At 49.0% G+C, this 60,948-nt stretch overlaps 1 pseudogene; it reads left to right on the top strand.

Annotated features, from left to right (window-relative positions):
• Positions 1-8,271: 8,271 nt before the first annotated feature.
• Positions 8,272-47,388, top strand: LOC100982659 (spliceosome RNA helicase DDX39B-like; annotated as a pseudogene).
• Positions 47,389-60,948: the final 13,560 nt, after the last annotated feature.

Here is a 60,948-nt window from a genome sequence, read left to right as displayed (position 1 = left end):
CTTCTCCTCCCCTCCCAACTGCCCTACATCCCACAGCAGACATGATAGTTTTCCTTTCAATATTCATTTTTCTCTTCTTCCAAAGCAATAGAAATTCCCTGGGCACGTGGCCACCAGAGGAAGGCTGCACAGCCTCCTTTGCAACTAAGCACGGCTATGTGACCAAGTGCCAATGGTGTGCAAGCATAAGTATTGCGTCAGAACTGCCAAGAGGCTCCCTTAAAATACGGCTGGTGCATGTGCCCTTTGCCTTTTCTTGTCTCTTTCTCCATGAAGCCACCCAGGACATGGATATGATGGCAGCCGTCTTGAACCATGAAGACAGAGCTAAACAATAGAGATGGCGGAACAGCCAGTGGGCAGGATCATGGCACCCTGACGTTCCCTGCTGCCTCCAGGTGTTCACTAGAGAGAAATCTCGACTCTCATGTATAGAAGCCCCTGTTGTGTTGGTCACTGGTAGCTGAAGCCAATCCTAACGGAAGCACAACACCCCAGGTGGCTCAAGCTCCGGGGCCACTTTCTGTAGCAACCTTGATGGTTCCTAATTCAAATGAGTAAACAGAAAGAGGATCTACAGCTTCTGACCCCCCAGCCTCCATCTGGCCAGAAACTTCGCTGGAATAATAATAGCAACCTGTATCGTGTTTTATTATTCACAAGGCGCTTCCTCAAACATGAGCTCATTAGATTTTCCCAGAAACTCTGCGAGGTAGCCAAGACTGGTATTTCTATGTGCTCCATTTTCAAAGATAAGGAAACGTGGAGAAAGGAGTTTAAGTATTTTGCACGCATCACACAGTCAATAAGAAGTACAGTCAAGAAACCTGGATCTCCCTCCCCCAAGCTTAGAGCTTTTTTCAGAACACTCAGCTGCCAGTCTTCAGGTGGTTCTGGGCAGAAAGAACTAAGGGAAGAAGAATCCTGGGGCCAGAGGGGTATAGTGTGGGATAGTTTTAATATATATAGTTTTAATTCCTTTAGAAACTATTTTATTATGAAAAACACACATAACATGAAATCTGCCCTCTTCGCCAAAATTTTATGTGTACAATACATTATCATTAACACTAAGCACAATGATCTACGTCTCTGGAACTCTCTCATCTTGCATGACTGACTCTATGAACATCAATTCTCCTTGAATAGTAACTCTCCATTTCCCCCTCCTCCCAGGTCCTGGTAACCACCACTCCACATTCTGCTTCTGTGGGTTTAACTGCTTTAGATGCCTCATATAAGTGAGATCATGAAGTATTTGTCTTTCTGTTACTGGTTTGTTTCACTCAGCATAATGATCTCAAGGTTCATTTATTTTGTTGAATGTGAAAAGATTGCCTTCCTTTTTTGTGGCTGAGTAATATTCCACTGCAATGTTATTCACAATAGCCAAGATGAGGAAGCAGTCTAAATGTCCACCTGCATGTGTGGATATAGAAAATGTGGTATATACACATAAGGAGGGGCTGTTTACCAAGCCCAGGTGGCACATCACACCTCAAGTTCCACCTGTAGGTTACCATAGACCAGAGAGCACTTCCCAGGGTAGCTGGACGAGACTTCATCCAGGCTTTCATCCAAGTGTTTGGCATTTGCAGCAAGGTACCTTGATAGATGTTGCTGGGGAAACAAGATGTTGAGTAGGTTATAGGATGAGTGTGAGAATATCATTTATAACATAAGGCAGAAAGCAACACATGCCACTGAAGAGGTGAAGATGAAGTCCAAAGCAATCCAATCCAGCCAGTAACTTTCATCTGCTCTCTGAACAAAAGGCTGGGTGTGAGGCACTAAGAACACAGGAGTGAAGAGGACAGCATGGTTCCTGCCTCTTGAGCTGTTCATCTGGTTCCATCACACTCCCAAGAGCATGGATTCCAAAGGAGGCAGCTTTGAAGCCTGGGAAATACCTGGACATGTGAAGATAGGTCTGGGGTGGGAGATACAAAGAAAAGAATGTCTGTGCAGGGTTCAAAGACATATAAGGCAGGGCTTCCAAGTCAAGCATGAACCTAGCAATACAAAGTTGCCAATGCCCAGTGCCTAGGGCTATATTAGTGACAGTGCATGCCATTAGTTCCAGAAGTAGGGACTGGAGTGGTCAAGGAGGACTTCATGGAGGAGGTGAGACTTCAACTGGGACTTACAGAATGGGTAGGATTTTAGGCCAGGCACGGTGGCTCACATCTGTAATCCCAGCACTTTGGGAGGCTGAGGTGGGTGGATCATGAGGTCAAGAGATTGAGACCATCCTGGCCCACATGGTGAAACCGCACCTCTACTAAAAATACAAAAAATTAGTCGGGCATGGTGGCACTTGCCTGTAGTCCCAGCTACTCGGCAGGCTGAGACAGGAGAATCGCTTGAACCCGGGAGGCGGAGGTTGCAGTGAGCTGAGATCGCACCACTGCACTCCAGCCTGATGACAGAGCGAGACTCCGTCTCAAAAAAAAAAAAAAAAAAAAAACAAACCCAGAATGGGTAGAAATTTAATAGGTGGAGAGAGGACAGAGAGGAGGCTTCATGCATGTTATGAGTAACCATGTGCTGAAATGCACAAGGTGGGGTGGGTGAAGGAGGAATGATTCATTGGGCCTGAGCCAAGAGTTTGGGCTGAGGAGTAAATAACAGGGACAGTGTCCCTGGCAGAGTTAGTTTGGAATTGAACACCAGGCCAGGAAACTTGGATTTAGGTGCAGGAGTGATGTGATCAGGCTTCAGGGAGGCCTCTAGCAGGGTGTGCAGGGAGGACTGAAGGGAGAAGCAGGAGGTGACAGACTAGGAGGCTGGGTGTGTGGGCAGGGTACTTAAGTGGCAGGCAGCAGGGCTGGGTATGAGAGCCAGCAGAAGGAGGAACTCATAGGCCTCAGGGTGTCGCCATCAGAGAGGATGCAGTCCCTGGTCAGCCAGCTTCCAGGGCAGGGCCCAGCCTCTGTGGAACAAAATTGTCCAAAGCGTGGCTGTCGGCCGGTGGCAGCTCCCACCCAACGAGAAGCAGGTATTGCTCAAGCACACTGTGTTCTCCATATGACTCCTGTGTGACGGCTCCCCAGGGGGCAGACTCTTAGAGGGGCTCCCGCAGGAGAGGCTGAGGCCATCTGGGGTTGTGGCCAGCCCACCTGAGGCCACAGAGACCACCAGGCCACGAGAGATCAGGAAGAAGGGGAGGGGTTCCCTTGAGCAGGACAGGGAGAGACATCAGCCTCCTCTCTCCAAGCGACAGTCACTCAGTTGCTCCTGCCCAGCGGCCTGACTCCTGTCTCCACCCTGGGGTCAGCTCCAAAAAGTCCAAGTTCTAGCGCAAGAAGGTGAGATGCAAATAGCCCAAGAGGCAGAGCCACTGCCAAGCACAGTGGCCCATTCATTCATCTCTGCCAGGAGTTGGTATGGAGAGCCCTAAGGAGAGGCTCTCCCAGTGATTGATGGTGTTTCCAGAGGTTATTAACTGAGCTGGACTTGGTCTCTTTGGGCTGATCTATGATCCAGGGACAGTTTTAAAGTATGTGGCTTTTGGGTGCTGGATTATCGAAAAGAGTTAAAATTGAAGTCTTCGTTCAAAGCACTGCCATCTGTCACAAGCTGCCGGCCGGGGTTCCTCCGGGCAGGATGGGAAGGTGGGCGCTGTGCCCTTGTCCCGTTTCCAACGCATCCTCCCTGGTGCCCCTGGGCCATGTGCAGTTGATGGTCCACCCGAAGCAGGAAGGGGCCATGAGAACCAGGCAGGGGAGAAGGAGCAGGTATCTCCAGCCCAGTTTTTCAGGGGGCAGGTCCTCTTCTTAGGCTCACAAACATTTTCCTCCTGGCAGGTAAAATAATATCAGTAACAGTACTACTGGTTGACATTTACTGAGAACCTATTATGTGTTGAGTACCAGTCCAGGCGCTTTACCTGCATGAGAGCATTTACTCCTAACTGACAATGCAGTGAAGTAGACACGATTATGATCTTTTGAGAGAGGGGGAAGCCGAGGCATGAGGGTATGGAAAAGGAACTTGGCCAAGGTCATGGGGGATGATGCAGCCAGGATTTGAAGACAGAAGTCTGGTTCCAGAGCCTGGACCCTAAGCCACGTGCTTCATCTCAGGCCTGTGCACAGGCTTGCCCCTCCCCAGGGAGCTTGAGCCCTCCCCTTCTCACCTGGCTCTTCTATGACATGCTCCACTTCCTCAGAGCAAGGTCCCTGCCACATTTGTATTTATTGCTCCGTGCATTTGTTTAACACCTGCCTTTCCATCTGGACTGTAAACTCCGAAGGTCAGTAAGAGCTGGTGGGTGGGGCTCCTGGGGGAGGTGGTGGTGTTAGGTGCTGAGCAGGGCTGAAAGTGGCTCCCTTGCTTATCCTGCTCTCTTCCGCCCACAGGTGCTGAGCAGGAGCAGCTGCTGCCTTATGGCCTCTAAAGATTCCCTGGGCCTGGGGTGGTCTGTGGGAGAGGCTGCTGTTCCCCATTCTCATCAATGCCCCTCCTTCATCCTCAGACACGAAGCAACTCCCGGACCTCTCCAGCTCTCCCTCCACACTCAGCCCTCAGTGATCCTCCCCTCCCAGGCCCTCCATCAGAAGCATGAAATATTAATCGGGGATTAGCCGCAGGCTGCTCATCCTCCCGCCAGGAGTGCAGCCCAGAAACTGTGATGAGGGCAGGAGGAAGGCAGGGGGCCTGGCGGGGGTGCAGCCCAGGCTGGGCGCTGGCCACCGTCAAATCATGCAGATTAAAGGATGTGCAGGCTGGAAGGGGCCTCCAGAGGCCGTTTTCATCCCTGCTCCTGGCTTGCAGCAGGAAATGACTGCACAGATTCCGAACACAGGCTGTGTCCAGGGATAGGGATGGGGGCTGCTTTTGCCCCTGCGTAATCTCCACCAGTCGCCACATCGAAGTAATAATATATATTTTCTGGTGTAGGCAATTGACATTTTTCAATCTTATGAAAAGCATGTGAATAAGAGCGTTTCTTTAAAAACAATCTATTTTTGTCAGTTTATAACAAACAGTCTCTGCAAAAACTGTGTGTGTTGCCCATGCATGATGCATACGACACATACGCAGCTTCCAGACAGACAAGGGGCCTAGCCCTCCCCACCCCCACCCTGGGAGCTCCTGCCCTTTGGGCACCCCCGAAGCCTCTCCAGTGGAAACACAGAAGCCAAGGCCTCAGCTCCTCTCCTCTAGGAAAAAGGGCAGATCAGAGAGTGGCTCCTGCAGCCGCATGGTGACCTGCCGCACCCTTGAGCTATGCTGGAGGGCTGCCCCAGAGCTCCGCGGGCTGCCTGCATTACAACACGAAAACCTCTTTGGAAATGGTTTATTACCCCTCTCCCCCACGCTGGCTGTAATCTTTGCAAGGGCAAGTGTCCTGGCCCCATTTACCTGGTGTTCGGTCCATGGGAAGGGCTGAATGAGTGTTTGGTGAATGTCCATCCTCCTCATCCTGCTTCTCATTTGCTCCAAGGTCTCTCTGAGTTCTTGGTCTCTCTGAGTTCTCCTCCTCGCTCACTCTCTTCCTCCCACTCCGTCTCACCTCTCTGGTCTCTGCCTCTCCCTGTCTTGCTCCCTGTCTTTTTCCTACCTTATCTATTCCCATTCTCTCTCTTACCTCCCACTCCAGGTCCCTCCTCCCATCTCTCTGATTTGGTCCAGAAATGACTATTTGGCCAAGATGATGAACTGGTCATAAAGAAAACATGAGCTGTTGGTTGGAAACGTTCATTTACAACTAATTTTCAAAATGAAAAAAATTATAAAAACACTGCCAAGAAAGCTGAGCCGAGCAGGTTGAAAACAAATTAGAAACGTTTAAAAAGAAGGGAGGAGGACCCCAATTTGAAAAATTCCAGAATTTTTTTATACTTTTGTCTTTGGGTTGCGCTTTTTTTTTTTTTTTTTTTTTGGAGACAGAGTCTCGCTCTGTGGCCCAGGCTGGAGTGCAGTGGCGCGATCTTGGCTCACTGCAAGCTCTGCCTCCTGGGTTCACGCCATTCTCCTGCCTCAGCCTCCTGAGTAGCTGGGACTACAGGTGCCAACCACCACGCCCAGCTAATTTTTTTGTATTTTTAGTACAGATGGGGTTTCACCGTGTTAGCCAGGATGGTCTCGATCTCCTGACCTCGTGATCTGCCCGTCTCGGCCTCCCAAAGTGCTGGGATTACAGGCGTGAACCACCACACCCAGCTGTGCTGCTTTTAACTTATAAAATGCACATTATAGAAAATAGAGACAAGCACAAAGAACATAAAGAAGTGTAAGCCCCCATTCAGACACAGCCACTGAGAACACCTGGGCACCTGCACCTCTGCATTCTTCCCAGCATGTGTGTGTTACCACTTCCCAAAGAAGGTTCTAGAACTTCAGTCCCTTGAGCTATAAAACAACAACACAAACAGCAGCAACACACCTGGTCAAATTTCAAAAAGTACTGTACATTCTACCCTCTTCTTGGAGCTTTGTAGTATTCATTGTAATGAATATTTATTGTAATATTCATTGTAAATGCATGTAAAGTTCTATAGAGAGCCTCAGTTAGGAAACCCATTTAAACTTTGCCATTCCCTAAACTCTATGAATCCAGAAGCTGTTTTTTCACCAGGTAGCTATTAATGTCCATACTCATCTCTCCAAAAAACAAAAAATCTTGCCAAATAATGAGAAATAAATATGTATCTACAGATTTAGTTTACAAAAATAGAATCTTATTATACATTCTGTTTTGTAAGACTATGTATGTTTCCTACTAATCCCTGTTATTGGATATTTAGGTTATTTCCCACTTTTTATTATCATTTATATTATCCTAAACAGTACAGAGTGGGAATAAGAGCTTGAGTGTGAATTAGAAATCAAAAACACAAAAGGAGATAAATTCTGAAAAGTAAACATATCTAAAAACAGATAAAGATTGCAAAACCCTCCTTGTGGTACACCAAAATTCCCAACCCAGGTGCAAATGAATGTTTAACAAATATGTATTGAGCACCTACTATGTACCAGATACCATTGGAGGTTTGGGAGTACGGTAAGACAGACAGAAATCCCTGTCCCCATGACCATTACAGGCAGGTGTCAGGACACAGCAATGACTGATTAAATGGGAGGGAGATGCACGGCAGAGGGGGAGTGGAGGGATGGCCAGGTCAGGGGCAATTTTAAATGGTCTTTCCAGAGACCACTGGGCTGCAAGTGTAAAATCCCAGCAAAGGACTTGTGGGAGGTGAGGGAGCAAGCCATGTAGACATCTCAGGAGGAGCAGTCCAGACAGGGGCCAGGCAAGTGCAAGGGCCCTGGGTGCCAGCAAGTCTGGTCCTGCCCCTCCAAACACTCGTTAGGCCCAGGGCCTCCTGGGGCCCAGGATGGGGAGGGTGTGTCTGGATTTGCCATCTCAGGGCAGTCATGGGTTGGAGACTGGGCTTCAGCATCCTTATTACGTGGACATAAAGGGGCACAGCCATTGCACCCTAAACTGTTAAGGGGACAGACATGGTTATGTTTGACAAATTCATTATTTTAATGAGATTTATGTTAGTATCAACATGCTGTCAACTAAACTACCCCCCATTCTTTCCCAGTCCATCACTCCAAAGGCCAAGGATGCTGGCTCCATGCTGATGGGCTGTTTTAAAAGCCCTTAACCCCCTGAAAGCTCCTCTGGCAAGTCCATGGCTTTGCTGCCTCCCCCTGCTCTGGCTAGGCTGCCCCTGCCAGTTTCACCAGCTCTGGGCCCAGATCAGGAAATAAGAAGGGCGCTGGCCATGGCTTGCAGGATATGCCAGGGTCTAGAAGTGGGGCATGGCTTGCAGGATATGCCAGGGTCTAGAAGCTCTGCCAGGCAAATCACCCCCAGATAGCCATGGCTTTTCTGCAAGGTGTGTGCAAACCACATATGGGAGGAGGCAGGGCAGATCTAGACATGCAGAAACCACAGAAGGAAAACAGGGAGACAGGGGCAAAACGTGGAAGAAAGACACAGTGGACAATGACAGGGAAACAGAGAAAGACTGACCAAAAGGAAGGAGGAACCAGAACACAAGGAGAAAGACCAAGACAAGGATGGATGAAGGGAGTTGCGTGGCCTCGTGGGAGGGACACAAAGGTGGGACACAGGTGGAAAGACAGAGACAGAGATGGGTTGGGGACTCAGGGCTCATTGAGTTTGCTTCCAGCTGGCCCTTACTCTCATGGGGACATAGAGCCCTACAGCCTCCTTTCAGGGAATGGGAACTACCCAGGAGAGGGGAGACCTGGAGCACCGAGGGGAAGCTGGCCTGCCACCCCGAGCCTATGCGGAGAAGCTATATGCTGGGTGTTGGAGACCTGGAGAACTTGGAATATGACCAGGCTAGCTCAGAAGAGCCTTCCACAGACATTTTTGAGAATGAGACATCTGAGGAATTTAGGGGGTCACCCTTAGGCAAGGACAACATGATGAGGTGAAGTGTCCGGCTTTGGAGCCAAACGGCCTGGGTTCACATCCTAGTTCTACCATTTCAAAGCTGTGTGACCTTGGTCCAGTTCCACCACCTCTCTGAAACTGTTTCCTCCTCTTTAAAATGGACAGAACATTATTTGTGTGGCTCAAATAAGATAAAGCATATAAAGCATTGCACCCAGTGACAGGCACGCAGTAAGTGTACCATGGTCACCATTGGCTGGTGGCATTATTGCTCCCTGGCCTCCCTGCCTGGGAGAGCCATGACCAAACAGAGAAGTCCTTGCCTGAGGACCTCGTCGTCTCCCAGTGTGAGTGTACCAGGAAGGGCCTGGATGCTCTCCCAGCTCACATCTTGCTCACACTCCAGATTGGCCCTGACAGGTACACGCTTTAAACACTGCCACCAAGTGCAGCTTCTAGGTTCCTCCCAGCAAGCCATATCAGATGCCACCTCCTGGGGACAGGAAGCATGGGGGAACAGGGTTCCAGCCAGAGTTGCCTCCTGGAACCCTTCGTCTTTAGTGTGCACAAACCCCTACCCACAGCTGCCCTGCTCCCAGTTCTGCAAGCACTCAGCCAGCCAGCCTCAGCACCCCAGGGTGGTGCCTCAAGTCCCTGTACCTGCTTGGGTCATGGCCTCTGCAGCCTTCTTCTTCCCAAGGCTGGGACCTCTCACTCTCCCCTCCTCTCCCATCTGAAGGCTCTGTCCTATGCCCAGGTCTAGTTTTAGGGATGGGAGATCTTAGCTGTTCTGCCCTGATGTTCTGGCTTACCCCATCATGGTCCCCAGTGCTGGTCTGGGGAGTCCTGGGACTGATAACATAGTGTCTGCATTACTGCTGGTGTGCAAGACCCTGTCTTGCTAACCTTCCCAAAACCCTGGTCTTCCAAGGCCTGGGCCTCTGCCCTGCTAGTCTCAGATCTCCCCTCCAGGGGGGTCTGAGAATCTTGCCATTAGTACCAGACCCCCCACCTCTGAGGCTGCCTGATGCCCCCTCTATCATTCTACCCACCTGTCAGGATACCTGCTACTACATCTTGGATGCTACCCCAAAAGCCTTGTCCCTGCCCCCTCATCCTAACCCTGCTTCACTGTCTGGTCCAGCTGCAGAGGATAATGTCCTGGAATCCAGCCCTTTTGGAACCTGGCAGCACCTTCCCTTTCGCAGTTCAGGTGGTCTGAAGACTTTGCTCAGTGTGAGTTTCCCACCCAAGTGGGAGGATGGATGGGGGAGAAGGACCATGAGACCCTGACCTGGGACGGGGGACTCCCCTCCTTTGCACATATTCGCATGAGTTCACACTTGGTGTCCTTCACCAAGTGAAGTCAGATTCTTCACTCCCCTTCTAGGATATGTGGGGCTGAAGCCAACCTGCTCAGCTCGGCCCCTCAACCAAGAAGACATGAGTTCTCTTTGGATATACCGCTCTGTTTTTCTCTGTGCCTTTATCTTCCTCCTTGACTTCCATGCCTTCAGCAGTTTTAGGTCTGTCCTAGTTCCCTGTGGAATAAGAGGTCCCTGTCTCCCTATACCTCTGGCTTCATAATCCAGGCACGAAATAAGTCCAGCTCAAGCCCGTGCTTGCCAGTTTCCGCAGCTCCATCTGACTGATCCCAGCTCCCTCTGTGTGCTTCGCTGTCTCTCTCAGACTCCCCGTATGTCTCTTTCTCTTGCTCCTCCTCGTCTCTGTCTCCCTCCCTCCCTGCCTCTCCCCTAAGTTGCTGTGTTGTCAAGTATTTCCACCATCAGCACTTGCCGAGTTGAAAGTTCTTCCGCTTGTGCAGCAAGCCGCGTGGGCAGGCTGGGTAATGTCTGTTTTACCCTCTCTGTAATGAATCCCATCTTCTCCTCTTCTCAGTGATGGTTATTGATTCTGTCTTGACACCTTGGTTTGTTTTCTGCCGGCGCCTGCCTTCCCTTCATCTTGCTGTGGCCATTTCTCCACTCTTATCTGTAATTTCCTCTCTTGTTACGGCTGCCTCCCTCCTGGGTTGGTGTAGCACCGAGGCCGGAGTTTTGTATTAACTCGGCAGTGCAGCTCCATCAGCCCTTCTGTGATGGGGTGAGTTTGGGTGGTGGCCGAGAACAGGCACATAATGACAGCAGGAGGAGGGGAGAAGAGATCTGGAGCCAGGCCCTCCTCATACCGGGTGTTCTAAAGCAGAGCTGGGACTGTGCTGCGTTCCCCTTCTTAGACACTTCCTGTGGTTCCCCGTGACCCCCCAACAAAGGATGTAAAGCTCATCTGGGGAAGAGTCCTTCGCAGCCTCTCTCCAATCTGCCTCATCCCCAGCCTACTCTCTTAGAACCACAAACTTCCCACTGCAGATGCACAGGACTGGCTATCAGTGATTTCCTTCCACACCCCCAGGCCCTGGCTCTGTTTATGCTGTTCTCCCTGCCTAGTGTGCTCCTCCCCACCTCTCACTCTATTTTTCACCTGAAAAACTCCTATTCATCCTTCAAGGACCAACTCCAATATCATCCCTTCTGGGATGACGTCCCTGGCAGGCCCCATGCCTGCACTAGCTCGGAGCAGAGCTAAATCTTCTCTTCACTGAGCTCCCACAATTCTTTATACAAAATGATAATTACTTGCATCCCTGGCTTCTGCAAGAACAGGCTAGGTCTTAACCAGGGAGGTACTCAAGAAAAGTATGTCAAGTAGACTTGAATGGAGTCTTCTGGGTCACTACAAATACTCTCCCAAGGAGGTAGGTCAGAATTTGCAGTGGTTCTAGCAGGCACTAACTTTGCTGAGGCATGGATGTGGACCACGGGAACTTGGATGAGTCTGGAGCAAGGCTCCGGGTACACACCAAGCTGCTCTGATATAGAGGTCTGCCAGAAACCAGCAGCTCTCTCCATAGATGACATCATTTGTGGCTGGGCCCTGGAGCTACGATCAGTGAATGATCAGTGCCCAGAACTCTGCACCTTCTGCAGAGCCCGGGGCACAAGGCACTGAATGGATGGGCTAAATGAAGGACTAGAGCACAGGGTCCCTGAAATCAAAGCCCATGGACTTCCTTCCACCTCTGCTGCCTGGCACAAGCTTAGGCCCTGGGGCCTGGAGTCTGCCCTCTCCAATCTTTCCCACCTCCCTCCTTTGCTCTCTTCTCTCCCTGCAACCCCTGCAGCCTGCAGTGTCCTCACTTGGGGCTGACTGCCTGGCAGCTTCTTCCGGGACTGTGTAAGCAGCTGCTTCTGCAGGCATTAGCATTCCATGGATTAACCAGGGCTGCATGGTGGAGAAGGAGCCTGAGATCACCTGGGGTGGGCAGCTCACTTCACAGGCAAAGAGGGAAGAATTTGGGGTTCATCTTAAGGTATTTTGACCATACCAGGAGAGGAAGAAGACACATCTCCTCTGCCCCCAGGCCCTGGGGCTCCACGGAGCTTTCCTGGGGAGGTGCCAGTAACATTTTATGAATCCCCTGGCCCTGGTGAGTGGCCCCAGAAGGTGGACGACAGGTGACCAAAAAGCTCGTGGGGTTCTTCTTGGCATGGGGAGGATAGAACCCTGGAAAGAAGGGGTGATCACTTGAGGCTGACCATGCATTGAACACTCTCAGTCAAGCCTCAGGCAGGTGTATAATTCAGGAACCACATCCTTTTAGCAGATACAGAAGTGGAGGCTAAGAGGGATCAGGTTATTTGCCCAAAGTCACACAGCTGGGAAGTGACTCAGTTTCAATCCCAGGTCTCTCAGACTCTAAGGTCGGTGCTCTTTCCATTACCCCTGTTCCCTGGAGTTCTCAATCCTGTGGCAAGCCTCAATCCTGATGTCACCCCTACCTTAAGCATTTTGCCATGGTACCCACATTCCAAGATGGCCCTCACTGATCCTCTTGGAATTCAGACCTGCATAGTCCCCTCCCACATTGGATCAGGGATGGACTGTGTGACCCATAAAATACAGTGCAAGTAATGGCATGTGACTTCCAAGGCTAGGTCATAGAAAGCACTGCACCTTCTGCCTTGGCCTCTTGGATTGCTCGCTCTGGGGAAAGCATCTACCATGTTAGGAAGGAACTCAAGCAGCCCTGCAGAGCGCCCACATGAGAGGAACCGACTTGCCAGCCGTATGAATGGACCACCTTAGAAGTAGACCTACCAGCCCCTATCAGGCCTTCAGATAACTTCAGCCCGAGCAAGATCTTGACTGCAACCTCCTGAGAAACCCTGAGTTGAATGCCCCAGCCACGCTGCCCCAGAGCACCAGACACTGTGAGAGATAACCAATGACTGTTGGAGTTGTAAGCACTACGTTTTGGAGTGATTTGTTACATGGCAGTAGATAGCTAATAGATCTGCCCTCCCTGAGACACAGGGCACTCATGTTTTCATAATGTCCTAGGCAGAGCCACCAGGCCAAGGGCTGGACAGTTCTTGGCTTCTTCTAAGGTTTCTTTATCTCCATGTAGGAAAAGCCCTGGAGACACTGAAGCCAGAGAGCTTTTTTGTCCAGAGACTCTTCACTCCTCTTAGGGAGGGACAAGTGAGACAAGAGACAGGAAGAAGGAATCCCTCAGATCTCAACAGAAAAAGTGTCTCTTTCCCTCCCTAATGAAGATAAATCCCAGGATCTGAGGAGACACTAAATGGATATGAATGAACTGGCAGTGCAATCAGATGGAGGCGTTTTCTTGAGATCTACAGCTGATGAATTCCTGCCCCAGCTGACACCCAGCCTGCTGTCCCTGGAGAGGTCCCTGGAGACCCCTGAGTGACACCTCCCTGTCAGGGAACTCTGGTGTCACCTTAAAGAGACTCTAGCCTCTCTTCCCTGGTCTCTCCCATGTCTAGCTGGAGTCCTAAGGGATGTTTTGGAAACACTATGTTGGCCACCACAATATCAAACTCAAAGGCTGCAGAATGGACTGGCACTCAGCCCCACACCCTGGCATGTTATTAAGTTTCCACAAACTCCACCAGGCAAAGAAGGCCCATGTCACTGTTTGTCTCCCTCTTGCTCTACAGTGGAGGGCAGAGGAAGACTTATTTTTAGGCTGGTACGTTTTGTTCTTATTTGCAAGGCTGCCTTAGAAAGAAACATCTGATTGGTTTATTGGCTTCTGATTGGTTGAGTGCCTTCTTTATCCCCTGCCTTTAGATATTGAAGTTTGTGTTTGTCATGTGATGGCTAGAGACCCTGCCTCTGCTTCCAAGAGGGGCACAGGCTATTTCTGGTTCTCGGGCTTTTCAGAACAAGCATCTGGGAGCTGTAAGGGTTTGGGGAATGGTTCTAACCAGGCTCAGAGACCCCATCTCCCTTTGTCTCCAAGCAATGAGAAAGCATTAGAAAGCTCATCCCACCCCCTTTCATACCTGTCCTAGTTGATCACATGCCACCTTTTTCCACAGGCAAATTTCCTTGCCCCGGCACCCTCCTGCTGCTGCTCGGTCCCCTGGTACCTGTGCACAGCATCTGTCTGCTTATTTACTTTCACTTTCTCTGCTTGCCCGGCTGCACCAACCAACATGTTGTTTATCCTTGCTCAGGCCTGTCCCTACGGCATCTCTGGATCATGCTTGTCTTGCTAGCCCTTTGACCTCAAGGAACACATCACGGCTGCCAGCGAATTTGCTCTTTGACAACATTTTCCATAACAGCACCTGTGTCTCTGCAACACTGGGGTCTTGGGCCCACTGCCCTGGAGGAGGCAAAGGGAGCTGCCAGTCCTTTCTTCAAAGGTGTCTGGGGAAAGGCAGCCCCTTAGTCTTATCTGCTACCCGCTGTGGATCATTTATGCAAAGTCCTGCCCTGTGGCAGGGTCTTTGAGACTAGCAGGGCAGAGACCCCGGGGATGAGTGGTCCTATCTGGCATTATGAGCAGGAATGGGGTGGAATGAGCAGGGACCTGGCAACAGGGCAAACCCTGGCTTGGCTATTCCCAACTTTACTTATGTCTCTGCATCTCAATTTCATTCTCTGGGAAGTGGATTTTATCTACTGCACAGAGGAGTGAAGGAAGGCATGGAAACAGCTAGTGAATAGTGACTGTGTAGCAAAGAGTAGCAGTGGTGACAACTGCCAAGTCAGAGTGGCCCTGCCCGCACTGAGAACCAGGGAACTGAAGAAGCCGCAACGTCCTCACCTTGCAAGCACTGCTCAAAAATCAGCTCACCTGAGTCAGACGAGGAGCAATCGATAGAAACTTCTCTCTAGGTGGGGTTTGGTCTCTTAGGCCACACATAATCCCAAGACCTCGTGTTCCAACCCCTCATTTACCAGCAGACAGAATTGATGGCAGCGACTGGCCCACAGAGGGCAGCAACTGGCCCACGGTCACCCTGTCCCCCGGTGGAACCTCAAGTCTCTGACACCCCATTGCCACCTAGCCATAAGCTACGCTGGCTCCCACTCACAGGCCACAGAGGCAGAGCTGCTCCTCAGGGACTCCGTCAGCAGGAGTGATGAGGGCTCTGTGGGCCGGCTCCCTGAGCCAGCCTGTCTCTCCAGACCACATTCTGGGGAATCCTCCAAGGCCCAAAGACTATTGCTCAAAGACGGGTCATTTAAGAAGAAATCATTAAGCCAGCCATGGTGGTGCACACCTGTAGTCCCAGCTACTCAGGAGGCTGAGGTGGGAGGGTGGTTTGAACCCAGGAGGTTGATTCTGCAGTGAGCCCTGATTGCGCCACTGCACTCCAGCCTGGGCAACAGAGCGAGACCCTGTCTCTAAAACAAACAAACAAAATCAAAAAAGAAGAAACCATTAGTATGTGGGAAGCCCCCCAGAAGAAAGCCATTCCTGCCTGATACAGAACCATCTACAGTTCCTATTGGGAGCCTCTCTGTGATGTAAAATCTATCTCCTCCCATCAAAGGAGAGAGGAGGAATGGGTGGGAGGTGGTGGGCCATGGGGCCAATAGAGGTGACCCTGGGAGGAGGGGGAATGTGCCCCCACTGAGCTGCTCTGAGGGGCAGAGCCCAGAAGTTCTCAGGTTGTGAGCCTGAGGGTCTGAAACTCCATTCCTCAGGTTCCAGGAAGGTGGTGACTCTTCTCCTAAATATACAGAACCCAGCCCTCCTCCCCCACCACAGTGCTGAATGTGCTAGCACCGGACAGCTTTGATCTGAGCTCTCAGAGATGCCCAGGAATAGTCTCTTGCACATGAAGGAGACAGAAACTCTCAGCTGAAGGTGGGAATTGGACAGGGAGAGTGGAGAGGGAGATTGGCTGGGGCATGGGAAATGCTACTCCAGCCCCTGGTTTTGCCCCAGGGCAGGGAAGGAGGACAGAAGAAGCTCAGGGGCCCAAAGCTGGAGCACTTGGAACCAGACCAAAGTTACTGAGGAACAGAAAGCGACCCTTGCCCCTACCCCCAGGCAGATTCGTAAGATTTGCCTAATGGTGATCCAGGCCTGGGTATAGTGCTTCCTATGCCCTGACACCAGCCCTCTGTCCTGTCGTGTGTGCAGGACAAGCACCACGTCTTATTTTGCAAATAAGGAGACCAAAGCCCAAGCTGATTAAACAGCTAGCCCAAGGTCCCCTAAACATATATGTGAGCACGTGAACACACACACACACACACACACACACACACACACACACGAGAAAGAGAGAGAGACAGGATCTTGCTCTGTCATCCAGCCTAGAGTGCAGTGGAGCGATCTTGGCTCACTGCAGCTTCTCCTCCTGGGCTCAAGTGATCCTCCGGCCTCAGCCTCCCAAGTAGCTGGGACCACAGGTGCTCACCACCATGTCCAGTTGATTTTTTCTGTTTTTTGTAGAGACAGGTTCTCACTATGTTGCCCATGCTGGTCTCAAACACCTGGACTCAAGCAATCCTCCCACCTCAGCCTCCCAAAGTGTCAGGATGACAGGAGTAAGTGACTGTACTCAGCCTAATTTGATTTAATTTAATTTAATTTAATTTTTTAGAGATAGGGCCTCGCTTTGTTGCCCAGGTTGGTCTTGAACCCCTGGCTTCAAGCAATTCTCATATTTCAGCTTCCAAAAGTGTTGGGATTACAGGCATGAGCCACTGTGCCTGGCCTTCTATTTATTAGTTATATTTTCCTCTGATTCGCAAGCAGTTTGAGGAAGCTTGTATCAAAATGCTTTGAATTTATTCCTTCCATAGACATTTGTTGCTCTCTGTGTGCCTGGCATTGCCCTAGACTCCAAGGAAAATGAGGACAGACAGAATCTCTGCTTCTGGAGAGCTTGTGGTCTGGCATATTGTACTCTTGTGGTAAGTTCTGTGCAGGAAAGTGAGTAAGTAACAGTACTAGTGAGCAGGGGAACCTGGCCTAGGAGGTGGCATCTAAGCAGGCATGAAGGCCTGAGGCAAACCTGGGTTTGGTGTGTTCAAACTGCGAAGAGACGTGCCCAGTGGCCCAGGTGCTGTGTGAGGGAAGAACAGTGCAAGCTGAGAGAACAGGGCAGGGCCCACTTTGGAGAACTCCGTGGTAAGCACTTACAGTGTATACTTAGCAGAATGGGAGGTCTGAGGGGGGCAACTGGCAGGATCCCAGGACATTTTAGAAGGATACTTCCTGCTGCCTGGAGAATGGGCCATGGGGAAGCAAGAATGGAGGCAGTTTGGACAACATAGCATACCTCGTCTCTACAAAAATACAACAATTAGACAGGTGTGGTGGCGCATGCCTGTGGTCCCAGCAACTTGGGAGGTTGAGGCAGGAGGATCGTTTGATCCCAGAAGGCAGAGTGACAGCAAGTTGATATTGCACCTCTGCACTCCAGCCTGGGTGATAGAGAGAGACCCTGTCTCAAAAAGAAAGAAAGAAAAAGAGAGAGAGAGAGAGAGCAAGGGAGGGAGGGGGAGAGAGAGAGAAACAGACAGAGGGGGAGGGAGGGAGGGAAGGAAGAATGAAGGTGGCTTCTGGCAGATGAGAGAGGATGGTGATTGAACTAGGGGAATGGTAGGGGATCTGGAGAGAGAAACAAGAGGGCAGTCTCAGGGGCCTGCAGAGAAAGGGCAGGAGAAGAACATGGGGAGACCCTTCACACCAGCAGCCCCTGGACAGCTCCTCAAGGGTGAGGATGGAGGGTGGAGGAAACCCTGTTGGAGTTAAGCCATCCAATAGGGCCAGCTAACTTAGAGCACCCTTGTGAGTGCTCCTAGAGAGACCCAGGCTTTCAATCACCTGTTGCTGAGGAATAATAACTCACTTTTCCATTACAGGAAGGACAAGGAAGCATGGTTTAAGGCAAGGATGACATGCACACAGCACTTCCACACCCATACCCATGGCAGACATCACTAATCAATCATGCCATTCCTTCTGGTGAGCCCAGACTCAGCTTCACTGCCTTTCCCAAAGTAGTCCTCCAGGCAGCCCTTCCCAATCACCTGGTGATGGCACAGGGTTAACCTATTCGTCATTCCCAGTGCACAGGAATGAGCACTGAGGCTGGAGCCCAAAAGACTCAGGTTTAGCTCTGCTTCTGCCATTTAGTTGCTGTGTGTCTGTGGACAATTTATTTAGCCTCTTTGAATTTCATTTTCCCATCTGTTAAAGTGAATCATTATTCCTATGTCACATGTTTGCCGTGAGGACTAAATGAGATAATATACAAAAGCACTTAGCTTAGTTCTGGTACAGGTAGGCACCAATAAATGTTTAAAAAAACAGCCCCCCTTTGCCCCACCCACATTTATACCCCCAGATGTTCACAGACTAAACACTCCTACATGCTCTCTGACAGTGCCCATTCAGGCACACACTTATACACAAGTGCACACACTCACACAGTGCATAAGAGGATAAAAAAACATTATCCTAACAGCTGGCAGTGGAATTGATCTTAGGGAGGGAAGTGTCTTTTGTTCAGGAAATTACCTTGATAAGCCTCTAAGGATATGGATTAGCAAAAGTCAAGGAAACAAAAAGATGGCTGAACTGCTCTGCATTGAAATTGAGACAAAATTGGGGGGCAGGGAAAAGAAAGAAAGCCCAGCAGGGGGGTGCTGCAGAGAACCAAGGTGGAAGAGAGAGGCAGAGGACTTTCTAAGGATGAGTGTGTCAAATATTCAACATGGAACTGCTTGCAGGTTTTGAGATATGAAACCTCTCTGTCTCAAAAAGAGACTGCATGATTCCATTTGTATAGAATCATCTAGAAAACGCAAACCAATTCATAGTGATCAGTGGTTGCCCAGGGTGAGGGGAGGAGGAAACTTCTGGGGATGGTGCCCTTGTTAACACACACACCTAACACCAAGCACAGCAGCCTCTCCTCTTTGCCTTGCACCCTAAAGTGAGGCCCTCCCACCTCTTGGGGCTGTGAGCCACGTGTCAGGGAAGAGGAACCTCTTGACTCAGGTTCACAGGAATGTGTGTATATCTATATGTGTATATCTAAATAGAGATCTAGATCTAGATGTCAAAACTTGGCAAATTGAACACTTGAAATATGGACAGTTTTTTAAATTATACCTTAATACACTGTTAAGATGTTTTAAAAACTGGTTTATATCGATTCAATCCAAATATTTTTGTTTCTCATGCTTTTACATGTGCTATTTTTCCCCACCTTTCAACAGATACTGACCCCCCAAAACAGTTTCTTTTGTCCCACACCACACCTTCAGTCCAGTCTGACGCTGATGTTAATGCCTTATGGGAATTGTTTTGGGGTCAAATGTGAAGGAGAGATTGAATCCTACATCCAAGTCAAAACTGCAGCTGTGGACCAGCATGAGGAAATGTATCCACAAGCTGAACAAATTCAGCACGAGCATCAGCTTGGAGCCAAGACCCTCATGAGAACTCAAGCTCACTCCCCTCTCTGGAAATTCTTAGAAATCTCAGGATAAAACACTGAAGTTCCCTAGGATATGAAAAGGGAGTTCCAGCCAGCATCATAGGTCCCAGTTGACACGTGTGTTACATACACAGACAGAAACACATCCGGGCACTCAAAACACACATGCCCAGCACCAAGCACCTGCAGCCATTCCTCACTGCGCCCTAAAGCAAGGCCCTTCCACCTCTTGGGGCTGTGAGCCACATGTGTGGGGAGAGGACATGGCTCTTGACTGAACTGTGTTTACTCTCTAAAGAAACTTTTCAGAAATGCAAAATGGGGCAAAGGTGGGAGGTCAGCCTCCTTGACAAACACAGGTATGCTGAGATCCTTTCTCTTTTCTTTCTTTTCTTTTTTTTTTTTTTTTTTTTTTTTGAGACGGAGCCTCGCTCTGTCGCCCAGGCTGGAGTGCCATGGCACGATCTCGGCTCACTGCAACCTCCGCCTCCCAGGTTCAAGCAATTCTCCTGCCTCAGCCTCCTGAGTAGCTGAGATTACAGGCGCCCGCCACACACCTGGCTAATTTTTTTTGTATTTTTAGTAGAGACGGGGCTTCACCATCTTGGCCAGGCTGGTCTTGGACTCCTGACCTCGTGATCCACCCGCCTGGGTCTCCCAAAGTGCTGGGATTACAGGCATGAGCCACCACACCCAGCCTTTCTCTTAGGATCATCAAGTCAGTCCATTCTAATCAACCTCATAACACACTTTGCGGCAATATTCCTTCAAGCTGGCCCAATAATCATCAAAAAACGTGAGGTCAGTTTGCTCCTGGCAATGCCTGGCATTGCTGCAGAAGTTCCTCAGCTCTGCAAGGTGTTGTGCTCCAGGAGGCAAACATCGCCCCAGCCCCTCACGCCTCTGCCTCTTCCCTCCCCCTCCCCTGCCTCCCAACACCACTCCTTGGAGCACCACGCAGAAACCAAATCAGCTGCTCCTTCCGAGGGGATAATCAAAGTGCAGGTCTCTGGAGAGGACCAGCTCCGTGGAGCAAGTCTTTAATTTCAAGCTGACAAGGTTGGGAGCATGTGCCATGGGCTTTTCCATAGGCAAGACAGCCGGATGGCCAGGGAGCACAGCTGGTGAGCAGGAGAAGGGGAGGGCAGAGGGGGAGGGCTGGATAGGAGCCACAGGCAGCTTCCCAGGTGGGCAAAGGGCTTCTGTGCTATGGAAGTCTGTTTGCTCTCTGCAAATTTGAGCTGTAGGCATCTCCAGACATCACCCAGAGGGATGTCCACAGCTGCAAGTGTGGCCCTTGTCTGCCCAGAAGGCTCAGGAGCTGGAGGAAACCCTGAAGGGCAAGCCTCTGGCCCAGGATCACACATGTCTCTGAGAGGAGAGGTGGGGCCCTGAATAGAGACCTGGGTGGAGCTTCAGGGCTCCTCAGGCTCCTGAGCCCAAATGGCAGGGCTACCTTGGGAGCAAGGCCTCACTGAGATGAAGAAACCAAGACTGCAGAAAAATTTCAAGTGCTCAGAAGCAGGTGTTGCTGGGGCTCTTGTCATCATCCTGTCATCAAGAGACAACAGGCCCAGAGAGGGTAGGAATTCTGCTCCAGATCACAAAGCAAGGCCATGAAGAAACCAAGGGTAAAATATATTCTCTTTGACATTCACGAATAATACATCCCAAGACCTTGGTGAGGCCTCCATTTCCCAAATAAAAAATTGAACTGGTTGGACAACACCATTGCCCCACTGGGCTGCAGCCGCTGGGCAGCCCCTAGCCAGCTCAGACACCCTGCACACACTGCTCAGTGGTTCAAACCTAGCCTCAGCAGAGGGACAGATTTATTACTGCATGGGCCTTCAGTGCACTACCAAAAAGCTGAACTCGCAAATAGCACCCCAGCAAACCAGCCGTCTTTCCTACAGCCCTCTCCTCTCCTGGATCAGTGACCTAACCATTGGCTCCTGCCATGCTGCATTGGGCTGGAGATCAGGAGGGCCCCTGTAGGCAGGTGAGTAAAATCAGGAGGGAGAGGCAGCCACCTGGGAGCACAGCCCCAACTCTGAGCCCAGAAATTTGCTGCCTCCCTTCCCCTCACCTCATCCACCAATGCTGGGCCTGAGCTTCATGCATCAGAACCAACAACTTGGATGCCATCCTTTGGGAAGCCTTCCCCCTTTTCCAGGTTCACAGATGTACTGTGTTCCCATTCCATATCATTTGGGCTCCTTGTACTTCTAGGATCTAAGCACCTGGCACAGTGTCTGGCCTTGGCCAGTGCTTAGGATTTGCTGACTAAATAAAGCTAAACATGTGCAGGCTCCCTGCACCCTGGCCCCTCTCTGAGCCTCGCTTTCCTGCTGCGGAGGGTGGTTGGGGGCAGGGGTGTTACTTGCTATCACAAGGAATCAGCGCTGGCCAGTGGGTCTGGATCTAGTAGACAGCTAAGGACTGAATGGTTTCCCTCTCAAAATCCATCTGTTGAAGCCCTAACCTCCAATGTGATGGTATTTGCCTTTGGGAGGTGATTAGGTTTAGATGAGGTCATGAGGGTGGGGCCCTCATGATGGGATTAGTGCCCTTGTAAGAAGAGACCAGAGAGCTTGCTCATGCTCTGTTTCTACCATGAAAAGATGGCCATCTGTATGCCAGGAGGTAGCCCCTCACCAGGAACTGAATCATCCTGCACTTTGATCTTGGACTGCCTGACCTCCAGAACTGTGAGAAATAAATGTCTGTTGTCTAAGCCACCTGGTATGGGGTATTTTGCTATAGCAGCCTGGACATAGCCCTGTAAGATACAGTGGTAACTTCCCCCTGACATATCCTAAAGCCATATTACCAGAGTCTTCGCCTTGTCTGTGAACAGAACTGTGACTACTGAGGCGAAAATGCACTGGGTAGGTGCCCAAAACCTGGGTTCAAGAGCCAGTCCTACTGTTTATCAACTCCATGACCTCAGGTAAGGGATGAAATCAGAGTGCACCAGAGATGACATCCACAAGACCTCAGTTTCCCCATCTTTTGCTCAGGGATACTGTGAGTGAGGCTCCCGTGGGACCATGTGCAGGTATGTGCCTGGAAAGCAGAATGCACTGTGGGAATGTGCAAGAAGCTGAGGTCCAGCCGGCTTCACAGCAGACCTGTTGGAGGAGGCTCCTCAGGCTGGCAGTGTACAGCTCTGAGCCCTGGAGCAGTTTTCTCTCTACCATTCCCCACCCACCCACATTCCTCGGACCTAAGAATCCACCCACTGTCTATAGCATGTTTGGGCCTGTCCACTTGCTTTGTTAGACACCTCTGGGAAGCGTATCTTGTTTCTGGGCTCCGCCAGAAACCTCTAGAAGGCATGTTTGGGTCCATCTTTGTGTCCTCTGGAGTCAATTTGACTTGATCACCCTCTGCTCTCTGAAGTGACCCAGCCATGCCCCATTTGGAGAAGGGGGGTTCCCTTTGCTGCAGGAACCCCCACCAAAGCCTGCCCTTGGCATTTGGTACTGCTAACGGCAAACAGCCCTGTCTTCCCAGGATGGTGGGATCAATAGGCGATGGCCTGGAGCAAGTCCTCAGTGGCCTTTCCAGGCCCGGCACACTCTGCTGCCACCTGTGCCCACAGGCCCGCACCACCCTGCCTTCACCAGCCATGGGGCACTGCGGGGTGCACCTCCCTAGGTCCTGACTGATGGAAGAAGATGTGACCTCCAATGCTCAATGACACGGGGCTGCTGGAGGCTGCATGGGTCCCCCAACCCAGGAACCCAGCTGCCCCCTTCCTGTGCCCAAACGTCCCAGTCCCCAGGGAATCAAGGCAGGGGTGTGAGCTGGCCGCTCCTGCCTCTTGCCTTCTTCCCTGGTCTTCAATATTCATGAGCACTCCTAGCAGGGGAGCTAAAAATGTTCTGCTCCGAAATCTAACTGCTTTATGGAAGCCTAATTAAATTCTTTGGTGGAAGGGGAAAAAAGTGACCTTCAAAACTGCCAAAGCTATTCGGAGTGGTGTGTCCCAGAAATCTTTCCCCTTCTCTCCCCTCCTGCTGTGGGTGGCCTTTGCTCTGGTGATAAAATTCTCCACTTCCCCCTCAGGCTAAGGGCTCAGGAGGTTCCCTGGGGGTGCTAAGTGTGCCCGATGACAAGATTGCCTCCTATGGAAGAAACACAGCCAGGCAACGATCCCGACTGCTCAGGGGACCAGGCAAGCTCAGCCCTTGCTGGAAACTTGGGTCTCGGCCAGTGGATAGGGTTGGAGGGAAGAGAAATGGCAGTGGGGGATGGGGTTGACTCTGGTGGAGAGAGAATAGCAGTACCCCTTTCCTCCTGGGCAGGTGCTTCTGCAGTATGGTGCCCTAAGAATTTCAGGCTTCCTCCTTCCCTGGGCCACCCTGTCCATGCATCCTGGCAAGACCGAAACAGGGGCCCGGGACAGAGAATAGCCCTTTGCAAACCCCTACCTGGGAGCCTGGAATTGGAGCTCACGCCCAGTTGCTTCTCCTATTCACTGGGGATAAGCAGTCATTTCCCCAGAGGTCAATGAAGAAACCTGCCCCTTTTTGAGGGTTGCCAACTAGTGGGGGTGAAGGGGTCTGAATCTCCCACCCTCTTCCCTATGACTTGGCTTCCCGAGAAGGTGGAAGAGATGAGAAGGGGGTGAGGACATGAGCTGCACAGCCCCTCACCTGCACAGTCAGAATTCACCTAGACACAGGCGCGTTCCAGCAGGCTCAGTCAGGGACCCCACAGACCTTCCTCCATGAGAAGTAGGTGGCTGGCTAGAATCCCCCCAGACAGGGGGTGGGAAGACACCGAGAGGATTAGATCTCCACAGCACAGCAGCATGGGTGCCTGGCACTCCTAGAACCTCAGTGATTATGTGGATGTAAAGGCTCATGCCTGCCTGATAGTTGAGGACAGGGTGGGGCAGGGGCAGGGGGGTCTGAGTGACCAGATGCTTTCTCTCCCATTTTGGGAGGAGGTCATTTTTATCCACTCCAAAGCTGCCTTCTGATTGGTCACCCATGAGTCATTCTCAGGCAGTCACAGCCCAGTGTGATGACTGGTTGCCAGTGACACCTGGCTCTCCACGGGCCTGCTCATTCTGGGATGCATATTCTTCAAAATCACTTTCTAGGTCATTTTGAGGCCCTCAGAACAGACCCTGCTTGGTGTGTGCTGCTTCTGGGTGAGCACACCTAATTCTAGTCCACACCCAGGCAGACTCGAGAAAGCAGTTCGCCAGGCAGTCTGCAGAGATCAAGGCTGCCGTCTGCTAGGACAGCCAGGGAAGATGCTGCATCCTCCCCTCCTGGCCTCACCTGATCTATGGCCTCTTCCCACTCATTCCTGACTCCTACCTGGGCTGCCCTTTCCCCCTCCTCCTCCCCAAATCCTGCCTGCTGCTGTGTCCAGCTTCATGAAGGAGAATTTCCCAGGCCAGGCCAGCTGGCAGTGATTGCCCTTCACCCCTGCCTGGACTCTCAGGCTGAGCAGCTCACTTACTTCACCTCTGAGCCCCTCACGCCCAAGCCCATCCTAAACTCCCCGACCAGATTTTAACCCCAAGGGGCCAATATTCATGCTCTAAATGCCTTTGGGAGCTGCCAGTGTGCTTTAGAAGACTCAAGTGCTTCATGGATGAGTGTGAATGAATAGCTGAATGAATAAAAGTGGATGAATAAATGAGGAAATCCACTCATTTAAGAAATACTTCCTAAGTACTGTGTGCCAGGCATGGGCTGGGTGATGAGGACTCAGGATTCCAACAGACCTGCTCCTGCCCTCAGGGCCCCTCATCATGCTGGGACAAGTGAGTAAATAAAGAAGGGTGAGGGAACAGGGGAGATGAGAATGAGCAGGGACCAGACAGTGCTTGAATGCACAGGCCTTTGGGGACCCCAACAGTGTCCCCCTGGCTGAGGGGGTTCAGGCCTTGTCTAGACCACCCCAGGCCTGCTCTCCCTCTCCTGGCTCCCCTGGAGCTGGCTTTCACCAAGGTGTGTTCACACCCCTGCCCCTGCCTTCTCCACCAACCCCCACATCTATTTTGGTGTCTGCACTAGGCCAGCTGATGCCTCCCCCTGCTCCCAGCTGCTTCCTCTCCCATTCTGCCTTCAGAGGCCTTGAATCAAATGGAAACGCCCAGTGCAGCCCTGTTACCGCCATCTTGGGCTGAGACCCAGCCTGCTCAGGCCTGCACATAGGGGGCCAGCAAGCCCCCATCAGTGGCCCAGCAAGGGGACCTGAGCTGGCTGCCAACCATCCTAAACTCCCCAATCACCCCTCAGGCCAGGGCATGGAGAGGGGGACCTGGAGCAGAAGGAATCAGGCCATGTGCCCCCATCAGTGGGACCAAAGGCCCTGGCAGCCTTCAGAGGGCTCCATCAAATGCCCTTGGAGATGGCCCAGCAAATACACAAATGTTAAAGCATGTTATTCTGAAGAATAACAGTCAATCCTGCTGTGGTGTGTGAGCTAAGGCAAAGTAGCAAATACTTTTTATTAAGATACACTTAATATTGGAACAAAATTGAGTTTGACAGACCTAGGCTTGTCCTACCATTGCTGCCATAGCTTCGTTTAATCTCTTTAGTCCCTTATTCCTGCAACTTTAGTCTTGGCCCTTCTAGCTTCCCTTTAACATGGCATGTGTGAGTGTGAGTGTGAGTGTGTGTGTGTGTGTGTGTGTGTGTGTGTGTGTGTGTGTGTGAAGGATGGAGGGATAGGGAACTAGTGTTTCAATTTTTATGCAAATGTTTCTGATATAATTGTGTGGCTTTGAACCACGAGAAAAGAATATAGGATTTGGAGTTGACCTAGGCTGAGATCTCAATTCTGCCCCATATGAATGCTGTGAGCTTAGACAAGTTCACCTCTGCACCTTCACTTCCATCCATAGTTGTCATAACCTACCGGATGCTGTGGTCAGCCATGCAGATGCCTTCTCAGGTGCCTCCTGCAGCTGCCTGGCACTGCCTGCTGCTGGCTCGCAGTGGAATCCTCTGCAGGAAGGCCTTGGCAGAAAGAAGCTGCCCTCCCCAGCAGTAGGCATCCTCCCTCAGGGTAGGCACCCAAAAGCAGCCTGTCCCAGAAGACTGGTCCATGTGAGACACAGAGGCTTGGCTCTGCTGCCTCTGTTTTACTGAAAGACTATCCCAGCCTCAGCACTGGGATGGGATAAGGCCTTTAACTATGCTTAATTACAACACAGCTCTAAACACAGTTCACCTGCTTCCTCTGGCCAATCTTGCATCCCTCGCTCCCGTACAGATGTTGTTCTCTGGGAGGGCTCCCCAGAAATCTTCCTGCCCACAACACTCTGTCTCAGAGTCTGTTTCCTGGGGGGACCCGACCTCAGAAAGTAGCCAGGCTGTAGTCAGTGAAATATGATAAGACGTGTATAAAGGCTTAGTGCAGCGCCCAACTCACAGGAGAACTCAATTGATGACGGCTGCTGGGATTCTCCTTGGAGGTCACTGTTTCTGAACCCTGATGAACATTGAAATCAGCTGTGAAGCTTTTTTTTAACAGGCCAATTTTTTCCTGAGACACTGATTCAGGAGGGCTGAAATCAGACCCAGTGTTCTGTATTTTAGAAACCCCACAGGTGTTTCTGATGGACAGCCAGGGCTGACAGCCAATGACCTGGGTCATTTTTCTATACCACCATCACCCCTATAATTTACAGGCAAGAACCACAAACCCATGCAGGGCAAAGTGACCTGTTCAAGGGCAGACAGGTACTTAGTTGCCCAGAGAGGGTTCAACTCATTAATCCTGATTCTCTCAGGTTCAATGCTTGGGTTGTGTGTGTGGTGGGGGGTGCCATAAAAGCCCCTGATCCCAACTCTCTCCAACATAAGCACAGGCAGCTGCATTTATTAAGCAGATCCCAGAACATTTGGCCTAACCAGCAATACAAGCAGTATGTGATCAACCGTTGCTTTCACTAGGGCAGGCTGTGAGCTCCCAGAGGAGGAGTCCTCATTGTGGCTGTGGTGGTCAGGGAGGTCTTCAAGGAGGAGGTGAGCCCTGAACCAGATTTTAGAGAACAGTGAGGCTTCAAATAGGGAGCAAGCTGTAAGGGTGCCAGACCCCAGGACTGGTCACCTCATTCTGTGTTCAATCTGTTTATAAGGAAACTAATCCTGATCTGTATTCTCATCATCCTTCTGGCAAGATCGGGGATTTCAAGAGCACTCAGACTCATGGACCAGTGGGCAATGATTTCCCAGGTTTTACAAAAACATATTTTGTTCTAAAGATTAAAACTTAGGTAAGGGTTTGCTTGAAGTTTGATTAACCTGCACTTCATTAGCCCCATTTCTCTTAAGCACTGGAGTTGCACAGCCATGTGGTCACATGGTGTGGTTGAGGTGGAGCTCAGGCTCTACCACTTATAAGCTGTGTGACCTTGGTCAAGTTACTTAACTTCTCTGAGCCTCTATTTATTCAACCTTAAAATGGAAACAGTGATACTTACCTTCTTCCCTCTCTGGATTGTTAAGAGGATCAAATGGGGTCATGATCTCAAAAAAAAAAAAAAAAAAAAAGCACTTCTGTAAATGTCAAAGCACACTACAAGTGAGAGCTGCTACTATTTTCCACATTTATCTTTTTAAACTTGGGATGCAGAAGCACCCTACAGTAAGCTATATGGGGAGCAGAGGCAAGATGAAATTCCCCCAAATCCTACTGTAATGCTTTTTCCAATATAGCAGCATATCTATTCCTCAAATCTTTCTTCTCTCTCTAATTTCTTAGGCACTACAGGGAATTGTGCATTCTCACCTTGCCCTAAATTTGTAGTCTTTGATGGCTCGTAATCTTTTGATCCCTTCTGCAGCAGCCTGCTATCCTGTGCCCTTCCCGCCTCTATATCATCTCAAGGGGCTTTCTGTCTATACTCTCTTTACTTTGGACATCCTAAATTCAGCCTGGAACGAGCCCCCACCCAGATGATGATAACCCCCTCCTCCGTGGGACTCTTTCCTCTCATTTATAACACTGGTGCAATGTTTCCTTCTGATTCATTCACAGCAAGGAACTTGGGAAACAGAGTCAAAAAGTAGTCTGTAAAAGGGCCCTTGAGGGCTCAGCACCAGCCCTTGCTGGGCAGCATGACGAGGCTACAATGGAGTGGGGCAAGGCGTCTCCTGGGAGTTGGGTCTGGAGGGCTGTACTCTGATCCCCAACCTCTGCTATTCCTCTGTCCCGATATCTCTGCCTGATCAACTAAATCCTCAGCTGCAGAAACCTCCTGCTGCTCTGTGCCAGCCTCTGAGTCTCTGGTGCCAAACCCTTGGCAGCCTCTTGGCTCCTCACTCCATTCTTCCCACCAGCCCTGCACCCCCTCTCCCCACAGAGACCCCTCCAAGTCCAAGGCTCAGCTCAGGCTCTGGATTCCAGGAGACAGGTCATGTCCACCACCCCGGGGTGCAGTGCGAGCCAAACTAATCAATGGCAGAGTGGTAGATTAAGGGACCCAGCTCAAAGCCATCCATCACTGTCGTTTACCCGGGCCTGTCAGCCTGCAAATGGAAAAGGAGATGATGTGAAACAACCCATCTGCAGGTTTTTAACGCTCTTTACAAATTGCCGTGGTGAATAACTTGTTGCCTGTATTTATCCCTTTTCAAATTGTCTCTTAGCTACAGTCATCCGTCTTCATTCTACACCCTGATGGTGCGTGCACCGCCAGTTGGGCAACCTCATTATTTCCCTGCTGCTGCTGCCTGGAGGAGGCAGGGGAGGTAGAAAGAGAAGGAGAAGGAATGGAGGAGAGAGAAAGAAGAGAAAGAAGGTGGAGGGAGAGAGAAAGAAAGGGAGTGACGTGGGGGTGGGAGGGTGGTGGGAGAGGAGAGACTCCAGACAGTGGAACCAGCTTGGGCAAGAACCTACTCAGCTAGGGTTCTTCCCCGGAGGTCCCCACTTCCCTGAGCTCATGGTGAGAGAAAAACCTATCCCCTCTGCCAGGAAGTTTGTGAGCAGGGACTATCCTCCCCAGAGGGTACCAGATCAGTGGTCAGAATTTCCAGTCCCAGGTCATCGGCTGTGGTCCTTCATCATTCCCACCTCTAAGGAAGAAAGCCTATCTGCCAGGCCAGTTGTAAAGCTTCATCATGCAAAGTCATCTTTCATGTGTCCCCTTCCTCTTCCCACATGCCATGACGTGCTACTTCTAGCTTTCCAATGAGACCCTTCCCTGTGCTTTGGTTTCCACTGCCCTAGGTCTGACTGACATTCCTTCCTCCTCAGCTCGGGGCTGTAGCCTCCTGCAATGGACTGAATGTTTATTTCCCCCCACAAAATCCATATGATGGCATCCTTACCCCCAAGGTGATGGTATTAGGAGGTGCGGGTGATTAGGTTATGACGGTGGAGGCCACATAGATGGGATTAGTGCTCTTATAAAAGAGACCTCAGAGCTCCCTTGCCCCTTCCAGCATGTGAGGACACAGAAGTCCACTGTCCATGAACTAGGAAGTGGGCAAGTGTCAGACCCTGAATCTACTGGCACCTTGATCTTGGACTTCCCGGCCTCCAGGACCATGAGAAATAAATTGTTGTTTATAACCTGCCCAGCCCAAATGGACTAGGACACCTCCTAACTGGTCAGTCTCTCTGCCAGCCCACCTCCTCACTCTCAAGAACAAATGAAAAACTTCTCATAAAGGCCATGTTATTTCTTCACTCTATCAGTGTCTTCCAGTGATCCGTGAGCCTCCTGTATTAGAATCACCTGGCCACCCTGCCCCAGGACTACTGATGCTGTGAGGCAGGGGCTGCGTGTTACATGTTTCCTAGCTGGTTAGTGTGCACTGCAAAGGTCGAGGGCCACACCCCAGAAATTTGTTTTGACACACAAGAAACTGGAAACACAGAAAGATGCAATAATTTGCCCAAAGTCACACAGCTAATTGGCAGCTGAACAGGAACCAGTAAATAGGCCTCTTTTCCTACAATCAAGTGCTCTTCCTCCTATAAACAGTTAGATCCTTCTATGAATAACAGTTGTTTGTTTATCCAACTCTGACTCAAACAGAAGCTCCTTGAGGCCAGGGTCCCATGCACCACTGTACCCCTCCATCCTCCTCCAAGCTTAGCACAGGGTTTATTGGTTTACTTTTGGTAAGACAGAAAAGTGTAGAACAGGATGCATCAGGCCAAGACCACATTGAATTCTTCCTCCAGGGCTCTTGCAGGGTTCAGAGCCTCCCACTTCTTGTTGGGGTACTATGGACCGAACCAAAATCTGCCTGGCTGTCAAGTGCTGAGTTTCTAACACTGCATCTGATATTTCCACTCAGTCTTCCAGGGCAGACCTTTAAATATTTGAAAACAGCTGTCAGGATCCATTTCCGTGTTCTGTCTTCCAGTTTAAAGTCCCAAGCTCCCTCAACCACTCCTTGTCTGGCATGGCAGCAAGACCCTGGGGCATCCCAGGCCCCCTCCTCCAAATGCTATCCCATTCATCAATGTCCTTGCTCAATTGTGGCTCCCAGAATGAAACACAAGTCTCCAGATGTGGTCTGACCACTGCCAAGCACAGAGGGCCACACCATTATCTCCCCTCTTCTGCACTCTGTGCTTTGATTAATATAGTCCAAGATTGCATTGCTTTCCTGGCAGCCTCACCCTACTGTTGGCTCACATTGCTCTTGGTTTGCTAATCCATCTAACTCTATTACTGTCTAATCCACAATTCTCCATCTCGTCCCTGAGGATTACATCAGAGTCCTTACAAAATGCCTTGCTGAAATCCAGATATGCCATGTTCATCGTGCCCTGCACGTCTACCAGTCTAGAAAACCCAGCAGCTGGAGAAAGGAGTTTATTGTGGCGGGACTTCCACTTGGTGAACCCAAGATGCTTCCTAGTGATCGCTCCTTTTCTTCCTACAGGTTCATGAACCATCCACTCAATAATCTTTCTTTTTTCTTTTTTTTTACTATACTTTAAGTTCTAGGGTACATGTGCACAACGTGCAGGCTCATTACATAAGTATACATGTGCCATGTTGGCCCACTGCACCCATCAACCTGTCATTTACATTAGGTATTTCTCCCAATACTATCCCTCCCCCAGCCCCGCATCCCACGACAGGCCCCAGTGTGTGATGTTCCCTACCCTGTGACCAAGTGTTCTCATTGTTCAATTCCCACCTATGAATTAGAACATACGGTGTTTGGTTTTCTGTCCTTCTGATAGTTTGCTCAGAATGATGGTTTCCAGCTTCTTTAAAGTTCATATGGAACCAAAAAAGAGCCCACATTGCCAAGTCAATCCTAAGCAAAAAGAACAAAGCTGGAGGCATCACGCTACCTGACTTCAAACTATACTACAAGGCTACAGTAACCAAAACAGCATGGTACTGGTACCAAAACAGGGATACAGACCAATGGAACAGAACAGAGGCCTCAGAAATAACACCACACATCTACAACTATCTGATCTTTGACAAAACTGACAAAAACAAGAAATGGGGAAAGGATTCCCTATTTAGTAAATGGTGCTGGGAAAACAGGCTAGTCATATGTAGAAAGCTGAAACTGGATCCCTTCCTTACACCTTATACAAAAATTAATTCAAGACGGATTAAAGACTTAAATGTTAGAAATAATCTTTGTTTAGTGCCCTCTACAGTGCTTTTCTCACCCAAGGTGCTTGCTCAGTGTCTGGACTGAGCAATGATGACAGGCAGCCTGATTGATCATGCCGGTTGTGAGGTTTATGCTGGTCAACAGGGGTTGCCCGGGGAAAAGCAGAGAGGGGAGTAAGTCCAAAAACCACAAACTCAGAAATGCCCATGGAGGTTGTAAACAGCTTGATAGAGGGACGATGAGTCTCTGGGTTAGAAAATTTGTTAACAATGCCGAATGTATTTCACTCTCCCTGCATGATGTTTGATTCAAAGAAAATATGAAAACATTACTGGAATCCCAATTCTGCCAAACCATTTCCTTTCTCCTATAATTAGGTACTCTGAATTTTAGTATCATTTTGTGTGTGTGTTTGTTTCTTCTGATTTCCACAGACTATTTTTAGACCAATCATGACTCATTTTTTGAAAGGCGTTAGGGAAAAATAAGTATTTTTCCCCAGCAATCAAATGTTCCTGTCCTCTGGGTGACACACATTTAGGTAAGTCATAGCTGTGTGACAGACGCGCCGGCCTGGGGCAGGGGGAGGAGAGCCCACAGGAGAAAGTCTCCTGATCTGGGGGGAGGACACAATGAGGGGAGGATCAACACAGGAACCTTCAGCCCCCGGCCAGACCCACTGATTCATCCCATCCTGTCCTCCAAAGAGGGAGATAGATCCAGGATCCAGGAGGGCCCAGCCACAGGAGTGCAGGTTGCACCAGGACGATGCCGGAGAGGCATCCCAGCCTTGAAGAGCTGCCCCGGGAGAGCCATCAGGCTCATTATTCTTCAAGCAGAAGCAGGAGGGACATGAACAAGTAAGTACAACTAGCTCAGAAAAAGAAAGAGCTAACGATGAGATATTCAACTGTGGGATGAGCTACTGGACAAAGTAGTGAGCTCCCCGACTCTGGGAGTGTTCAAACTAAGCTGGTTCTTTCCAAACCTCAATGTCCAAAGCCCCTTCCAATGCTGACTATGTGGTATCTGCCAGGGAGGCTGCTGGAAGAATTCCTGCTATAAAAGAGAAACTGAGTCACAATGTCCAAAGTCTCGTCCAACATCAGGACTCTGGGAAGAATCAGACCCCTGCATCTATGTCTGCACTTGTTCCCCAAAGCAGAGACAACATGGGGAGGGCTGGGGGGAGTTTCACCTCCTCCATTCGGCCTTCCTGCTGCGATCCATCTGGAGGGGGAAGTCTTTGAATGCTCTCCCCCAGCCTCTGCCACAATAACACATACCCTTCCCACCTCCCACATGAAAAGGGTTTTACATACAATTTACTAGCTAGACACAGATTCATTTTCCAACTCCGTTTAAGTACTCAGACCTTTTACAGAGACTCTTGTAGACCCAGTTCCTTCTTTCTGGGAGTTTATACTCTAAGATAGACATGCTGAAACTAACACGTGTAAAACACACTGCCAACAACAGCAACACAAACCTGTATCAATTCAATGTCCCTGGATGTGAGAGACAGAAAAGAAGAGAGAGAACATGTACGCAGGGGAGGGGAAAGTATCAAATTTACTCTGGGCTGTCTCTAAACTACACATGCCCTTTCCTTGCCCACTGAGAGTCTGCCATGCTCCCCTGCCCCACCACACAACATTTAAGAATGCACCCACATGGAGGGCCAATGTTACATGAGAGGAGCCTCAGAAAGGTGGAGAACACTGGAACTTTACAGTTTGCAAATCCCTCTCTCATCCATTACTCTTGGATTGTCCATTCATTCACCAAAGATTTATGCAGTACCTACTGTCTTTGGGCACTGAGAGTACAAGAGTGACTCAAAACAGACATGTTTCCTGGAAGCTCACATGAAGCTCACAGCCTGGTGGAGAAGGCAGACACTCGTAAACAATCACCTAGGTGTAAGTGTGCACCTACAGTACTCTCAGGTGAGTCCAGCAATGGAAAGTCATTTAGTGCTGTGGAGTGTGTAACCCAGGGAGCTGACTTAACCGGGGGCTCAAGGAGGACTTCCTGGAGGAGGTGACATTTGAGTTGGGATCTGAAGGATGAAGGATGGGTAATCAGGTGACAAGACCGAGCCTGCACTTTGGAGGTCTGAAAGATACAATCTCCCTGTGAAGGGCATGAGTGGTTCACCCAAGAAACGTGGAGCTCCTACACACATGTCAGGTGCTGCAGGGCACTGGAGACACGTGGTGTCCCAGATAGACAGCCCAGCCCTCCTGATCCTTCAGTCTTCAGTCTAGAAAGGGAGGCAGACAGCTGGAAATGTCATGAAACTTCAGGGTGGTCAGTAAAGTGCTCGTGAGGAAAATTGCAGGGTGCAGACAAAATAGATGGCCCCACCTGGGCCATCCTTAGGAGTGAGAATGACCAGACTTGACGGCTACTTGAATGGGGTGGGGACCAAGGGTAACTGGGGAGGGTGAATGAGAAGTATGGGGTTTCTACTTTGGATGCCAGGTACATGGGGAAGCTGTTCACTGAGGTGGGGAATGTAGGAGCCGGAGTACTTTGGAGCACAATACATGAGTATGATTTGGGCATATCCAGCCTGTCCCAGGTCTGAGTTCTCCTGAGGACAGGATGAAGAGGAGCCAAGGAAGGATTCTAAGAAGAGATACTCATTAAGCTTGATCTTGAATGGCAAATAGCATGGAAGGGTGAGGAAGGAGTATAGTCAAGAATTCCATGGAAGGGCCACAGCTTAGGCAGACGCCTGTAGCATGAAGGAGCAAGGTTTGTTTACAGAACTGCAAGTGGCCGAACTTCGCTAGGGTAGAATGGCACACAGTGTGGACGGAGATAAGGATGGAGAGCCAGGCAGGGGGCCGGAATGCTAAGAAATTTTGACTGACTTAAAGGTAAAGGGAGTCACCAAAGGGTTTTGTGAAAGAAAATGGCATGGTCAGATTTGTGCTCTGAAAGTTCATCACTGAGTCTGGTCGGCTAACCAAGGGCAGCACAGCGGAGCAAGGAGCCGCAGGAACCCAGAGACACTGCGGGCCCTGCTGGTGAGAACGGGCCTCCCATGGGCCTGGGCCCTCCACTCTTCCCTACAGGATCCCCTCTCCCCAGACCTCCTCTGTCTGTCTGTCTTGCCCACCAGAGCTCTGGGTGGCCCTCATGAAGCAGTCTCCCCTCCATTGCCTGTATAAGGAGGGCCCCACCAGAGTCAGCCAGGGAATCCAGTGACTTCTCACAGTGGCCTGCACACCCCCGGGATGGGCCTGGGGTAGAGAGCCAGCAGTCAGCACAGGACACCCTCCTTCCTCCAGGAGAGATGCAGACCCCACGCTGGGGGGAGGTCCCCCATCACTCTCTGGAAAAAACCCAAAGTGCCCAGTTACATTAGAATTTCAGGTAAGTAATGGATCATTGTTTAGTGTAAATATATCTCACATATTGTATGGGACATACCTATATTAATCTATTTATTTGTTGCTTACCTGAAATTCAACTTTAACGAGGCATCCGGTGACCCGCTCCTTGGCTGTTCTATGAGGGTTGGGAATCCTGGAAAAGGATGGGGGGAATCATGGAGAAATTAATTCCCCAATAGCCAGGGCCCAGCCTACAGCTCCTCACATCCACCCGGTGCTCTGCAAGGTCTATTTAGGGGGTCCCTGTGCTCCCTGGAAACCCCAGGCTGTGGCCTCAGCTCCCACCCACCCCATATGAAGCACCACTGCCACAGCTCCCCCACGCCCACTGTCCTTGGCCAGCTCACTAGCAGCGCTGCTCCTGGAGAGTTGCAGCCAATCCAGGCTTCAGCCCTGTCTCCACCCCCATCCCTGCCCCTCCAGTCTGAGAATCCACTTCCTGCCCTCTTGAACTGGAGTCCATTTGCTTTCACTCAGCCTGGGTCCAGATGCTTTCAATGAATGAGAACTTCTGGTCCTGCAGTTTTGATTCCAATCTGGAACATTTTCTTTCAAAGCAGGAGCAAGGAAATAGCTGATACCTGCCTTTCTCTTTGTCTACCCTCACAGATCCCTCCAAATGCTATCTATGCCCCCACCCAGGTCTCTCCTGGGTTCCCAGCCTTTCCAGGGATCCCCAGCCCCATGCTGCCTGGCTGCAGGTTTTATTACCCGTGCTGCCCTTTGCTCCCGCTTAGGCTAATTGAGGCTGGCACACGAGCAGGGGCTGCTAATGGGCTTCCTCTGCACGGGCTCTCAGCCGGCAGATGGAAGGGACATGATTGCCTCCTTTCCCGACCATTAAGCGGAGCAGCCAACACCACACACAACTCCTGGCTGAACAGCAGGGCATATGGACCAGCAGGGGACATGGGGGCTGGGAGTTCTCCTACCCCAACCCTGCTCAGTTAGCAAAGGCATCAGGGGCTGTGGCTGGCTGAGAGGTCAGGGACAACCAACTGTCAGACTTCCTGCCAGAGGCTCAGCCCAGGCTGTATTCACATGTATCCCTTCCAGCAGCCCCCGAGGGCCTCTGGGAAGAGTCCCCTTGCTCCTGGCCCTGGACAGGAGATGGGGAGATCGGCTAGGGTAGCCCAGCCCAGGGACTCTGGGGGGGTTCTCATATAGGATAAAGAAGCAAGGGTCACCCACTCCTGGAACACTGCCCTCCCTCTGCACTCCCATGAACCCCTATACATATACATCTTCCAGAATTTGTCTTAAACTTCTCCTCCTCTGGGCAGCCCTCTCTGATGTCCCAAACGAGGTCAGATGTCCCAATACATATTCTCACAGCACCTTGAGCTTCCCTTTCTTATCACTCATCAAAATTACAATTACTGCAATAAGGGATGGAATGTACACACAATAACTCGGATTGGTAAGACAAAGTTACTTTATTTTCCATCGCTGACCACTTCTTGATCCAGGTTGTCCATCCCTGCTCACAGTTTGGTGGGTGTGGGGGTCTTAAGGGATGGAGGGGGTGGTGATCAACTTACCATTAAACAGTAATTCCATTTAAAAGTCCCTTTTAGCACTATTTCTTCCATCCTCCTTCCTTGGATGGCCTTGGGATGGGGGAAGTTTGTGTCTCCTTGTGGTGGCCAGGGCAGGGCCCCCAGCCCACCTGCTGTCCTCTGGGTTATTGTCAGCCTCCATGAGCTATTCCCCTGGGCCACCTATCTCTGGGTGTCCAACCTGTTGCCCTCTGGCTGCAGCTGATCTTTTCTGACATCGGATAACACTCCCAGATGAGGTCCCAGCCTCTCCCACCATCTGCCCTCACGTGACCTCCTCATCCTAACTCCAGGCCTGTATGTCCACAATTCTTTCACACTTCTGCAATCTCCCCTCTGGGACACATGGAACTCCCAGATCCTCTGCTGTGTTGGATGCAGGGCATTGGCAGCCAGGAACACTGATTAAGAACCGCCCTGCACAGCTCCCTCAACCAGGGCTGCACCACGTCTGACCCAGGGCCACGCCAAACCCGGACCTTCTCTGGGAGGTTTGTCTTCATCTCAGGCCACACACAGAAGGCAGTCCACAAGCCCCAATATTCTCAGGTCCCCCACACCTACCTGGGAATATTTATTTCTCACCTGTCCCTGCTCTGAAGTTTGACCCAGTGAGGGTGACATGGAGGAAGAAGGAGGCTCACAGCCTCCCCTACCTCCCAAGAAGCCAGGAAGAGCTGTCCCATTCCTGCTGTTGGGGGATCCCTTTGGGTTTCCCAAAATGCTTCCTGTATAGCTTGCAGAACCCTGAGCCCAAATAAACCTCCTTTTTTAAATAAATTACCCAGCCTCAGGTATCACTTTATAGCAATGCAAACGGACGAACACAAAGCCCTAGCTTAAAGCTATGCCCAGGCCTCCAAGCTTGGTGCTGCTGATGCAAAGAGTTGTTTCATAAATGTAGCAAAAAGCATTTTATCTCTACAAATTAAGCTGTCAAGACCATGGTTTCACGAAGGCCTTTTAAAAGCCACGCAATGACCTCTTTGTTCCAGAATCACTCAGTTTCTTTTATGCTTTCTTGAATATGAAAGAAAGGTGAGGGGTGACAGCTTTCAAACTCAGTTTTTAAAATAACCTTAGCAGCTCACTGCAAAGGTGAACCATTGCTCACGTGCAACTCGTGAAGAAGAGGTGGTGGATCCCTGAATCCGGTGATATCCCAAGGCCCTCCCAGTTCTGCCAGTCAGTGGTGGTTATGACCTAGCAAAGGAGCAAGATCAATATACAAACAACTGCAGTGTAAGGCAGGGCCCAGAGAGTGCTACAGAAAGGTGCAAGGGCCCTTAGAAGTCGAACAGAGAAGAGGATTCATCAATTAGAGTGTGAGTTCTCAACATTTTTTTTTAGCCTATGACCCCAGTAATGCTTTCTCTTGCTGTCTGAAGTATAATTCCATTAATCCAGAGCAGTTTGTTAACCTAACTTTTGGCAGTTTATGGACAAAAACAATAGACACGTTGAATATGACTTTTCAAACTACACATTTTCTCATGCCACCCACCCAACCACAATTCACACAGATTCAGATGAAGCTCCCGCAGGAGGAAGAGGGTTTTGGGTGGATTATTAAAGTCAGGGGAGGCTTCAGGGGTGGTGTTGAGGCAGGGCTTGAGAGATGAGTGACATCCAAACAGATAGGAGTGGGAGTTTCCAGGCAAAGGGACCCCCAGTAGCAGATAGGCAGGGGAGGAGAGGGGTGGTGTGCTGGAATCTGGCTGGCAGTGGGGTACACAGAGGGGAGCAGTGGAACATGAGTCCAGGAGGGTCAGTCTTGGATCCCAGTCTGGGGAATCTGTACCTGGAGCTGAAAGGTGCTCTGAAGACTGACTCGGGGCTGAGCAGGGAGAGTTTGCCCAGCTGAGTGGAAAGGGCCTGACCTTCCAGAATGTGGATTCTCTGGCCTTTTACTCCTCCCTCCTTCCCTCCCCCTACCAGCCTGACCCTGGGGACTGAGTTAAGCTTCTGGGAGAGGAGTTCATCTGAAGCCCAGTCTTCCCCCGGAACCCTGCCCAACTCAGGCCTGCAGATACACTCTGCAAAAGCTTTCATGAGGCCTGTAGCTGAAAGAACAGAAGGAATCAAATGTAAAGATATTATACTGTCCACTGTATATAACAGAAAATCAAACTCAAAATTACTTAACCAATAGGAAATCTATTGACTCATGAAATTGGAATCCCCAGGGGAAATGTCAGCTTCAGGAGGGGTTTCACCCAGAGGTTGGTAATGTCTCATAATCCTTGGCTACATTTCTTTGTGATTCTCTCCACTCTCCTTTTCTAATGTATCAGGCCCATTCTCAGATTGAATTCCCTCACAATAGCAAAATGTGTGCTAGCACCTCCGGGGTCACATGCTTCCTTTTTCATAACCACGGAGGTTTAAAAGGCTTTTCTTACTCCCAACTTTTACCACAAATCCCAACTTTCTCTCTGATTGGACCAACTTACATCACAAGGTAGCTCTCAAGCCAATAACCATGGCCAAGAGAATCCTATGCATTGATTGGCTTGGTGCTGGGTTATATGCCTTTTCCTTACCCAATCACTGAGGCCAGGGAAGGTAAGAATACTGTCATTGGCTTAGCCCATTAGGGACCAACCCAGAAGTTGAGTCCTGCTCAGGTAACATGGCTGCTCTGCAGTGAGAGAGGGGTGAATGGATGCTGGGGAAGCAGACAACACTGCAGTCCAACACAGATGTCTATTTTGCTTTTCTCATGAAAGGCTGGGTGAGCGAGAGAAGAGATTAGAATTAGACTTAGACTCTGGAGAGTAATTTGAAGGCCACCCATAGACTTAACTCGCCCATATCCCCAAGGTCACACAAAATTGTGGGTTGGCTCTAATATATTCTTTCATCTTTCCTTCTCTTTCCTTTTTCTCTTCAATCTCTCTTTTCCCTCCCTTTTCCCCCTCTAGTGTTTCCTTATCCCCTGGCTTGCCTGACTTCTTTTCTTTTTTCCATTCCTTCCCATCTCTCTGTCATCACAGTGCTGTATTGCCCCTCAATCCTGAATGTCTCCACCGCCTGGGTCTTTTATCTCAGGCTCATCCTTCCCTCCCTGTGCACATCTCCAGCCACCCTCTCCTGATGCCTCTGAGTTCAATTTCATCTCCTCCAAATTGCTTTATTGGTTCTACAGAAAAACAAGGCTAGCTAGAGCCATTATGGGTGCATACGGTGTGCATTAGACTCAAAAAATATTTAAGGAAAATACTGTGGTAAATGGAATCAATAAACTCCACATCAAACTTTCACCAGGAAGAGGGAGAAGGCTACCTCCAGCTAAGTGTGCCAGGAAACTGCTCACCATTCAGCAGCAAGAGCCAGAGGCTGCTTCACTGCCCCTCCCACAGTGCACATTGGTCTGAGCAAGCTGTGGACTCCTAGTACTCCAGCCTCCCTCTTTCCCAGCTGCACCTGGCTCTGACCACACCTCGCCTCTCCCCTCCCCATCCTCACTTCTCCTCTCTGCTGCTGAAGATCCCAATGGCTTCCACATGAACCCCCTTCCCCCAGAGTGTAGTCGATCAGCGGTGCTGATGAAGAAAGGGACACAATGATGAGGAGAGAGGGAAGAGGACTGGGGGAACAGAGGCATTTGCATTGTGGTATTTTTAGACCCAATGGTGAAATCTTTCATAATTGTAATTTTTTCTTGAAAGAAAGTGAGAGTTTGATGGGTGGTGCTTGTGCCCTACCTCCTCTTTGTGCTCTCCCTGCAACAGACAGGGAAGACAAGAGGAAAGAGCAACACAGAAAAGAGAGGAGAGCAAATCAGAGGGGAATTTGTCCTACAAAACTGGGGTCTCTAAGAGCCTTCCACCTGCCCCCAAAGCTTTGGTATGGTGGATTTCAGGAAGGATGAACTGAGGCTAAGGTCACACTGGGAATCTGGGCTGTCTCCCAAGCACTGGGTCGCCCTGGAGACCTGTTTGCTATGAGAGAGGGAAGAACGTGACTATAGGAATCAGCTTCCTTTAACAACACTTTTATCACATCCCTAGTCTATCCAAGTGCTTTTGCACACTCTCCAGTGCCTTTTGGATTAAAAAGCAGCTAGTACTCCCAGGTCCTGCAGGAGAAGGATCCCTTCCTCCAGAAGGGTATCCCCTTCTGGGCCCTCCACCTACTGATATTCCCCCAAAACCTCTCAGGAACCTTATTCTACCCCATGCAACTTAATGAGCTGAACTTCCCCCACACCATGTCCTGTGAGAGTGCTGCCTCTCACACAAAACACAGCGGCACGACTCCACCCAGGAGAGCTCTAGGGGGAGAGGGGAGGAGCAAGTGGGGAGAAGCAGCAAACCAGAGGGCAAGACACCTGAAACAGAGCCCTAACTCTACCACCAACTGCATGAATTTAAACAACCACTACCAATGAAGACCTCAGTTTTCCCAAATTACAATAAAGGAGTGAATAGATCAAAGGATTTTAGGCTAGGATCCAGGGATCCCCTGAATTTGCACTGTTGTTTGTAAGTGTGCTTTTCTGGTAACAGGCTTCATTGCAACCTCAAAGGGGTCTAAGAGCCCAAAAAGTTGAGAGAGAGCCATAGAGGGTGCTAGTGGCCAAGTTTACATGTGGCTCAAGTGTTGTAAGCCTTCCCAAATCCCCAGGTGGGATAGCTGCTCAGAGTCCTGGCTTTGTACCCTGAAGATGTACCTTGGAATGCCCTCCCTTAATGCCCACATGTCACCTTTACAGGACTGCTGTGTCACCTTTCTCTGTAGCTGATACCAGCATACTCTTCCTTTTAGTATAGTTTAGGCAGGCTCCTTTTATTACAATAAATCTTATTGAAAATGAATAAAATGAAAATAACATTAAGTTGGTCAGGTTCTCAAAAATCCTACCAATTCCACTCAAAGTAGCAAAGCTGCTGAGTTGCAGTCCAAATTACCTCTTCCTGGAGTGACTGCTATCTTCACAGATGGGCCAACATCTTCATAGGTACTAGTTTTGGTCATTTCCCATCAAACTACCTTTGTCCCCAAACCAGCCTCTAATTCCCATCATCATAGGCTCCATGTGCCATGTTGCCTCTGGGCACCCAGACACTAAACTCCCTAAACATCTTGCCTCATTCAAGGACAAACATTTTCTTTAAAACTAAGACTTTCACCTGGGTACAGTGGTGCATGCCTGTAATCCCAGCTACTTGGGACTATGGGGTGGAAGGATAGCTTGAGCCCAGGAGGTCAAGACCAGCTAAAGCAACATAGCAAGACCCTGTCTCTAAAAATTAAAAAAAAAATGAAGACTCTTCATTTTCTGATCAAATGCCAATTATAGTGACTCAAACCTCTTAGGTGCTCAAAAAATAGACATTGAATTGATAAGTAAGTGAACAAATGAATCAATTTGTAAATTAGTGAAGTAAATGAATGAAAGCTTCACTTCTGTTACTCTCCCAAATCCCATTTCTCCTAGGCTAGAGACCTCTGGCTCAATTCCCATATAGGCCCAGTGATTTGCGAGTCATTTCTGACCCCTCTGAGCCAGTGAATGGCTGAACCCTCCTGTGTCTGGTACGGATCAATCCACCACTGAACCCTTCTTGAACAATAAACTGATGTCTTTCCTCTGTAATAGAAAATTTAAATATTTCTTCCACCTGGTTTTCTGTCTCTCTTCTTTCTCCTTTCATCTGAGACTTCAATTAAATATACGCTAGGCTTTCTCATTTTGTCCTCCTTGTCTTTTACCCTCTTTTCTGTATTTTCCATCTTTTTTTCTCTCAGTGCTACACTGAACAGTTTCATCTGACCTTAATTCCAATTCAGTAATTTTCTCTTTAGCTGTGTTTAATCTGCTTTAAAACTCACCCATCAAGTTCTTAATTTTAGCTATTGCATTTTAGTTCTAGAATTCCTTTTTTAAAAATTTGTTATGTATTTAATAGTTTTCAGTTCCCTGCTGAAGTTTTCAAGCTGGTGTTTTTTATTTCTTTGAACATAGTAAGCATAGTTATTTTATAGTCTATGTCTAATAATTCCAATATCTGAAGTCTGCATGACTCTGTTTCTATTGTCTATTGTTTCTACTGGTACTTGGTCATAGTGTCTTGTTCCCTTATGTGTTGGTCATCTTAGAATGTGTGTATGACATTCACCTCACCCCAGCTACTATGTCTCTAATCTCCTCAGAGAATTTTGAGGATGGAGGACATAAATTCAAGGGGCTGCTATTCCTGTCAGGATGCCATTTCACATTGTTGTTCAAAGTCCAGTTGGAAAACTACTCAAAGAGGTCTGAAACTGGGACCCACTCTTGTCAATACCTGTCCCACTCTTGGAAAGTACTGAAGTGTGCTTGAGGGTTGTGGGGGCAGTGGGGATGGAGGAGTGGTAAGGTAAGAGACTTCTGGGAGACTTCTTCCCACTTCATCACAAACACCAAACCATGGTCCCACCCAAAGGCATCAGCATCACCTCCTGAGCAACCATAGAAGAGGAGACTTTCAACCAGCTTGCCTGGACAAGGCAAGGATGAAATCAGGCTTCAGAGGTTGCAAAACTGTCACCTGGCAGAGCAACATTCAGTCTGTTAATGTATTTTATTCATGTATTCATTTGTTGTTTTAAAGTACTGCTCAGAACCAGCAGATTTAGACCAACTTTTAGAAATCAGGAAATGCAGCTTCTCTTTAAAGATCAGAGGTTCTGATAACACTGAGCCCTGATACCAGGAGGTAACAATTCGCTGGAGCTGAGAAGCAGCCATCCCTGAGAAGCAAGTGCTCTTCAGGAGCTGCATTTACCACCACTCAGGCAACAAACGAATTTGCACTTATTCTGCCCACTTCACTTAATTACTGCCTGGCCCTGTAAGAATTTAATTTTTCAGTCCTTGACCTAGAGAAAAGACAGTGTGTAATTCCAGTCCCTAGGAGTTTCCAAGACTGAGACAGACAGCACACAGTCAGTAGAGCAAGAGATCAGAGAGGCAGGGGAACTCTCAGAGGCTCCTGCTGACCCTGGGGGAATGTGCCACAGGGTCCGCCCAGCCCCTCCCCAGGTTCCTGGCAAGGCCTCCCTGCCTAGGCCAGGTGACTGTGTCTAATGCAGCCTGGCCATTTCCTGTGAGACCAACCTTGGGCAAATCATTTAACGTCTCTAAGCCTCTATTTCCTCATCTGTAAAATGAGAATGGTCATAGTTCCAGATCCATAGGATTGTTGTGAAGTTCAATGAGGTAATGGATGAAAAAGCCCTAGCATAACATCCCATAGATAACAGGGATGTCTGCTGCTTCTCCCTGCCCTGCCTACTCTCACCCTCCCTGGGTGCCCTCAGTACCAGAGACTGCAAGGGCCAGAGTCACCATCATCCTCTTTGATGTATAAATGATGAAATCAAGGCCCAGAGAGAGGGAGGTTCCCCTAGATGCTGCAGTGTGAGCATCCACCCTTGGTCCAATGATACGAATCTGTCCAGGCCAACTTAGGCTCAAAGAAGGGACCAGTCACAGCCAGGACTGAGGTGAGGTAGGAAGGAAGGCTTCCTGGAGGTGGCGAACTCTAAGCAGGATTTGGAAGGAAATGTGGAACTCAGATTGGCAAGGAAAGGGGTTTTCTTATATGCCTCTCCCCATAACCCACATTTTGAGTCACCAAAACTGAAAGCATTTTACTGTCTTTGAGCTCCAAACAATAGTCCCTAACCCCATCCTTACCCAACTGCCCTGTCCCAACAAATGGACTCAAATTACCCTTACCTGCTCTCCTAGTTCTAACTAGAACTAGGAGACAGACAGACAGACAGACACACAGAGAGAGAGAGAGAGAGAGAGAGAGAGAGAGAGAGATGTTTGTCTTCTCCTCTTGTGGGACCCTTTCACCACCAGCTCATTTTTCCCGTGGAGAATCCGCAAACTGATACAAACTCAAGACATTCCATATCAGAATTAAGTTTTCTCTGAGGCAGTGATCAAAGCGATCTTATTTACCAAGGAAATTAAGAAGGCTCCAGGAGGAATTGCCATCTAGAACCAAACTCATCAAACTCAGGTGCTTTCCTTTGTTTTTTTCTAATGAGTTTTAAGCTGGGCTCCCCTTGGGACACTGAGCAAAGCCTGCCGCTTCCTGAAGTTCCTTCCTTCCCACTTCCTACCACTCTTCAGCCAGGCTCTCAGGACCCTCTCAGTCAACCTACCCTCTCCCTGCACCTCCCAGAGAGCTCTCCTCACCTTCCAGACTTCTCCTTGGGCTGCTGTCTCCTTACCATCTCCTCGACTGCTTCAGCTGCCACCACCAACATGCACACACACACACACACGCGCACACACACACGTGCACACACACATGCATGCACACACACGTGCACACACGCATGTGCACGCACACACACGTGCACACACGCACACACACGTGCACGCACACACGTGCACACACACACAGGCACACACATACGTGCATGCACACACACTCTGCGTTTGCCACTCGTGGGGTTCTCTCTCTGCCTTTGTGGCAATATGGCTTCCCTCTTCCCTTCCACTGGAACCACTATGGCCCAAGCCATGGTCAGTTCTCTGTCCTTATCTTCTCTGACCTCTCAGTGGCCTTTGACCCAAGAGAACCCCCTTCCTTCTGGAAACACTCTCTCCTCTGGGCTTCCCTAACCTCCACTGACCTGGTTCTCCCCTCTCCAACTCCTTCTCAGTCCCGTTGTCAGACATCTTTCCCTGACCTCAAAATGCTGGAACAGGAGGTTCTCAGGCTAACTGCAGTTTTACCACATCCTCACCAACACTGCATCTTATTTTTATTTTTAAAAATCTTTGCTAATCTGAAGGCAAAATACTGTTTTGTTGTTTAAATTTCTATTTCTTTCCTGTAGGATGACTCGCTAGGGCCTTGCTGTAGGCCATGGCAAAAAGTTTGGGCTTTCTTCAGAACTCCAACAGAGGAGTCGCATAATTCAATTTTCATCTTCACAAGTCCCTCTGGCTGGCGAGAGGAGGCTGGACTGAAAGGAGACAAGGACAGCAGTGCCGGCAAGAGAGGAGAGTCGCATGGGCTGGGGAGGGAGTGCAGGGCTGAGAAATGGAGGGACCTGCATGGGATGGCGGCGAGGGTGCTGGAATGAGGGGAGGGGGAATCAGGGATGACCCTTGGGTTTTCAGCCTTAGTAACTGGAAGAGTAGTAACAGCTACCACTCACAGGGGATGGCCGTGCATCAGATGCTGCTGCACGGGTTATGCATGTTTTCATCCACTTCTGCTCCTCCACTCTGGGGAACAGGCGCTGTTGGCTTCCCATGCCATGGTCGGTTCTCTAAATATATGCCCAATGTCAAGGTTGCTGTATTTTTTGGTGGTCTATCGAGAAGGATGAAGAGGTGCTGAAGAAGAACTGCCTGCATATCGTCGTGGGGACTCCAGGCTGTATCCTAGCCCTGGCTGGAAATAAGAGCCTCAACCTCAAACACATAAAACACTTTATTTCAAATGAATGTGATATAAGACGTTTGAACAGCTCAACATGTGTCTGGATGTCCAGGGAATTTTTCGCATGACCCCACCGTGAGAAGCCGGTCATGATGTTCAGGGCTACCTTGAGCAAAGAGATCCGTCCAGTCTGCCACAAGTTCATGCAAGATCCAGTGGAGAGGGCCGGGCGCGGTGGCTCACGCCTGTAATCCCAGCACTTTGGGAGGCCGAGGCGGGCGGATCACGAGGTCAGGAGATCGAGACCATCCTGGCTAACACGGTGAAACCCCGTCTCTACTAAAAATACAAAAAATTAGCCGGGCGTGGTAGCGGGCGCCTGTAGTCCCAGCTACTCGGGAGGCTGAGGCAGGAGAATGGCGTGAACCCGGGAGGCGGAGCTTGCAGTGAGCCGAGATCGCGCCACTGCACTCCAGCCTGGGCGACAGAGCGAGACTCCGTCTCAAAAAAAAAAAAAAAAGATCCAGTGGAGATCTTCGTGGATAATGAGATGAAGTTGATGCTGCATGGGTTGCAGCAGTACTACATGAAACTGAAGGACAACCAGAAGAACTGGAAGCGCTATGACCTTCTGAATGTCCTTGAGTTCAACCAGGTGATGATCTTTTTGAAGTCTGTGCAGCGGCGCATTGCCTCAGCCCGGCTACTGGGTGGAGCAGAACTTCCCAGCCATTGCCATCCACTGCGGGATGCCCCAGGGCAGAGGCTCTCTCAGTATCAGCAGTTTAAAGATTTTCAATGGTGAATTCTTGTGGCTACCAACCTATTTGGCCAAGGAATGGACATTGAGCGGGTGAACATTGCTTTTAATTATGACATGCCTGAGGATTCTGACACCTACCTGCATTGGGTGGCCAGAGCCAGCCGGTTTGGCACCAAGGGCTTGGCTATCACATTTGTGTCTGACGAGAATGATGCCAAGATCCTCAATGACATGCAGGATCGCTTTGAGGTCAATCGTAGTGATCTGCCTGATGAGAGAGACATCTTCTCCTGCTTTGAAAAGACATGGTAAAGGACATGGTAGAGGACACATTGCAGAATATGACCGTCTGTCCTTCAGGAGAGGACACATCAGGGTGGGGGGGTGAAGGAGACACCAGTGCCCCCACCCCTGACAGCCCCCACCCCATGGCTTCCTTCTTTTGCATCACCACCACTCCTGAACCCCCATTTCTGATTTGTCAGAATGGTTTTTTAACAAAACTAAAAACAAAAAATATATATAGATAATATTATATATTATACTTATTTATTATATGCTATATAATAAACATATATATATTAGACTCATATTATATACGGTAAATATTTCATAGTTGAGGGCACTGAGCCCAGCAAGGCCGTGCCAGAACCAGAATTCCAACCCCGGGGGTCTGGCTCCAGAATCCACACTCCCCGTAGCGACACTAATGGCCTCTATTGAAAGGGTTGAGCACTTAGTGAGATGGAGAAGACTAGGGGTGGAGGGGGGTGGTCCCAGGGTGGGAACCCCCAGGGTCGGGGCCCAGGCATCTGCATTCTTCAGCCTCCCAGTGGCCTGACCACAGGCAGGGTGTGCATAATACTCATACTATTGAGGGCTTCCAGAAACATGCAAAGAGGCAGGGGAACAGAAGAGGAAGATCTGAGCTGGTTTTAGGAAGCTTCTTCAAGGGCAGGAGGGTCTTAAGCTGAGATGGGGAGCTCTGTCTACACAGAGATGCAGATTTAACACTCACTTTGTCTAACCCTTTCCTCCTCCACATGCCTTCCTTTCTCACTCACACACCTGCCCCTTGCCTCTTTGAGAGAGATTTACTTTATTAATTAAAAAATAACTATGCTTTTTTTTTTTTGATGGAGCCTCACTCTGTCGCCCAGGCTGGAGTGCAGTGGTGTGATCTCAGCTCACTGTAACCTCTGCTTCCCAGGTTCAAGTGATTCTCCTACCTCAACCTCCCGAGTAGCTGAGATGATAGGCATAAAAAATAACTGTTTTCTTAATTATAAAAGTAGATGCTTGTTAGACATTTGAGAAACACTGAAATGTAGGAAAAAATTCAAATAACCCACAGTTCACCCAGAGAGTTGCCACTGACATTTCCGTGTTTATTTTAGGTAGAAAAACACCACTTTTTTCAACCAGCATCATAATATACATTGAGTTTTGTGTCCTGATTTTTTTCACTTAAGATACAATGTAAACATCTTCCTGTGTTGTTCAATATTCTTCTAAAACAACAATTCGCATAACTACATGGCACCCCTGGTCTGTGGGCGCCATCATTTAACCAGCCCTCTCGTGGTGAACATTTATGTTGTTTCCAGGGTTTTGTCTTTATAACTAAGCCCGTAATGAATTCCGTGTGTATGTAAACTGCTGCGTGCATTTGATTATCTCCTGGAGTGGCCTTGCTCATCCTGACTTTTGTAAGGTGTTTGATGCACATCCCTTGCCAAAGCCCTCATCCCAGCCCCTGTCACCTCTCACCTTCCCTGCTGCCATAGGCACCCACCTGTCCTTCCTGCTTCCTCTATTAACCGCCCCTGGCAAGTCATGGCAAGAGGACTCCTTGAGCTCAGGAAGTTCAAGACTAGACTGAGCAACATGGCAAAACCCTGTCTTTACAAAAAATACAAAAACTAGCCAAGCATGGTGGCACACACCTATAGTCCCAGCTACTTGGGAGGCTGAGGTAGGAGGATTGCTTGAGCACAGAAAGCAGAGGTTACAGTAAGCGGAGATTGCACCACTGCACACCTGGGCGACACAGTGAGACTCTGTCTCAAAAAAAAAAAAGAGTGGGGTCCGGGGAGAGCATTAGGGAAAAGAGCTAATGCATGTGGGGCTTAATACCTAAGTGATAGGTTGATAGGTGCAGCAAACCACCATGGCACACGTTTACCTATGTCATGAACCTGCACATCCTGTGCATGTACTCTGGAACTTAAAAAAATAATAATTTTTAAAAAAGATTTAAAGGTTCTAGAGATCTACTGTACAACATTGTGCAGTTAACAATACTATACTGTATACTTAAAATTTTTAAAGAGGGTAGATCTCATGTTATATGTTTTTAAAATAACAATAAATAATAATTTTACAAAACGGCGGCAGTTTTCAAAAGAAAAAGCAGTAAGGGCAGATTGTGTGTGCTGCCCCTGCTGAAAACCCAGGAGGGCCCCCAGCACCCGAGGCAAGTCAGCATTTGCAATGCATCGCCCACCCGCCAATTTCTCCTACTGCTTCCCGTCATGCTCCCCTCACCCGCTCTGCCTCTCTGGCCTCTTCTCAGCTCACCAAAAATCTCTGCCACTGCAGGACCTTTGCACACGCTGTTCCATCTGCCAGTGACATCTTATTCTCTTCCTGTGGCTTGTTTCTTCTCTAGTATTTGTGACTCAGCTCAAAGCTGCCTCCTTGGAAAAACCTTCACTGACCTCCCTTCACTCACCCTCTCCCCTCAGCTCCGTGTGTGTGTGTGTGTGTGTGTGTGTGTGTGTGTGTGTGTGTGAAACAGAGTGAATGTTTAAGGCTTTTTTTTTTTTGAGATGGAGTCTTGCTCTGTCACCCAGGATGGAGTGCAGTGGCACAACCTCCACCTCCCGGGTTCAAGCGATTTTCCTGCCTCAACCTCCTGAGTGGCTGGGACTACAGGTGCGTGCCACTAGGCCCAGCTAATTTTTGTATTTCCAATAGAGACAGAGTTTCACCACGCTGGCCAGGCTGGTCTCGAACTCCTGACATCAGACGATCTGCCTGCCTTGACCTCCCAAAGTGCTGGGATTACAGGCGTGAGCCACGATGCCCAGCTCCTTCTTAAGGCTCTTTACATTTTGTAAATATTTAGTTGCATTTTGATGTGTTAATTTCAAGTTTCCCCTGATAAATGGTACGCTCTGTGGGGGCAAGGACTTAGTTTCAGTCGATGCTATCCTCCCAGGTTCTAACCTAGTGCTTGGCAAAAAGTAGGTTCTCAGAAAACATCATCCAATTGTCATCTAAAAAGGTTGCACTCACCTACCCTTCCGCCAGGAATGCATGAGAATGCAGTTTCACTAAATCCTCACCAGCATCAGGCATGATGCTTTAAAAGCAATCTTTGCTAATCTGATGGCAAAAATAATAGTTGATTATTTAGATTTGCATTATTCTGACTATTAGTGAGGTTGAACATTTTTAATGTTTACCAGTCTTCTTTCGTGATCAATAATAAAAAGGCCTATTCATGACCTCATTCTTAAAGCTGTTCCAGAAAAGGGCCTCAGCTTCTGAACTCTTCTAGAAGTAAGCATTTATTCCTGAAGTCTAACCTCAATCCTTCCTGCTGCTGTTTCCTTTTTTAGCTTCCTCTTATTGAGCTCCTTGTGGGGCTGGCGAGAAAGCACATAAGTGCCCTGTCATTCGGCATCCCTCTCTTGCCTCTTCTGCCCAGCGTGGGGGAGCAAAGCTTGCATGTGTCCCCCTCCCAACACCCCAAGCTCTGAGTGGCAAATTAAACGATTCGATTCAAGAAGACAGGCTGCTCTGGTGAGATGCAATCATCTCTGACTAAAATCTCTTTCTCAGATATATAATGGTCTAATCAATATTAATAGAGAGGCTTATCTGTTTTCCTCATCTCCTATGTCCTTAAGAGTAGATAAAATGCTTGTAAAATAGGGTCCTATTCAGCATATACTGATTGCTTCCAAAAAGCATTTTCTCAAGATCTGTCATCAAGTGAGAGTCATTACTGAGCAGCTAGGCCCAGCACCACCGTTGACAAATTTGGGGAAGATTCTTTGATTATTTGGCCCAACATGTGATTTAAGGGCTGCAGCTTCTTTGGCTTCCAAATTTGTTCTTGTCTGTCCTACAGGGGGATCTTGGAAGCTGGACGAGTTTTAGATAAATGGAGGTTGAGAGGAGGGGAGGCTTAGGAGCAGGCTCTGGAACTGAAGTGCCATCTTGCCTTCTTGAGAGGAGACCACAGGGCCTTGGGAGGTGAGTAAGTGCCCTGTCCCTGGCGGTAAGGAAGGAGCAGTGAACAGACACCCCTGGTATCCCATATCGGAGGCCCATCTCCACGGGGAGGAGAAGCCAGAAGAGGACAGGAAAGCTTCAGAATTTGGGTGGCTGGGGAGGTCAGTTGGGCCATGGGCAGGGTTGTGTTGAGAGCAGAGGCCTGGACTTGGCATCCCAAGGCACGTGTCGTGATCGGCTTTGCCACTAATTAACTGTGTGAGCCTGGGTAAGTCACCCAGACTCTTTGAGCCGTTTTGTTTGTCCTTAATCTAGGAAGAGCCCAGTGCCTTCCAGACTCAAGTTCTCATCCCTCACCCACCCCAATTTTCATAATGGTGCAACCCAGCAAGTGGTTCACACAGTGTGCATAAAAAATCATCAGAGTAGCAAAACAGAAAATTAGAACCAACTTTAAAATCCATAAATGACTAAGCAAGCTGCAAACATGTGGTCTGACCCAGTTTATCACATATGACATGCATAACATGTAATCCAGTGCAACCATTTACATGGAGGTCTATATGTACCGACACAAAAAGTCCAGCAAGTCATATTGCTGGGTGAAAAAGCAAGTTGCAGAATGACTCATACACTGTGAGGGGTGGGGAGAAACAGAACACAGTGCATGCATGTCTGCAAATGCTTAAAGAAAGTCTGAAAGGATGTAAAAAGCTGATAACAGCGGTTACTTCTGAGTTACCCCCTGCAGGGAAGGGGAAATGATCAAGATGGGCAGAGAGGGTCAAAGGGATTTTTAGCATTCTCTGTAATTCTTTGAATTTTTAAAAGGGGGAAGGCATTCATCCATTTCTTGTATAAATAATAATTGTTAATAAAGACACTTAGGTAAATTGAATTTCCACATGGAAAGATGTTTATCTTCATCCCCTATCCCACATCATCAACAACAACAAAAAATCCCAGATGGATCACAGACCTAAGTGTCAAAGGCCTAATAATGAAGCTTTTAGAAGGAAACGGAATGTTTTCAAGAGGTAGTGGTAGGAAAAAAAAATTTGAACAGGATCTAAAAAGCATTAACTAGAAAGAAAAAAGCCAATAAGTTAGATTACGTTAAAATTAAGAAATCTTCAAAGAGAAGATTCCTGCTCCCAGTGTAAAGCTGATGGCCGACTGGCAAGCGTGGGAGGAGAGCCAGAGTTGGAAAATCATCGTTCTGGAACGATTGCAGTAAAGATCGGTTCAGGCAAGGATCATCAGTGGATGCTAAATCCAGAGGACATTTTGATGAGAAGCAGAATATTTGCATGGTCTCAACCTGCACATCCCCACTGGTTGCTTATTAGTTTCAAGGGAAAAAAAATTGTAACTATACAATGGAAAAACGACACCACCTTGACAGGCTGATTAAAATTAACATCAGTCATGAGGGACATTGTGTGGCTCCAGGTGTCCGACCCTAAGAAGGACATATCATTTATATATTATTCCATTCAGCAATGCAGTATTACCTCTAATCATAATAAAATATCAGACAAACAAAAAGAGGAATGTTCTATTTAAAAGGGAAGTGGGGGAGAGACTGCATTCTTCAAAATGTCAATGTCATAAAAGACAAAGAAAGGCTATGATGCGTTCCCAATTAAAGGAGACTAAGGAGGCATGACAACTAAGTCCAATACCTGATCCTAGATAGGATTCTGTATTGGAAGGGAAAATGATAAAGTACATTATTAGATCAACTGAAAAAAATTGGAACACAGAAGATCAGATCAAAGTATTGTATCAATGTGAAATTGACTGAAGCTGATAACTGTAGTATGGTCACATAAGAAAATATTCCTAAGAAATGTATATTTATACACTGACCTATTTGGGAGTAAAGAGTTGCCATGTATGCAACTTACTCTGCAATGGTTCAGAAAAACGTGAGTGTGTGTGTGTGTGTGTGTGTTTGTGTGTGTGTGTATAGAGAGACAGGTATGGAAAGAGGGTACAAATAATAAAGCAAATGGTGTAAAATGGTAACAAAAGGTGAATCTGAGTTAAGGCTATTATAGAACTCTTGTACTACTTTTATTCTCGTAACTTGTCAGTGAATTTGAAAATATTCCAAAATAACTTTAAAAATAGAGAGTGAAACAGCATGCTACAAAATGGAATAAAATATTTGCAATACAGATGTCCAACAAGGAATTCATAATCAGAATATAAAAAGAATTCCTACAAACAAGAAAAAGATAAATTATCCACTAAAAAAAAAATGGGCAAAAGACTTGAAGGAGCACTTCACCAAAGAGGATATTTGAATGGCTAATTAACACAAGGTGCTCAACTTCATTAGCCATCAAAGAAAGGCAAATGAAAACCAAGACACAATATTGCCATACACCCATCATAATGGTTAAAATTTAAAAGGCAGGCAATTCCATGTGTGGTCAAGTAAATAGAGAAATTGGAACTTGTCATTTCTGGTGGGGCTATAAATTAGCACAAGCCATTCAGAAAAGAGTCTATGGGCTGGACACAGTGGTTCACACTTGTAATCACAGCACTTTGGGAGGCCAAGGCAAGAGGATTGCTTGAGCCCAGAGTTTGAGATCAGCCTAGGCAACATAGTGAAACCCTGTCTCTACTAAACATAAAACAAAAATACGTGAAGTCCTTGCCCATGCCTATGTCCTGAATGGTATTGCCTAGATTTTCTTCTAGGGTTTTTATGGTTTTAGGTCTAACATTTAAGTCTTTAATCCATCTTGAATTAATTTTTATATAAGGTGTAACGAAGGGATCCAGTTTCAGCTTTCTGCATATGGCTAGCCAGTTTTACCTGCATATTGTGCACATGTACGCTAGAACTTAAAGTATAAAAAAAAAAAAAAGAAATAGTCAAGCATGGTGGTGCACACACCTGAGGCCTCAGCTACTCAGGAGGCTGAGGTGGGAGGATCACTTCAGCCCAGGAGGTCAAGGCTGCAGTGGGCTGTGATTGCACCACTGCACTCCAGCCTGGGCGACAGTGAGACCCCATCTCAGAAAACAAAAAAAGAGATAGTTTTGCTGTATATTAGTTATCTATTGCCATGTACCAAATGACCCCAAAACCGCGTGGCTCAAAACGACAAACATCTATTATCTCACAGTTGCTGTGGGTGAGGAATGCAGCAGGCCAAGCATGGTACCTCTGGTTCGAAGTTTCTCATGAAGTTGCTGTCAAAACTGTGAGCCAGAACTGTGGTCTCATCTGAAGGCACGACTGGGAAAAGGTCAGCTTCTAAGTTCACTCACATAGTTGGTGGGAGGATTCAGTTCCTCTTAAGCTGTTAGCTGGAAGTCTCCCTCAGTTCCTTACTATGTGGGCCTCTCTCTGCATGGGGCAGCTCACACTATAGGAGCTGGCTTTCTTCAGAGTGGGCAAGCAAGAGACAGCACACAAGACAGAAGCCACAGCGTTTTCCTAACTAATTTCAGAAGTGACGTCCCATTATTTCTGCCATATTCTATTGTCAGAGGTGAGTCAGTAAGTTCAGCCTACACTTGAGGGGAGGAGATTACACAAAGATGTGAAGACAAAAAGGAGAAGAGCACTGGGGGCCATCGTAGAGGCTGCTACCACAGACAACATCTTTAAAGCTGAACACAAGCATATGCTTGACCTAGCAATCCCACTCCGGCAGAACTGAGTGCATATGAGCACCAAAATATTATACAAGAATGTTCATGGCAGCACTATTCATAATAGCCCAACTGGAAACAGTCCAAATACCCATCTACAGAAGAATGGAAAAATAAATTGTGTATAGTCATACAAAGGAATACTACACATCAATGAGAACATGCAAACTACAAGTACATGCAATATAAATAAATCTCAAAAACAGTGCTTAGGGAAATTTTGCCAGACACAAGTGACTACATAGTATATAGTTTCATTTATATAAAGTTTTTAAAAGGGGGGATAAAATGAAGTTAGAAGTCATAATGGCGGTTGTCCTTGGTGGAGGGAGGTAGACAGGCTAGAAGAAGGCAAAAGGGAATTTCTGAGGTCTAGAGATGTTTCTGTTTGTAGATAAGATGCTGATTTTCCAGGTGTGCTCACCTTGCAAACATCCATTCAGCTGCACATTTATAAACATGCACCTTCATGTACACGGCCTTCAATTAAAAGCCTCCATTAACAAGAATAATCTGGAGACTTGTTAAGTTCAGATTCTGGAATCACTTATGGCCCCTCTCAAAATCCCAAATCAATGAGTGAAGGTGGGGTAAGTAGAGGTGAATTGTCCCAAAATCTACCTTTGGAACAAGCTACCAAGTGAGTCTCCTTGTTCTGGGTCACACTTGGAGAAACATTGGCAACCCATTTCATTTTTAATAACAACGCAATTCATGTGTATGTAGTGACAGCATGGGAGTGAGGGAATATTGTAGTACAACCATCGGTACAACCATCGTTTCAAATTCTCCCTTTGCCTCTACCTGAGGGTATATAATGTGGGGCCTGAAATCTGTCCACCAGAGGCACCTTTCTTTGGCTCTTTAAAGAGAGTTTTTAAGAGTCAGGTTCCTACTAGAATAGTAGGAATACCATGGGTAAGGAACTTGCCTGTCTTGTTCACTACCGTACCCCACCCAGCAGAGTGTTTCGCTTGCAACAGGTAAATGAATTAGCTGGCTCATTGAATGAAACATGAATGGCTGAAAGATTGAAATATGGTTTATCACACATACACACACACATGCATACACACACATGCACATGGATGTACACACACACACAAACACACTAAGCATGATGCAGAGGATTGTCAAATCCCATGCAGGGAGGACCTGAAGGAAGGATCTTCATTCAGGAGGTTTCATCCCCTCTAGGAGTCTTTCTCCATTTCTTCCCAGGGATGTCCCTAGTCTCCTGGTTGTATGATGATGCCCAAGTATCTCCACCTCTCCTGAATACCTGTGCTACTCATCACCTCCACCAGATAATATGGTTTTGGTCTCAACCCCCGAGGGTTCAAACTGCCTTCCCATCACCATCAGACTCTGGGGCGGTGGTTATTGCAATGGAGGAGCTATCTCTCAACATCTTCAGATTGGATATTCATACCTGCACAAAACTCATGACAAGGACATCTTTGCAGAACTTCCAGGCTGTGGGTACATAGCCCAGCAGTGCCCCAGCTCTTCTGTGCCTATTCCTACCAAGGCAATTATGGCATTGATTGGCAGTGTCCATATCTACATTGTCTTCTATAGGAGACTGCATTCCCCAGGGCTTAGCCCAGTGCCTGGCACCTCGTAGGTACTTCATATATGTTTTTTAATTTGCCTGAATGGAAGAAAGCAAAGCTGAGAGTCCCCACCCTTGCCAGGATAATTTTACTTTTTAGTCTACTGGGCCTGTTCTTGCCTGGACCCTGTCACCACCTCCCTCTCCTCACTGTGCCTCCTCCCCTTCCTGGGCCCCTTTTGTCTGGTCCCATTGAAGCTCAGCACCACTCCCTCCCTTTCCTCACCTTCACATGGGGACAGGGGCCCCTTTCTCAATATAAGGTAATTCTCGCCTTCATTGTCCTCCACAGCTTGATCACTGGACCAAACTCCCAGCCTTGCCAATCAAGCATCTTCTCCAGGCCTCCTTCCCCAAACCCACCACCACCCTCTCCCTATGGAGAAGCTTCCAAGCTGTGCACATGTCCCACAGGGCCTGAGAAGGGAAGCCTCCCCATTCATACCCTCACTCCTACCTTCAGAATGGAAATCATCAGCCCAATTTAGAACCACATGTGGTTAAAAACTTTAGAGAGGGGAGGAGCAGACAGGAAAGATAGCCAAGGGGCATGAAGAAACTTTTGGGGAGTGATGGATGTGTTCAGTATCTTAGTTGTGCTGACACTTCACAACAGTATCCATAAGTCAAAACCTATCCAATTGAACACATTGAGTATGTGCCATGTGCACTATGTCAATTATGCCTCAATAAAACTGTTTTACAAAAACAACCAAAAGAAAAAACAGGAGTAACTTTGGAGAGCATGCAGCCTGGTGTTCCCAAATGGGGTTTCACGTCAGAATTACCCAGGGAGTTCGTTAAGAAGATGCAGATTTACCCACAAAAGAATGGAGTCCAAGTCATTAGGGGTGGAGCCTGGGAATCAAGGTTTTCTCAGCAAACTTCTCAGGTACACCTGATGCACTTAAAACCAATGATCCTCAGTGTGGTCCTGGACCAGCAGCATCAGCATCACTGGGAGCCTTAATAGAAATGCACATTCTTGACCTATTGAGTCAGACACTCTGGGTGGGCCCCAGTAGTCTTTGGGTTAACAAGCCATCCAGGTGATTCTGAAGCTAGCTACAATTTGAGAACCACTGATTCAGACCAAAGTGTCATTTAACTGAAGATGAAAATAAAGTCCAGAAAGAGGAAGTGACTCACACAAGGTCTGTCAGAGGATTCTGAGAGTACAGTCTTGACTTTAAATATCCCATCTCCCTGGCCAGTACTCGCACTGTGCTTTTCAAGACAAATGGAAAGTTCCAAGAAGCTTTTTAGAAAAAGTATATGACTGGCCCTAGAGTAGGCTGAGCTCTGTCCCCGGGGAGTTACAGAGACTTGGCCATGATGGACCCACCAGGGCAGCAGGTACGGTGAAGGCATGGACAGCCCCTCACTTCCTCATGGGTTCAGTGCTCCTCATAGTGGTTACTGAGCACCCCACTGTGCCTGGCCCATGCCGGGTGCTGAGACGCAGGAGGAATAGGACAGCGCCGTTGTTCTCTGGGGACTCCCCATCCAACAGGGCGTGCAGAGGCCTGCCCAGATCACCATGATAGGCTGACCCAAGTAGGGGAGGCTTACCCAGACCGGGTACGACTGTCTGGAAGAGGGGACACCCTGCCCAGCTCACCCCACTTGTAATTCTGCTGTCCCACTCCCCTGGACCCTTCCCTTGCCACCCGTCTCTCTGGCCCCACGTGTTCCCAAACCCAGTCCCCTTCCTTTTCTTCCCATCAGCACAATGAACACAGGCTGCGCTTTTATATGGAACTTTATAGAGATTAAACAAAGAAGATACCAGAAGTCTGGCTGCCACAGGCCAAATTTCTGATCCTGCCAAGACCAGCAACTCAGTCCCGAGTGCTTCCTTATCCCACAGAACCCAGTTATTCTGCAGCAATTCCTTCCTCTCCATTCTGATGCCCATCCCTTCCTAAAATGTAGCACCAGGCGGACAAGATCTGGGCAAGCGGTGGGTGAGAAATGGGCTTGGACCCCTCAGTCCTCTCCACAATCAGGCCTGGAAGCCTTGACTTCTTGACCCCATTGCCAAGAGCAGATCAAGCTGCTTCTCCTACAAAGGCATTTCCAGAAAACGTTGGTCACAGGACAGCAAGGAGAAGAGCTTCAGGAGAGAGGAGGGCACAGCTGGGTGCAGAATCAGTAGAGGAAGCCCTATGGGGGGATTGAGAAGCTGGAAGACTCTCTCCTTCCATAGCCCCATTTGCAAATCCCCTCACACCCATTATACACAGTAATCCTCACAACGGTCTTTAAAGAGGTAGAAATAGTCTCAAAGGGGTGCGATAGCATGCCTGAGGAGAGGAAATAAATAGACATTGACCTGGGCTTACTGCATTCTGTGGTAGGCAGAAGAAAGTCCCTCCCAAAGCATCCACCTCCTGGTCCCCAGAGCCTGGGAATATGTGACTTTCCACAGCAAAAGCGACTTTGCAGATATAATTAAGTTAAGGATCTTGAGATGAGGAGATTATCCTGGATTAGCCAGGTGGACCCAGGGTAGTCACAAGGGCCCTAATAAGTGAAGGAAAGGGTAGGGGGTCAGAATCAAAGTGATGCAGCCCGGGGCGGACTTCACAGGCTTTGAAGAGGGAGGAAGGGGCCACAGGGCCAAGGAACGCAGACTCTGGAAGCTGGCAAAGGCAAGAAACAGACTCCCCTTCAGAGCCTCCGGAAGGAATGCAGCCCCGCCAACACGTTTCTTTGAGCCCAGCAAGGCCCATTTGGACTTCTGACTCCCAGAACTAGAAGATCATAAATGTGCATTGTTTAAGCCACTAAGTTTGTGGTAGTTCGTTGCAGCAGCGAGGGGACACTAATCCAAGTCCCTAACAGAGGGCAAAGAAGTTCGCTGACGTCTCCTTGGATGGTCTCAGCAATCCCATGATCTGGTGTTATTTCCCGTTTCACAGATGAAGGCACTGAGGCTCAGAGGGTGGAGTGGCTTGCCCCAGGCCACCCAGCTACTCTCAGGGCTGGGCTCCTCAGAAGCAGCACTTGAGGCAGAGATTTGGGGGCGTGTGGCTTCTTGAAGGAGCTCTCTTCAGCAAAACCTATAAAGGAGTGAGGGAAGCAGCATATGGAGGCTCAGGGCAGTCAGCCCTCAGCCTGATGCATGTGTCACTCTGGGGCATTAATCAGCTGAGAAAGTTATCCCCTCTCCGGCAAGGGGCTCGGCCCTTTGTAGCCTTGAGTTGGCCAGTCGTTGTGTGATGGCTGCGGTGAGGAGGGTTTGGAGGTAACCTCCCAGGCTAGCACAGGTCTCTGCACAAGGGGAAGCTGCGGATGAGCACACCAGCCTGCTAAAGACGACATGGGCAGGTGACATCGTTCTATGCAAGTGTGGTCATGCCTGTGGCCAGGAGTATCTGTGGGATGGTCAGGGAGCAACGTGCCATCAGCATGTCACGGAGCAGTGGCTGGTGCCAGGGACACGTGTCCAGGCACTGTAAGGTGCCAGGGAGAGGTTAGGTGCCCCCATGATGCCCAGGCCTCCCTGTCCCAGCAGCATCCTCACTCCACTCGCTCCATGAGTAGGAGCTGCCTCCTGGAAAAGGAAGCTGCCGTGTCAGCACCTTCTGACAGCAACACCTCGCCCCCACCTGCCGGCTCCTGAGACCAGAGCCTCAAAGGGTTCCAATCCTCTGAGGAAATTGGATGTTAACGGTGTTCACAGTTCCCTTTCTTCCTTCTCCTCCCCGCCCCTTCTTTTTGAGCCTGTCCCTGAAGCTATTAATATCCAACTTGAACGAAATGGCAACTGTATTTCAATATTTCAACTTTCCCATTTTATTTGCCACAAGCCGGGTTGTTTATCCACAGGCCGTGAGAGGAACGGGCTCTTGCTCCATCCCAGCCCCGTGCTCTGATGGCTGATAATACAGAACATAACGGCCATTACCTGGGCTAGGCGGAAACTGAGTGTTTCCTTTTCTGCATGTTTTCTGTGGCAGGGGCTCCTGCTCCCACCAGGAACCCTCGCACACATGTCACAGGATGGCCTAATGGAGCAGAAATGGGTTATCTGGGGAGGGCTGGCAGTGGCCTCAGGGAGTGCCGAGAGGGTCTCCACCTATTGCCACTCCCTGCCACAGGCTGGTGGCCCAGGACCCTCATCAGGATGGGACAAGGGAAGGAGGGTGGAAGGCACCACAGGGGATATGGATGTCAAGGCAAGAGACTGGAACACTGCCCAGAGGATGACCAGGGCCATTGCACCTGCCATTTGGAGAGGAGTCTGCTGTGCCTGATATCTTCTCAGCCCTTGAGGAGCCTAACAAGAATGCTGGGGCTCACCCCCTTCCACAGGTGGGGAAACTGGTGCCCAGTTAACCTCATCCTTGCCTGTGGACACCGGTGTGTGTCAGTGATGGAGTTCAGGTCTCCTGACTCACAGACTCCCCCAACCTCGGGCTCCAGCTCCCCACTCTAGGATGGAAAAAAGACAAGGCTTCCTGAGGCCAAGCTGCTCTTCCCTTCCAGACCAGCACCCCCAGCCAGGAGCCAACAGCAGC

Source organism: Pan paniscus, chromosome 9, assembly GCF_029289425.2.
Source record: "Pan paniscus chromosome 9, NHGRI_mPanPan1-v2.0_pri, whole genome shotgun sequence".
Lineage (NCBI taxonomy): Eukaryota > Metazoa > Chordata > Mammalia > Primates > Hominidae > Pan > Pan paniscus.
Note: the sequence above shows the minus strand (reverse complement) of the source record. Positions and strands in the feature narration are given on the sequence as shown.